General features: G+C 31.5%; 4 protein-coding genes and 1 long non-coding RNA gene across 14 annotated transcripts; 2 read left to right on the top strand and 3 right to left on the bottom strand.

The window, feature by feature from the left end:
- Positions 1–155: 155 nt before the first annotated feature.
- LOC137829804 (flowering locus K homology domain-like) lies at positions 156–8,321 on the bottom strand. The gene is made up of 7 exons (XM_068636726.1): positions 8,169–8,321; positions 7,139–7,653; positions 4,816–5,065; positions 4,376–4,524; positions 1,393–1,692; positions 1,096–1,290; positions 156–524 (listed from the first exon to the last, which is right to left on the bottom strand). The coding sequence occupies exons 2-7, from the start codon at positions 7,643–7,645 to the stop codon at positions 339–341; spliced, it is 1,587 nt and encodes a 528-aa protein (XP_068492827.1). The 5' UTR covers positions 7,646–7,653; positions 8,169–8,321; the 3' UTR covers positions 156–338.
- Positions 8,322–17,364: 9,043 nt separating this feature from the next.
- LOC137829802 (probable aquaporin NIP7-1) lies at positions 17,365–27,461 on the top strand. 10 transcript variants are annotated; one of them, XM_068636718.1, is made up of 9 exons: positions 17,479–17,700; positions 17,927–18,037; positions 18,759–18,908; positions 25,202–25,328; positions 25,827–26,051; positions 26,172–26,366; positions 26,447–26,508; positions 26,841–27,061; positions 27,180–27,461. In XM_068636718.1, the coding sequence occupies exons 3-9, from the start codon at positions 18,787–18,789 to the stop codon at positions 27,311–27,313; spliced, it is 1,086 nt and encodes a 361-aa protein (XP_068492819.1). In that variant the 5' UTR covers positions 17,479–17,700; positions 17,927–18,037; positions 18,759–18,786; the 3' UTR covers positions 27,314–27,461. The 10 variants fall into 10 exon arrangements, with proteins under 10 accessions (XP_068492823.1, XP_068492826.1, XP_068492819.1 ...); XM_068636717.1 differs by having other exon boundaries at positions 17,483–17,700; positions 17,965–18,248; XM_068636721.1 differs by having other exon boundaries at positions 17,483–17,700; positions 17,965–18,248; positions 25,131–25,328.
- A 7,201-nt stretch (positions 27,462–34,662) lies between these two features.
- LOC137829383 (calmodulin calcium-dependent NAD kinase) lies at positions 34,663–41,389 on the top strand (the record flags this gene model as incomplete). Its single annotated transcript, XM_068636187.1, has 8 exons — positions 34,663–34,858; positions 35,005–35,228; positions 35,571–35,632; positions 35,994–36,212; positions 36,351–36,477; positions 40,246–40,565; positions 40,671–40,815; positions 41,114–41,389. Coding segments are annotated over 8 exons (1,533 nt in total), but the record flags the coding sequence as incomplete, so codon positions are not given.
- A 2,427-nt stretch (positions 41,390–43,816) lies between these two features.
- Positions 43,817–57,354, bottom strand: LOC137829801 (uncharacterized). Its single transcript, XR_011084085.1, has 2 exons — positions 44,607–57,354; positions 43,817–44,451 (listed from the first exon to the last, which is right to left on the bottom strand). It is a non-coding gene; the product is annotated as an uncharacterized lncRNA (long non-coding RNA).
- A 1,712-nt stretch (positions 57,355–59,066) lies between these two features.
- LOC137829800 (histone H1-like) lies at positions 59,067–60,493 on the bottom strand. The gene is made up of 2 exons (XM_068636714.1): positions 60,202–60,493; positions 59,067–60,116 (listed from the first exon to the last, which is right to left on the bottom strand). Exons 1-2 carry the CDS (start codon positions 60,379–60,381, stop codon positions 59,430–59,432), a joined length of 867 nt encoding a protein of 288 aa, XP_068492815.1. The 5' UTR covers positions 60,382–60,493; the 3' UTR covers positions 59,067–59,429.
- Between the last annotated feature and the right edge of the window lie 11,596 nt (positions 60,494–72,089).

Here is a 72,089-nt window from a genome sequence, read left to right as displayed (position 1 = left end):
TATAATGATATCCACTAGAAATTGAAAACCAATTTAACTTTTTAAAATAAAAATTAAATAAAAATCTAGCTTTGTATCAAAATTTGCTATTTTATAAATACGGCATGATGATAAAAACATTGATATGAAAAGATTTAGATAAAGATCAAAACGGGGAAACAAAAAAGGCTACTTCATAAAGGATTAAAAAGCAAGTTAAGGCCATAAAAAGAACTAGCACATTATCATATCATCCTCTAAATCCTATCAGTCATTATACGAACTGTAATACAGCGAGAATATATGCCTGCAATGTTTACAAATCGTATGGCTCCTCATCTAAATTAAATGTAATGTTCTCAATAGCCATAATTGGTGCCATAAACGGGTCCATAATCTGCGGAAGGTACATGGCCTGCATGGCCAGCAGCGCCTGAGGGCGGAGATGCGTAGACAGGAGCATTGGTAGGATAGGAATTGTAACCTTGGTTCATTGATCCCCCCATATGATCCTGAGTTGCACTAGCAGCTTCAGCCATGAAATTCTGCATCGGACACATCAAGACAATTCAGAATAAATCAACCATAGTGATGACAACAACAAACACGCTCGTAACAACAATGTTTAAAATAATTGTCACTTCATTCTGCACCTTTCTTCTTGAGATGAACAATCTGTTCTATCCCATGCAACATTAACAGTATTTAAGCCTAGCTTCAACCGTTGTCATTCAAACCTCATGACAAAAATACTAGAAATAAAAAAATACGTGTACGTCAACTGCATTCCCTCTGCTTATGCGACGCTTACTTTTTTATATCATTCACTTCTAATTATATGTAAAAGAATGAATATTGAAAAGACATATTATTTGTATTTGAAACTAATATACCAACACGAATTAACTAGTTTGGAAGCTAGTAATGCATTCAAGAAAAGACATACTACACATAGATTCAACTATTGCCAATTCCAATTGACAAGAAAAAACCCAGCTAGTAACGCATTCAAGAAAAGGCATACTACACATAGATTCAACTATTGCCAATTCCAATTGACAAGAAAAACCCAGCTAGTCAATCAAACAATGACGAAAACCCTTTAAAACAAAATACCTGCACTAGCTGTTGGGCAGCCTGTATTTGTGAAGCAGTGCCACTTATCTCAACAGTCATCTCTCCTGGCACACCCCTGGTCTCCTGAATGGTAATACTTGCTCCACTGGCACGACGGATGTAGCTGATGTTTGTCCCTGATGCTCCAATAACAGCATCTGCATAGGACAGAGGAATTTGCATGTGCTGCGTGACCTACATAGTTCAAAAGAAATCACATTAAGCCACAAAAAATAAACAAAATCTTTTAAATCAATTGTTCCTCTCTGCAAAAGTCAAGCTAGGCAAAAAGGATACCTTAGTCACAACAGAATGTTGCGGTTGCCCACTGGATGAATGAATTCCGATGGAAGCATCTCTTCCATAGGCAGGTGCAGGACCCTGATGAAGGTGCTTGTCCATGGGAGGCAGGTCAGCCGGAGGGTAGTAATTATCATAGTTATGTGAAGGGGGCATATACTGAGGATTGGGTGGGAAAGCAGGTCCACCACCACTACCAGGTCCGGGAGCTGGAAAACCTTGAGGAGGGCCCCAAGGTTGGTGTGGTGGTGGGCCATGTGGCACATTCTGGTTTGCTCGAACATCTGGCCTTTGCATCTAAAGTTTCGAAGGAAGAAAAAAAATAATTATCCATAAAATGAATGGTAATAGAATTGATCCATAAACGTCAAAAAATAAATAAGCTCAAAGTTCACTTCAATCCAAGCATGTGAAAATAAAGTGATGACACTTGGAAAACATTGAAACCCCTTCTCAAACTACACAAGCAATGAATGATAAAAAAACAGGAAATACAACACATATACAATTTATAGGAAACCTAGCTAACCAATGATGTTAAAATCACGATTAAAATCGCAAACTCGCATGATTCAACAAGAGGGAGTCAAGCTGACGCGCCACAGGCACAGATTGGAGCAAGTATGTAGTGTTGCTCACTTAATCCTCCTCATCTTTTGATGGTGGGGTTTGAAGGCCCATTATTGCTTTTAAAAAAAACCTACCCAACCTAGAATAAGGCCCAATACTACTTGCTTACATTCTATTTGCTAGGGTTGCATCGCAAATCAGAAGCCATGAGCCACACAATACATGCAAAGCTTCACGAGTCACAATCATCGTTCATCACCTTCGTAGTCATCACCGCTTGCCGCCCTCGCTTCTTCTGTTATTGTTCTTGCTTCTTTTTTAATGCTTTGTTCCTTTTGTTGTTGAGCTTGCCGCTGCTCAACTTTTTATAGATTTTGAAGGGAAAAAATGGCATCAAATAGTTTAGGTGACGCTACTAAAAAAGGAAGTGGAATTGGACCAAAGATTGATCTTGTATGGAGTCATTATGTTTTAATTGATGGGGAAGCAAGAAATGTGAAATGTAAATATTGTGAGAAAGTATTAATAGGTGGGATTTATCAATTGAAGCATCGTTTGGCAGGGACTTCAAAGAGGATGTCGAATCATGTCTGGCAGTTCCTAAAGATGTTGAAAATTTAATGTTGGATGTGATTTTTGTGTTGTAGCAAAATTTGATTGAAGAAATCAATATCTAGATAAGGCTTATGGGAGAGTAGTATTTGTGTTTCAAAAAATCTAGAAAAAGACTAAGTCAAGAAGAGGGTGAGGAGTCATCAAGTATTTTCAATAAAAGAGGCACTCAAACTACTACCCATGCCCTTTTAAAGAAAAGTGAGAGGGAGGATGCATGTCAAGAAGTTTCTCTATTTTTCTAAAACAACGCTAGCAAAGAGTGAAGAGTTCAAGAGGATGCTTGGGTTCATGGCGCCAAATTTAAACCACCATCATACCATGAAATTAGGGTGAAATATTTGAAGCAAGATGTTGAAAAGACCAATGTGATTTTGGGAGAACATAAACTATTTTTGAAGTAAAATGGATGCACAATAATGACAAATGAATAGACTGGTAGGAGAACTGTACCTAATTATTTGGTAAATAGTCCAAAGTGGAGGTCTATTGATGCTTCTAACATATGCAAGACAGCTGAAAAAAAATTCAGGATGATGGATGTTGTTGTTGAGGAGGTTAGAGAAGAGAATCTCATCCAAATTGTAGTTGATAATGCAACAAACTACAAGGCAGGTATTGTTAATGCAAAAGAGACAAGTTATATTGGACAATTTGTGCAACCCATTGCATTGATTTAATGTTGAAACTAAAGGTGATGTGCATGCACAAAACCAATCATGGGATATATTTATGAAGAAATGGATATTGCTAAAGAGAAGACACAAATGGATTTAGTAAGAGGTAATAATAATAACTTTTTATTTTACTTAGCTCCAGCCCCCTTTGGGGAATCATTGATCAAATGCATAGGCCATTGCATGATGCCGGCTATTACTTTAATCCCAAGTTACACAATGATGTTGAGTTTAAACCTGATTATGGGGTGAAATGTGGAATGTATGATTGTTTGGATAGGTTGTTGGGAGATATTGATGATTAATGGTCAAGGCGAGAGTATGGATTCTTTTGGTAGTTCGAGCATGCACTCAACACTAAAACTCCATCAAAATTCGAAATTACAAAGATTTGCAATTATAGTATTGAGTTTGACTTGTAGCTCATGCGGTTGTGAGCATAATTGGAGTGTTTTTGAGAGGGTAAGAATTTAAATTTATGAAGTTGATTTATAACTATTTTTGAGAGGCTAGTATTATGTGTTAATCAGTTTTATAAAATTATATTTAGGTGCATAACAAGAAAAGAAATCTTTTACAACAAGAGACCATGAATGATGTGGTGTTTGTGAAGGCCTAATTCAAGATTGAAGACAAGGATGCTAGGAAAACAAAAGACTATAACATTGATGATCTTGCTTCTGATGATGATGATGATGAAGGGCAGTGGAGGATAAGAAAGCAAATTCAAGTTTAGATGCTTTAGATGAAGACATCTTAGTTGAAGTTGGAGAAGATGAAGATGCTAGTAGAGGTGGTGTTGCTGCACCTATGGATAATTTGGAGGTTCCTCCAATTGCCGAAAATGATGAAGGTCATAGAGATGACATTAATGAAGATGAAGATCATGTGGAGGAGGGCAATGATTATCCTACATTTAATATGACTAACCAATCACAAAACCATCAACTATAACCCAAGCTTGAAAACAACATTCTGTATATAGCTTAGAGTATTCAAATCAGACTTGATGACTTGTCATGACATTATTACACTCACGAGATAAATTCTCTATATACATTTTAATTTCGCCATTGGCACCTTTCAATTTTGAATAAATAACTGAAAGTAAATGAACTCACCTGTGTTTCAAATACACCAACTATGCTGCGGTCAACCAAGAATTTACGTAGATGAACTGCAACATGTTCAACAGCCTTGTGAACCCCTGAAGATTCTCCTTGTATTTCAACAACACTATCGTCTCGCAGAGCAAAAACTGGGAGGTGTTCTGTTGTATATAATATATCATTCAGGTACCGCAAAAGCTAACTTGTGCTTTTCAAATATATATTTACTAAATATTAGCTCATTACTTGACAACACAACCAACTTTTCAAATACATAATCAGAACATCAGAACAAAACTATAGTACACCACTGAGGGTAGATCTAGTGGTACTAATAACACATGTAGCATCAAAGACTCACTACAACTTGGGAAAATATTGAAAAGGGAAATGTGTTCATTGACAAACAAAAGCAACATTTCCTAATAAATTTACAGAGCTTGAAGGCGCACCTGAACCAAGAACACGTATATTGCAACCTGTGGAATCTTGAAAGGATTTTATAGTGGCTCCCTGCTTCCCGATCAAGCTCCCTGCTTGAGTATCTGCCACTAGAAGTCTTGTAACAACGGTGCGTGCTCCACCTGATGCACCATCAGCAGGTTGAGGCTCTACATTGACAACCTGTTTATGAACCCTTAACAAACCATCCACAGCGGGCGGTATGGTGCGATCTGGCTCTTCTTTTGCAGAAACCATTACCTTTTAAAAGCATAAAAAGAGAATTGAGAAAGAAACACAACATAAGTAGCTAAATTTCAAATTTTAAAGCAAGCTAATTTTATATACTTGACCCAAGGCTGATTCATCACCATGTTGCAAAAACCATATCACTATTGCATCACTAGCAAAAACAAAAACAAATCTTTTCTAGCTTTTAACCTTATTTTCATTCCAACAATCAATGTGTCTTTGGCAACAAATTAATAGCTCTCTTAAACTAAATTTTCTTTAACATTATTTTTATTCCTTAGGAAGAATGCATCATCCCTTAATCCAAAAATGAATATAAATACTTTATTTAATAATTGTAAATCTTGAGAGGAATTTGATAATTATATGAAGTAATTAAATGTACCAAGATATATTTCAGTTTTATTAATTAGATATATTCAGATTTACAATTTTTTCCATATAGTTTCAGATCTACACATTAGATATATTTCAAATTTCATAAGCTTATTTAATTCTTATTTTAGTAACTTAAGAGTGTTCCGAGGAAAGTGTTTCAGGGAGTGTGGCAAGACACCAACCGACCAAGTTCTGAAGTTACCAGGAAGTGAACGCTTCTTTCCACCAAAATCTGCACAGACTATTTGATTCTTAAGTCAAAAACAACGTTTCAGCAGTTGTAAATGCTCATTGTTGTTTCCTGCAACTTGAACTTTGGCTCTTCAATTTGAAGCCACTTTAATCATTCATATTAGCTGACAACCTGCACACACCCATTTGGTCATCGTGACAAAAGACATCTCTTTTTATATATTAATTTGTTGATTATTTATTACTTCTTGGGTTCAACTAGATTATTTTTATTTTATGCTTCTACTCCCTTAATAATTTTTTGTTTTATTTTGAATAATATTCATGTGTTATCATGAATGAAACATTATGTTTCATCTCAAATTTATTATGTAACTTTGTTTTATCAAATATATGTTTTCTACATCAAGGTACTAATCAGATACTAAAAAATATAGGACTAAGCATGATGTATGTTTGATTTATCAAATAGATGTTCCCTTTATTATGTTTTCATGACTTTGATTCATAATGATCGAGCAAAGAATCCATAGGTACCAACAGCAGCACTATAACACTGCAGCAGAGCATCACAGCAGCTGGTGGCCACAAGAAACTCATAGTACAGCATTTTTGCATCGAAAAATAGCAGCCAGATTGCATATGATAGCCGGATTCACCCTTTTTTGCACAATCAACCCCTTTTCCAGCCAAGCCCATTCATTTTCTTGCAAAGTTCATCTCCAATCTCTGTTTTGCAATTCAAAAAACACTTAACTGCTGCAACTTAACTACGACATATATTAACATTTTGCACAATCAACCCCTTTTCCTGCCAAGCCCATTCAATTTCTTGCCAAGTTCACCTCCAATCTCTGTTTTGCAATTCAAAAAACACTTAACAGCTGCAACTTAGCTAAGACATATATGACTACCACTGTTTATTTGTATAGTGTGTTATTCATAGTTCATCAAATTCCACTGTCTTTCTTGTCATGACCCTCTGTTTTTCTATAAATTCCATCATCTTCCTAATTTTCTTTTAATTTCGTGTAATTTCATTTCTCACAATGTTATAGCTCAAATTAATGGTCAATGTGCGTTAGACTATAACTTTTTGCTTAAGAATTAATAATATATTATTACTTTAGATAATACTTTACGTTTAAGCATTTCTATGTATTTTATACTATAAATTATGCATTAGTTATCTTGAATCTATAATTCAGCAAAGTAACCAATCCCCTACCCACTATAGGAACTTTGAGGTAGGTCATGTAAGGCCACAGCTTGGTATTCTTAACTATGCATATACATATTCAATAAGAGAATGGATCAATGAAGGAAAAGGAAGATCATAAGAGCCTAACTGTGAGTAGGGTGGTGCAGGACAAGCACAAAAATAAATTCATTCAAATAATTCTAATAAGCCTATAGATAGATAGGAAAAATGCATAATGTGCTTGAAACAGTTAATATCCAACATTATCAATCACTGCATGGACGACAAGAAACTGAAAAATATATACTCACAGCTCTTTCTGCAGTTCCAGGGGGACCATCAAGAATTTTTATACGAGCCTTACTCTCTTCAGTAATTTTCCTAATAAACTCGCCTTTACGACCAATAATACTGCCAACCTTTTGGACAGGAACCAACATCCTGAAAACATTCTCCCCAGGCCACCCTGGCCATTTTTTTACTTCACCTCCTTTCAACTCCTCCTGAGATCCCTGTTTTTCCTCAGAGTCAAAATTCTCAGTCGTGTCTCCTTCACCATGTTGTTCCTCAGCATGTTCTTGCAGAGGAAAATCAGGGTTTTCAGGCAAACCTTCTCCATCATTCTCATCAAAATTGTTTTCAGGAACATCAGCATCCTCGGCCAAATTGGCCTCGTCATGTTCATCGGGCTGCAGTTGCGGAAACCCTGAGTCATCAATCACATTTCCTCCATCGTGTTCCTCAGAATGATTTTGCGGAAACTCAGGGTTCTCAGGCACATAGCCAGCATCTTGTCCATCATAAACTTCTCCAGACATCCCAGCAACTAGGAAACCAAACACAGGAAACAACAACTCATCAGTATCCTTTTCAACAGAACACAAAAATCAAATTAATTAAATAACACAAATTAAAGAGGGGATAAAGAATTCAACAATTGTCCCATCTACATACACACTCATTAAGAAGAGGACTAGTTAACAATATGAATCACCGTTCGAAATCTACAAAACCCAAAAATCAAACTCCGCAACTTCCAATGCCCTAAAATAAAACCCTGCACCAGTTGAATAAAGAAATCCCAAACCGACACAAAAATATCAAATCCACGTTCAACCATTCAAGAAAAGAGTGCAGAAGAACTTAACCGAACAAGACGAAGAGCACAAGCTCAGATGCGAAAACAAAGAAAGAGAATGCAATTATTCAACTCTAACGAACAGTGAAAACGCTAGAACTCGCATTTGAATATTCTTTGCGAACGAAAAAACAAATTGAAAAGTGAAAACAAAGGATAATGCGGAAACCCTAACGCGAGCAGAAGAGAGTTAGAGAACTTACTGTGATTCTCGAAGCTTCGGAGAACGGAGAGAAAAGAAGAACGGTGGCGTTTTGGATGTGAGGAGAACGTTGCAGTGCAGAATTTAGGTTTTCGTAAAGGATGAGAGAGGGAGACACCTCCACATTTTATTTTATTTGCTTTCCACGCCTTTAACCTACTCCTCTTCACAACTTTGGCGGTTCTTTTATTTTTTATTTTTTATTATTATTGATTTTTGAATATTGAATTTTTAAAAAACAATACGACTAAATTAAAAGTGTGAATAAATAATATGCTTTAAACCCTTATTTATTTAAGTAATTGTTGATAAGAAAATAAAAATTAATACTCTAATGCATGCATGATTTATACATGTATTACTTTATCTTCTAAAATAAGTCCTTCACTTTAGAAAACACAATTCCACACTTTCAAAACCAATTTTTAATTTAGTGGTTGAAATAACTGAAAATTATCTAAAATTTATAAGAGTTTAACTATTTGAACTTTAAACCATTACTCACTCTTTTAAATGAAACGACACAAATTATTTAAGCAGTTATAAGTTTATTGAAAATCGAACTAAATACTCTTTTTAAGTATAAAAAAATTAGGAAATAATATAGAGGTCATTATATATATATATATAAGTAAAATCTTGTCTATGGATGGAAATAGAAAATGTGAGATCAAGTTTTGGTATATATACATATATTAGTTTTAATTAAAAATAATTGTGTATAACCCTTTTTAACTATCACACAACATGTTTGTAAGAAAATATTTTAAAATATTATATTGTAATAAGATTTTAAATAAAATATAAAATTATCTTTCAATAATTTATTTGTCTTTGAAAAAAAGGTTATTTTTCATATTTTTAAATAACAAAATTACACCCCTTCCTTTTCTTCCACACCCACTCTCAAAAATTTAAAAGTGCAAAGAATTATTGAAAATCTATTAAGTTTTAAAGTAATTGCATTTCAAATTTTAATTTTATAAGTTTTCAATAAATTGCTAATTATACATTTTATTTTTAAATTTATGAAGAGAGAGTGTTGGGTAGGAAATTTAGGAATAAAAGTAGCAATAGAATGAACTTGTTTTAATAATATTTCAAGATTGTTATCTTTTGTATCTCTGCATCTTTTAATTAATATTTTGATTCAAAGTTGAAATGACATCCAACTCTACTATTATTTAATTTTTAAATTTTTTTCTATAAATCTTAACTAATATTATTTAATTCTTAAAATTCTTCTTAACTAAAATACCAAAAAAAGATATAGTGTTATTTATTATTTTTTTCTTCTAAATTTTAATTAATATTATTTACTTGTTAAAATTATCTGATTTTAAGTACCACAACAAAATATTTTTTATTTTTTTATAAGATGCTAAGTTTTTTAATGAATCACTCCATTAATAAGTTCTATAACAAACTCTTATATTTTATTTTAATAAGAGATAATGGTACATAGTCTCTTACCTCCATTCGAGTAGATAAGACGAAGATGATTAATAATTAATAAACTTTATCTATAATTGACTTTAGACAAGTTATCTTCTATATTAATAGGAGATCATATTTTTTAGTAGAGGATATTATTGGATAAGTTTTTATGGATGTTGAAGTTAAGTAGTTTCTTTAAAAACTATTTGGTATTTTTTTTAATAGAGATTGAAGTTTTTATAATCTCTTAATTTTAATTAAAAAGTTAAAATTTTGTATTATAAATTATAAAATCTAAAATATAAATTTCAAGTTTTAAATCGCTCATTTGATAGTATACCTCACAATTTAAAACACATTGATTAGAAGATCAATAATATTATCATAAATTATATAATTCAAAACATCAACCAATCTAAAAATACTTTTGAACAATCACAAAAACACAAAACCAAGAAAAAAGATTAACAAACTTATGAAATGTAATGATGTGCAATGGATTTATGCAAAGAAAAAAAGGTACATTAAAATTTATATATCAAGTGGTACTTTGTCTTTTAACACACCTTAGAGGTGAAAAAAAAAAGAAACTATAATTTCTTTCAGATTTATATATTATTGGGTTTTAGTTACTAAACATTAATGTTTTAGGCATTTACTATTTACACCTCAATTTATTAAATAGACCAATTTCTAATTAATATACAAAATTTAACTACCTTTTTCTTTTGTTTCTTTTTATTTCAAATAATCCGTGTCTCGTTAAACCCATTCCATATTATTAGTTTCAAATCTCTCTTTTAATATGCAAGTGATGTGTAACATTTTTAGTTAATCATTTAATATTTTTTTCATCGAATATTACTTGTTTATCATGTCATCTAAATCTTTATTATATATTTTGTTATCTAATACAACATAAATACTAATCATTTTCATACTATACTATGAATTTTGTCAATTTTTTATTGAGCATAATATAATATAATATGGGTACAATAAAATAAATATCCATTGTATCTAAATTGATTCGGCATCTAATAGCTTTATGCTAAACTAATATTAGAGGAGGTAGTAAGAGAACTTTGAAAATTACTCTTCTACTTACGCTAATTATTATTTTTATTTATCTATCAATTATCATATGTTAATATATTTGGATTAAATGTATTATTTTTTTTGATTAATTATGAATGTTGTTTGGTGTTATTTTTTATTTGATGCTGGTAACTTCAATTTGTTTGTTAATGTTTGAATCACATAGATAAATCCATAATTCTTGATTTCAAATACTAAAGAAAACATAGGAATTGATCTTTACAATTAGTTTTGATTAAATTGGCCTCGATTAAATTTCTAAGAATATATTTTAATATATTGATTTGTTTTATTTGTAATAACTGATTTATGAAAGGAGTTCATGATCACAAATTTAAATTATAAGGAAAGATTGAAAAGTGATTCCTGTTATTAAAATCCCTCAATATATATGTCAAAATACTATAAATACATTTTAGTATGTCGATTGTTTAACACAAAAAGATTTATGAAATATTTGAGAAATTATTGTTGATAAATATTATTATATTTTATAAATAAGAACTTGTTAGAAGAAAACTTTATATGTTATAAGATAGACTAGATAAACTTATAGATAATTAATATTAATTTAATAATTAATATTAATTTATTTTTAATTACATATGTGGGTTTATGACTCACATTTACCGTTATCTTGACATAAATGGGAGGTTAATTGCCACAATCAACTGCAATAAATGGGAGGTTAATTGTCACAATCAATTGCAATCAATGAAAGGTTAATTATCACAATCAATTGCAATCAATGGGAGGTTAATTGTCACAATCAATTGCAATCAATGGAAGGTTAATTACCATTAATTGTATTTATTATTGTCTCCTATAACCACTATATATAGTGGCTTCCTTCCAGCCATGTAACACACACTTGCTTCCTCTCTCTTTTCATATACTCTCTATTTCTGTTCTTGGGTGTAAGTGTTTAACCCATATAGAGAGAATTTGTTTTAAGGCTATTTATCTATTAGTCTGAGAGGAATTTATTGTAGGTTTTTTACCTCTATTTAAAGGGGTTTTCCACCTAAAAATTCTGGTATCATTTTCACTTTACTTGTTACTTTAATTTCTCATAATCTTTGGTTGAAATTATCACGCTTCCGCACACGATATCCCTACAACATACTTATAAATTATTTATTTATTTTATTATTTATTGTCTTAGATATTATTTACAAACATACAATTGTTAAATTATAAATTTACAATTAATAAAAATTGACCAAAAACTTTTCATGGATATGATACTCTTATCAACTCATCAAAAACTCCATTAGAAAATTAATGCGGTTGTCAAGTAAAATGAATATTTATCTTAATGTGTTATCATATTCTACAAATGGTTTGTCCTTCTTGTTGAAGAATGAGAGAAAATATTTTAATGATGTAATTAAGAATTTTATAAGAAAAATCTAAGTTCTAATGGTTTCATATGCTTCTTGAAGGCTTTTAAGAACGAAAATTACACATTTGAGTTATATTTCTCATCTAATTACATTCTTTGCAACATAAGTTCAAAATATGGAGTAGCTTTTATACCCTCTAATTCCTCCAAACTAATTTTCAAGTCACTATAATTTTGTGAAAGTAACATTTTTCCTAGTTTGATAAAATGAGCCTCATGTGATCTTGATTTTGAGGAAAATATTACATGCTAATATATTCAAGAAATGTCAAGAATTGTAAAACACCTTGCACAACTCAAACTTCATGAGATAACAAGATGTCGATTTTTCACTTATAACCTAACTCACAAGATAAAATTCAATAATGATAGAAATTGAAAATAACATTGCGATCGTTCAACCCCATGAAATAATAAAGTATGGAGAAACATTACTTATGACCCATCTCACAAGATAAGAAATCCTAATAGATAACACTCTCTACTTCTCGAATTTGAAATCACACTAAAGTACCAAAAATGATAAGTTAAAAAGCACCACAAAAAATAAACTAAAGAGCACCACCAAGAATAATTTTTTTTATATAAATTCACATTATGAACCAAGTTAAGTTAGATGAATACATAAGCTCTCCTTATATAGAGAGTATAGTAGGAAGTGATTGGCCAAACAATTTCCTTCCTAAATATTGTATCTAAACAAAACATAAAGATAAAACTAAGATAAATTAACTTATTCCTACTAAGTTTAAAACAAAAAACTGAATATATGTTAATTTTGTTTTAGAATACACAGTTTTATGAATTAACAAGATATCATCTTAATAAATGAGTTTATACTTAACTCAACTTCACATAATTAACTTCTAATATGAGTTTTGTAGACTTTTTCAGTGAATAGTATGATTGTTTTACAAAAATCCCCTAAGTAGTCCACTTTGCATTTTATTTGTCAAACTAAAACCCTTTACTATTCGCAGGTGAAAATTTGGTTTATGGGAAACTGAATTCTCACCTTTTTTTGGTTTCCAACACGAAAATTTGTTTAGAATTTAGTTTTCGGGAGGTCAAATTCTAGGGGTAATTTTGAATTTTTATTTTTGGTGGTGAAGAAGAGATGTGGGTTTTTTGGTTCGTGATCGAAATTTGGTCTTTAGGGAGCCAAATTTTTACTTGTCTTTTGAGTTTTTAGGGAAAGAATAGTCATGGAATTCACTTATGAAGGACAACTTGTAGGAACTCTTTTTTTTTTTCAACGTTGAAGCGGAGCTGAGCCTATGAGTGTATTGCTCATAATCTCGATATCTATTTTTTCGACTGACATGTAAAATTTCACTTAGAATAAATTTTGATGGACGAATTTAAAAATATTTTCCCCAATTTTAATGTGTAAAACTTTATTGAAATTAAAATCCCCATGATGGGATCCATATAGGAGATTTTCATTTATTTTTATGCAATGTTGGGGTGAGTGAGGAAAAAATAAATTAAACTAAATTTTAAAATAGGTAAAAATTAATTAAAAATAGAGAATAAATTTTAAATGATTTGGGAAAGGGGAAATTATTAAATTATGTAACATTGAATATAATTTGATTGTGTGGAGAATTAAAATATTTTTAAATTTTGAAAATAAAAAAAAATGTTAAACTTTTGTGGATATTTATTGTTATTGGTAAATTATTATTTTTATATGATTTTAAAAAGTGAAGTTGAAAATGTAAAATAAAAATATAGGTAGTTTAATTTATTAATTTTTTATATGAAAAATTAAAAAAAATTGCAGTAAAAACTTTATCAATTCTCCACCTACATTATATTTTTTCCCTCTCTTATACAAATTAAATCCAACACCTATATTTTTTTTTAATATTTCTAACTGCATTTTTAACTTCTGATTATATTTACTTCTATTTTTAAATTTAAAAATATTTAAATTCTCTACTCAACAAAACTATATTTAATCTTACATAATTAAATAATTATTTTTCTCACATTTAAAATTTATTCTCTCCATTTTTAATTAAATTTTTAAAACATATTTAAACTACAAAATTATGAGCACCACACTCATACACTCACCTCAGCTCAGCTCCAACATCGAAAATACAAAAATTTAAGTTTCTAAAGTTGCTCCCCATAACCTAATTTTGGGATTTTTTTTTTCGGAAACGCAAAAACAACCCCAGAATTCGGTCTCCAAAAACCAAATTCTGAACAAATTTTCGTGCTGGAAAAAAAAAATAGATAAACATTCGGCTCCCCCAAAAACCAAATTCTTACATTGAATAATAAATGATTTAGTTTGGGAAATAAGATGCAAAATGGTCCAGAAGAATTTATTTTAAAATTTGTACTATTCACATAAAAAACTCAAAATATGTACCTTACATATATTATAATTGTACCTTATTTGCAACACTTTGTAACATTGAAGTTAGATAAGATAATAAATGCCCAAAATGAATAATATTGTATATCTTCCCCAATTTATATTATTTTAATTAGATTATGTATGAGTTTTCATCAAATGTTCAATACTAGCTTATGTGATTAAGAAACAATCACCTAATTAATTAGTTCTTTAACAATGTTATCACTTATATAAGATCAAAATGTTTGCATTTGAGTTGTAGTACTGTATATTTGCCTCCACTTCGAAAGTGCAAAAAAATTAATATAATAAAAGGCCATTTCACAACTTCCAGTTCCTAACTATATAGGAACAAGTTTTGACAAGAAAGAAAAGCACATGAAGTGAACACACACGAGGTTGGTTATTCCTACTGTCAGAAAAGAATGAGCTAATGATTCTGATATGACTCTGCCATTGAAGAAACTGAATTTGCAAATGTAATGATGGCGCTAAACATTGTTGACCAGGTGGAAAATTTACGACAACATTGATAACCCTATAATATAATCACCGAAGCTTAAACAACTGTATAATCATGTGTTTACTTTTTACGGTAAAAGGTTTAAGATAAAGCAGCACAAAACTAAAGGAAAAAGCAAAGGAAAATAGAAGATTTAACATCTTGAAGTGATTGATGATACAGATTTCTATAGGTAGAAGGTCAATGTGATAACGTAAGCCGCCACACAGTAGGATAGTCTAAAACAAAGAGGAAAAATATATCCCTATAGGGTTTTTCAACCAGTTAAATTTCTCTTGGAGGAGTGTCTCAATTATTGTCCCCTCTGGCAGAATTTTAAAATCTGAGACCTTTTTCTGGTTGAAGAAACTTGAAAATGTGGAATGAAGAGACATTTTGACTCGCAGGTCATTTAAGGAATGATTTCTTTATAATTTTGCATATAAGTAATGATTTCATCCACCTTTTTCTGTTGGGCTTGTTTGGTGTTAGATTTATCTATTAGCTCTCGGAAGTTATATCAAGCAAACTTTATTCTGCCAGCATTTTCGGACATTTGCAGGCCCCCCAAAAGCTCATTTTGACTTAAAATACAGACAAAATTCAAGTGTTAATTAATATCTTCAGTAATTAATTACATGAACATCATAACAATATACACATTCTCTGTTTTTCTATATCCCTTGCATCATAATATCCACTAATGTATCTATACTTTATTTTTTTGAGTATGTGATCACAAGTTCGATTCTGAGATCTATAAACATGAAAGGATATTGAATTTAAGTGTTGTCTTAATTTAAAAAGTTCCCCAGTTAAAACTTTATCTATGTGTGTTTTTTTTCCTTCACATTATGGAGATTTCTGGGCCAGACATTGTTTTGATCGTATTAGAAAAACGTCCTTAGCATATTCAGTGACCTTTGTTTTGATAATGAACTTGATGGGGGAAAAATCCATCGGGGAGGCTCGTGTCCACAGGAATAAGGTGTACTAACTTCTCTTAGCTGGATCACACTTGTTTCCAACTTAGCCAAATTCTCTCTTATCTACAATTTCTCATTTGTATCTGTGATGTGTCCAAGGCTTCTCTACCTAAAAGTCTAAGTAAAAGTATTTTAAACATGCAAGTTTGGATTTATCTCAGTTTCATTTTAAATTTAAATCGCGTAAGGAGACATAAAAATGGAGATTGCTGAGTTTGAAGCTTGAACACTGGCTTCTATATACGAAAGGAACAGTCATGTGTGTAGTGTTTAACATTTGAAGAAAATATCCTGAATGAAAATTTGTAAATATGTCAGATTTGGACTGATCTCAGGTGACTGTTGACAGTAAAAATTTGAGGCCATTGTTTGAAAAACTAGTACAATATGTTTATGTCTACTTTATTGGAACTAGGAACTCCCTTTTTGTTTGCTTATGCATATTAACATTAATAATGATAGTATATAATATTATATAAACACACTAAATGTCGCATTTATGAATGATTATCTATTGCCACATATTGGTAGACTATTACATTCTAAGAAGGCACAATACTTGAGGGTCTGATGCAATGTCACAAAGTAGTTGAACAAAAGGCAACATTAATACAAATCTTTGCGACTTTTATGTTCCTCTTTTCTTTGGTACTAAATCTACTCTCTCTCTCTCATGTCTTTGTACATATATGCTTATATTATACCTTTAAACAACTTTTCTTGTTAAACTTGCTAGTCAAGTTTGGCATATTGCTGCAGTATGACGGATCCCCATCGAAGTGCATCACTATCTTCTCTTTACCCTAGTGGCAAGCAAAAGGGAAATCCTTTACTTGAGAGCGGAGTATAAACTCAAGGTCAAAACCTTCAAAAGAATCAAAACTGATCAGAATATCAAAACTTTGATTATAACACCAATAAGGGTATAATGTGCCTCCAATTTCAGTACTACTTTTGTTAGACTCAGGTAGCTAGCTAAGTAGGTGAAAAGGGAGTCGTTTACTTTAACTATGGTTTGATGGTCAAGTTTTTAGCCTAACATCAGACACAATTTTAATTAGGCTTCATTTGATAATGCAAATTCCAAAGTAGATTGATTAATCCCATGCAAGGACAGATGACATAAATCATAATCAAACAACGTTCTGACAAAATGTTAGCTTGTCAAACAAAAAAACCATATTTTATATGAATGAAGGATTCATGATGGAAACAGCTCTTATTATTAAACGAAAATCCTACGTGTGAAAAGCAAGTTAGGGGTAGTGTAGAAAGTGGACTCCAAATCATGTGAACAAAGAAAGAATCTCCTCAACGGCCAAATGAGAGAAGAAGAAACAAGAATCTGTTCTGAAACTTACGTATATAATAAGGACCCCATGAAAAAAATAATGCATGGCCATATCAAAAACTTTAGTCATCTTTCTCTTATCATATTCTCTTTTTTCTTCCCTACCTCTCACCCTTCCCCTGTCTGCCATATATACATAAAAAGTTGAGGGGAATGTCGTCTGGTTCGAGATCATTCATAAGAAGTCTCACACAAAACTCTTCTGAATGATTTCGGACCAGGCTTCATTCCCCTCAGCATCAGCATCCAAGCAGACACTATTTTCTTGCTTAGTACATACATAAACAAACTTCTTTTCCTTTTATCAATCTTCTCGTGATGTCGTGCTCTTGAGCAAGTTCTAAGGCAATTGAAGACCAAAGAATGATTGCATAAAACGGGTATGTAGTAGGACTAATTGGTTATTGTCTATGCTTTCAGGTGGTTATAACTCATAATTTCAAGTCCCTACACTTCATCTATAGCTTATTTTGTTCATATGAGTAGATGTGTTGGTTTGTTGATAAACTCCAGTTTGTTTGTTTGTTGTCTTTGGGTCCTAAGCAGCATAATAAGTTTTTTCTTGTTTGTGTTCTGTTGGGGAACAATCTCTTCATTATTCTCCAGAATCATATTATTTGTTCAGGACAAACTATTTTTACCAGGTGTTTAAGTTACCCTTCGCGATTCCAGAAAACTAAAACTACAGAATCAGAAAAGAAGTATGTGAGAAGAAAGGCAAGTGAATTTGATTTATTTAAAGCTCCTCAACTGATGTAATGAGAAGACTATCACTAGATTCCTCATAACTTTTTGTTGTTATTTCACAATAATCACATGGAAAAGCACACGCCACAAGACACAAGACAGGCTTTGTTGAGATCACAATCATGAATTGTTTCCAGCATAAAGCTTAATCTCACCAAGTTTCAATCTAATTCATCTTTAGGTAATACTGATATATTAAATATATTATTTGCCGAATGATTGGATGGAACACTGTTACTCATCCAATCATTTGCGTCTGAATCTCATTGAGAGTCTCCTTTTACAGTTGCACTCTAGTATGAGTACAGAGAAATGGTAGTCCAAGCTAAGAAATAACTAGCTGCAACTTAACTTTTTTTTTGGGGTAAACATTGTAAATATCCTCCACTAGAAACAATTTTATTCGAGTTGAGTAGGACAAATGTGAAGGATGAAGTTTTTTCTTTTTGAGTATTTTTACGTAGTTGAATATTTAGAAGGACACTGCGATTATTGGTTAAACTGAAATAATCCTACTGATTAAACTGAAACAATAATGTAACAATTGATCCATGTGTTCAGTAGTAAAGTATTTATAGTTTACAACCCATAAAAATGGCTGTCACAGAATATGTAACAGTTTTTATATAGCTAGTACTGTTGGTCTAGTAGTTCAGCCTGTGTGATTCAATCTTGACATCATCCTTTGCAGGGAAACTGCAGTTACAGGTTACAGGAACATGAAGATGGTAGAGTATGGATCGGGAAGTATCTCTTGTCCGTTCAATTGCACAAAAGGAGAAAAGAACAGTATAATTATTCTGGAGTGTTTCACCTGTGATGGAAAGAAAACCTCAAGCAGGTATATATACCTTTATGACTTTATAAATTTGTAAAGCTGGTTGAAAACTAGGTAAGAACAAACTCTAGATGAATATGACTCTAAAAATAATGAGCAGCCAAAGAATGTGGCACCCTTCATACAAAGAACAGATAAAAAAAGGTGGTTAAATAAAAATATTTGAAACTTTGCACTATATCTCAAAATTTAAGTAGTGTGTGTACCTATGTGTAATATGGTTAAAAACATGACCAAATATTATGTTTGCAAAAAATGCATTAATAATTATAACAGAATTAAATGACTTTAAAAAAATTCTTTTATCTGGTGCATTGAAAGAAGCAGACTGCAGACTTGAATCAAACATGTGAAAATTGACATTTTAACTAAAAATCATCAAACTGATCCTTAGAACTACATTCTGAGCAGAATAGTTCTTAAAATATTGTGCAATATTAGCATCATCAGAACATATTTCTTGACCCCACACGCTTGGTGTAATCAAATGCTTGTTACTTTCATCTGAGTCATCATTTTGATTTTGGTACAGATGAAATAAAAAGAACAGTTAGAGACAGCCTTAAAAAAGAGTTGGTAGGGTCATCCCAATTCCCAAAGCAGACTGCAGTGTTGGTTCATTCCATGATTGATTAATTACGGGGCAGAGGCTCCATAGAATCAGATTCCAGATCACTTACCTAAGCCACCAAGCAAGTTCCACCTAAAAGAGACTGCAGAAAGCACAGATAACAAACTACATGTTTCTTTGGCAGCTGCAAAGCTGGCATGCACATGCCACTGAACCACCAATTACACCACCAACACCATAACCTAAACCTGCCTTTTTTGGCTATTTCCCAACAACCAAACATTAACTTCCATTCTATTATCATAACTCAATAGAGCAGCTAACAGCAGACAAACCTCTCTTTCATGCTACAACTGCAAGATATATTATTACATGATCCAAGTTCATGTAATCCGACCAATCATTATGTGACACATTCTTTCTACAAACTACAAAATAAAATTACATGTCACATAAAGATTAGTCATCAGATTAAACAATTCTGGTCTATAAAATAATTTCTCTACAATTGCACTGTGGTCCAAGTGTAGCTCTCTGTAGTCCCTTGTTGTAGTCATGTAGGCTTTTATAAATTTTCTTATTCACATTTCTGCAAAGCTATTGCACCTCACTCAAAAGTCAAAACCTCATTGTTGCATTCCTCCCTAATATCTTTATCCATCATGTAATGACTCATGACAGAAAACCATCATGTGAAGTGTTAGTGTATAACAATTTTCTTTCAAAAGTTCAAACAAAAGTGCTCATCTCCACTACATTTTCAGAGTATACTTCAAAATTCACACTTTTAACAAATTCTCTAAACCACTCTCTGTTATTAGATAAAATTTATTGAAAAAAATACAAATTTAGTTTGTCCCACTTATTTATTTTCGACTTTGCTATTTTTTTTAGTTTTTAATAAAATGTTAAATAATATTGAATCATTTCTTAAAAGAGATATGTTTAAGAAAGTGTTAGTACTCCTCTTCTTACAAAATCTATAATATTGCACCAGATCTTTTTCAGGGGAGATTTTTTTTAAAAAAAATGTTAGATCTTCGACAAATTTTTATTTAATGATTCCTTAACCATGTTCTATTGACAATTTTTAGCAAGACCTGAAAACGAAATTAACAGCCAAACAATTCAAGTTTTCTTCTTTATTGTTGCAACGACCTAATTATTTTCTTTTCACTTTCCATCAGTTAATTTATCTATATGTATCTTAAAGTATCTAGTTCAATTAGTTGAGTAATTTTTTAAGTTGCCACTAATATTCTGAGGAAATTTTTGGTACATAAAAAACAGAGGAGACAATGGACCATGGTAGGGGAGACATGAACACAATAATTAGTCAACTATAAAAGGTTAGCAAAACATGCATCCTAAGACGTAGCAAGTGTTTTGCTGTAGGGATTCTGTGCACATTGATGTAGGAACATTAATGGACAATATGTTTTGTGATCAATTTATTTTTGATAAATAAAGCTTTTAGTTGGAGTAAATGAAAATAACAACTTTGAATCTAAAACTTTTTTTTTAAGTTCTTAACACCATATAATACATTACCTTATAAGACTAGTAAAATTGAATGTCATTTTAAGAATCCAATATAACTTATAGCTATTATATTATAGGTATTATTTTATTCCTCTATAGATAAGACTAATTCTTAATATATAAATAAAAATAAATCTTAATTTTTAAATTAGTTTTATAAAAATAAATCAAACTTAAATTTATTCTTTAATATGATATCAAAATTATTAAGAATATATTCTAATCAAGATTTAATATATGATATCATACACTATAAAAATTTTCGATAAAAAGATTTTAATTATCATATTAATTTTTAAATTCACACATTTGTGTTCTAATTAATAATACATTAGAAATAATAGGTTTTATTTTGAATCAGTCTTATAAATATGGATGTGATATTAAGAAATCTACAAGTATAAATTAATTCTATATATGCAAGTAAACACACCAGAAAATTGATAAATGATTTGATTTTTTTTAAATCTCTATCATCTTTGTCTTTGTGAAACTTTTGACATAATTGTTGATATGAAGTTGATGTTATTAGGAATTAAAAATAAAAATGATATTCTTAGAAATTAAAGACAAAATAATTATAAAAACTCAAAGTAAAGAGTGACACATATTTAAAAGAAATAATAACAGAAACTAAAAGTATAAAGTGAAATATTTACATGGAAAAATATTTAAATTAAACTAATTTAAAATAAAGACATAAATATTAATATATCTTTCCGTTACTATTTTTCTGTCTTTCTTTCCCTCCATTTTCAAAGCTTTATCTCTTTTAATTGGCTCAAAGTGTGACAATAGATAGTCCTAATTCTAAATTATCAAATTCGGCTACTTGAAATGCTATGAACAACAATTAAAATCAATCTCTTATTTTTTTTTTAATTCACTTTTTCTTATTAAAATGTTGGACAAAACTTAAAAAGAGTTTATGTTGTTTTTCAATCATATTATAATTTTATTTTGGTTATCAACATAATAACTTATTTCGACAAATATCAAAACTACCATTAAGGTGAAATTTCTTTTCTTTTTTTTTAAAAAACAAGACAAAACATTATCCATTATATTGCATTAAGTTTAGTCTAATATTGGAGTACCGTGTGTTACTTTTAAACCTGATGCTTTTTTCCCCTATGTTAAATGGGGTTGATTCAAACAAAATAATGGAGATTTGTGTTGGTGAACTTATTAACAAGAGGAACATCTCCTCACCCAAAATAACATGTTAAAATAGCAAGATTTTTTTGACTTAAATGCTTTGTGTTCAAATATGTTAAAATAGCAAGTTTTTTTATTTATTTATTTCTTATCCACACTCTTTGCGTTGAAAAGTGTTTTGAAATTATTTATAGTAACATTTGAGGTGTCTTTCATATCTTATTTAATGCTAATTAGAAATATTTTGTAACATGATTATATCTCATTCACTTGGATTTACTTTGTTTTTTCTTAAAGTTAAATTTTTTACAATGTTTAAGATGTTATGGATTGGTTCTAGTGAAACACTATATTTCACATGTTTTTCGTGATGTTTTACAACATAAAAGTATATTATCTCAACATTCTTATCCCTACATATGCATAAATCGACACTTAGATTTCTCTTAAATTTTGAGTTAAAGTTTTATAAAACAATTATTTCTTTTCTAGTCAATCATCTTCTTTCTCATGGTCTTGGGTTAGTAACTAAAATTTTAGTAATTACTTAAATATCAGTTTAGAAATTATTTATTAACAATACAAAATTATTTTAGATACTAATAATTTTTCTAGTATCTAAAATAATATTTAATTTATTTAATATAATGACAAATTATTTTTGGTTTATAAAATTAGTGTCTATCAAATTATTTTCTTGGAATGTTTATTATATTGAATCAGGTGAGTAACCTCAACTACTATTAACAATCTCTAGCAAGTGAGTCAATTCATGCAAATTCCTCGTCATCTTCATTTGGTTGTTTTCATCACATCATTCATTACCTTAAAGACACCTATAATTACACCTATAATTGAGGCCTATTGTTTCATGTTGGGCAATCTCTTAATGTGGTTAGTTATAATGATGAAAAATGAGCTAGTTGTCCTGATATATAGAAATCACTCACTAGTTGGTTCATGTTCTCTTGGTCCATTCTTCTTGCAAGAGTAAAAAGTAGTATTGTGTCTCTAAATTCTCAATTGAATCTAAGTATATAAAGTTATGTAAATGACTTGCTCTAATATAATTTGGCTTTGTGGTCTTTTGGCTTAGTTTAACTTCTGTGAAACCATTTTCACACCACTCTATGCTAACAGTGCAAGTTTCATTCAGATTGTTAAAAACTTGATTTCGATTAGCTCACTAAGCACATTGAGGTGAAATATCATTCTATGAGGGAAGCATTGCATGATTATGTTATATCTTTCACATATTACATCACAACTTCTTCTACTTGCAAATATCTTCACCAAGGCTAAGGCTAATCCTTGACCAAACAGATCAATTTGAGGGACATGTCAATAAGAATTTTGTGTTTAATATTTTTTATTAAATATTGATTATAATTTGTTTTTGTTTAAAATTAGAATTTTTTTGTATTTATTATATTATCTATATATAGAAATTAAAATAATAGTGTCATCATTATTATTATTCATTATCATTATTATTATTAATGTCCATAAATATATTACTATAACTTTATAGTTTTTCACATTTTCTTAGTTTTATATTCTTGAAATTCATATTTTCTTTGATTTTTCATCTTTCCGCATCTAGAAACAAAGAGACCCTTACGATGAAAAGTATATTAATGTTTTTTTCTAACATGTTACTTCTGTTTTTAATCCCTATATATTTTTCTTTGTTTTTATTTCTTGCAAACATATTATTTTCATTTTTTGTCCATGATAACTCGACATTTATTATAGTGATTCTTGATGACATCAACATGACAGCTAGATGAACTTATAGAAAAATAATTTTAGAATAAATAATAAAATACTTTTTAGAACTTATAGAAAAAAAAGTAAGTAAAAATAAATCATTACGATTACAATACTAAAATCATATGTAATTTTTAGAGATAATATGTAAAATAAATGAGTAGTTTTGAGTAATTTTTTTCATGTTAGTATGATTTAAAAAAAAATACATATTAATATTAATGGAAAGCAATATCGATTTATATAATCGTTATAAGAATACTATATGGTAGTGTTATAATTGGTAATTCAAATTACCATCTAAAATTTAATTATTTTACTACTTATTATTTACAAAGTCGTTTTTTTCCATGAACATGATTTACCAGTATCTTAAGACTTTATCTCAACTAATATGAATCAACCAAAAGTAAGTAAAATTCAATTAGAAATTATTTCTTTCAATGGTTGATATTGAATTTATTAATATTTTTTTTGACCATATAGAAAATTGTAATACATAAAAAATGGCATATACTCTGCCTAGTTTTGCAATTTCTTATGGCTACAACTTTCTTTTGACTTGCTTCAAACATGAACATGTAAATTTTTTTAGTATGATATGATCTACTTACAAAGAAAAAGACACAATTTTTACATCAAATTTAATAAGTGAGTTCGACAGCCAAACATGATAGTTCTTTGTTCGATGAAAAAGTTTCTTTTTCAAACATAATCATATCATGTATTCATGAAGAATGCGAATTCAAGAAAAAGGGATTGAAGAAACTGAGGTAGAATGATAAGAAACAAAACTTGGTAATATTAGACAGGAAGTGGTTGAGTGCTAGCTTTCAGTTTGGATTCTACATACTAAAGAATAAGCAAAAAGTAATAGTTTTAAATTCTACGTTGGAGCAGTTAATAAGCACAAACTGTTCTTCCTACGTCAATGCAAGCAACACATGAATCGTATGTTGATGCCCTTCTCAGAAAATCTTTTAGAAAGCTAAATATGTGTGAGCAACAAAAGGGTTCCAACCGTAGTTAAACTTACCCCACATTACTGCATCATGACAGTTCCATGGAATGCTAGAACTCAACTTTTTCTTGGCAACATGTTCTTTGCACTTACTCTACATATATATGAGGTCTCATCAAAGACTGTTACTGAAGTATTTTTGTTCCTCCAAGCTGTGTTCTAGACAAGTTTGATCATGACAGACATATTTGAAAACCATCCATCACCTGATTCTTCAAATTATGCATCAAGCAGTGGCTTCTCTGTGGACGATAAGGACATTGGATATAGAGCTGCAACATCAACACATACATATCTTTTGGACAACAAATCTGTCCTCCACTTTTTTTCCATCAAAATTGACCTGAATTATGCTCGCATGGTAAGAGTATTAAGAACCTATCTGATTATATTTAGGCATTGTTTAAGTAAATTTCTTCCTAAATCCTTACAGAAAAAACAAGAGAGTACAATGAATTAAGCTTATGAGAGAAAGTTAATTTATTTGTCTTCTGGTATATTTACAAAGAAGTTCATTGAAGCATAATTTTAGAACACAACCGTCCCTTGATTATTTTGTCAAGAGTTTTCTGATTGGATTTTAGAAAACATCTAAACAAAGCAAGCAATTCATAATTTACTGAACATCGCAAGGAGTGAATAGCATTGTATGGAATGTGAGGTAGCACTTTTGACTATTACTAATGAGAGAAGGGTAAGTGTTAATACTATCAACATGTTAGGTGAAAATCCTGTTGAAGCTGTAAAAGAATCTAAACATGATGATCAAAACAGAAACCAAATAGTGTGCCTATTATTTTGCCTAGAAACAAAGTATAAAGTTTTGTAAAATGAAAAGTACAATTTTTTTGCTGTGTAGGCAATGGCAGAGATGGTGGGTACTTTTATTTTGATGTTCTGTGTATGTGGAATCAGTGCAAGCACACAATTCCAAAAGGGTGCTGTGGGGCTTCCGGAATATGCAGCTACAGCAGGGTTAACAGTGGTGGTGATAATTTTCTCTATAGGGCCAATATCTTGTGCGCACGTTAACCCAGCTGTCACAATAGCCTTTGCAACAATGGGTCAATTTCCATGGTTCAAGGTGATAATAATAATAGAACAAGAGCTAGCATAGCATAGCAAGGCATAGATAGCCCTTGTTAAAATTTCTGGTGGTATAATTGATTAGTTTATGACTACGTACCATTATTTTGTTGAACAGGTTCCAGTTTACATAATAGCACAGATAGTAGGTTCTATGTCGGCAACATACATAGGTTGCCTTGTATACGGCATAAAATCAGATGCTATCATGACCATGCCACTCCAAGGGTGCACCTCTGCCTTCTGGGTGGAGCTTATTGCAACTTTCATCATCATGTTCCTTGTTGCAGCTTTGACATCTGAATCTCAATCAGTAAGGACTAAGCAACAAGGTTACATACCTAAGTTTCTTAAATATGCAACTACCTAATTAAAACTTGGAACACTGTGCAGGTGGGCCATTTATCTGGCTTTGTTGCTGGTATAGCAATTGGCCTTGCTGTGCTGATCACAGGGTACCTACTTTACATACTTTTTTTCTTTCAAAAGTGCTTGGTTAAATTAGTTTTGTTTGTTTTAACTTACTTTTAGATATTGCAAAATTAAGATGGTAATGTGATCAACAAGGACATGATATAAACTTATGTGATCCTTGTAGTTAGCTTCGATTCAAAGGATAACCTGGTTGTTAAACTTATTTAAGATAATTAACCTGGTTTCAAACAATGATTTGTGGTTGTTATGTAATGACATTTTTGCTCTTGTTGAGAAAACAATTATTTCTCTGTTACAAAACATGTTGTTAGTCTTATTTTGCAATATCAAAGTCATTGGTTATTTGTTGCAGGCCAGTCTCAGGTGGATCAATGAATCCTGCAAGATCATTAGGTCCAGCAATTCTCTCATGGAAGTTTAAGAACATATGGATATATATGGTGGCTCCCAGTGGTGGAGCAGTGGCAGGAGCGGCAATGTTTCGTTTCTTACGCCTTCGAGACCAACATTCTACTACTTTGTCCTCCCCAAACATCAGTGCTGCTGCTGGTCGTCCCATACCCTTTTGCTCAAGTTAGTGCACCAACATGAATCACTGCTTTTAGACCAAACTGCAGAATCAGTAGTAATCATTGCATATCAGATAGCTTTAGCAGCTGAATTCTTAGTTGTTCCTTTTTTTTTTCTCTAGGGAGAAGTGGGCCCATGATTTTGCTGGTAGAGAAAAATCGGAGTTTGTTCTCTGAAAGAGTAGAAATGTTCAGACAAAGATATGTCTTAGGAACAAAAATATCAGATGGTGTCTGTCGTAAATTGCCACTGTAGTTATGGGAAAGTTTGTGTGTGGTTACAAAATATTTGGTCCACACTGAGAATTGGTTTGAGGATAATGTATCTGTTTGGATTTTTTTTCTTGGCACATGGTTCGAATTCTCTTGAAATGTAACAGAGAAGAATAGTACTTTTTTTCGGATTTTTTTTTTCTAGTTCATTTTGCTAAAATTTAATCTCAACTATAACACTGTGGTGGCGAGAAGTTTTCTCACAGAAATAATTCAATTTTTTTTTTTCTTTAGAGACCTTGAACAGACATAATATAATTATTTTGTAATATAATTTATTCATAACTAAATTAGTATTACAAATATTCAAATCCTAAAGCACTTCATTACACAAATTAATATTAGTCGACTCATTTGTATTTGGTAGTATCTTGTTCATATAAAGAAATCTGGAAAAAATATCTTTTCTAGAATATAATTTCCTAATTTTTTTCCATAAATTTACGAAAAGATACTTTAGTGTTATAGATATTAGGATGTAAGAAGTCATATTAATTGTTCAAATTTAATTGTGATTTTTGGTTATTGGAATGTAAAATAATTATTTTAAATATTAATATATTTATCGATCTTACCTCATAGTTGACATAATCACCTTATAGATAGTTTATCTTTTAAAAAGTCACTAAACAATATAAAACACATAAATGCAATTTTTAGAATTAACAAAAAAATTATTAAATACTGAAAACAAAATTTACAATTTTTTATAAAGTTATTTAAACAATCTTACTCAAGTGTTCATAGATTACTTGATGACCATTTATTACTTACCAATTTCAATATTGAACAAAATCAAAACAGAAATAAAATTTATGAAAAGCTAAAAAAAATTAAAATCTAAACATTTATTAAAGACTAAAAATTATTTATTTTTATATTTATTAATAAACTAAAAATTATTTAATCATATATTTATAAGTTTCGTTGTGTTTATAAGTTGTCCAAATGAACTTTCTATTAGCACAAGCCATTATGTTGTATCTTACACAAAATTGTGTGTTAATTGTGGGAGATAAAAGCTTTTGTTTGATAACTATCTAATGTTGTCATTTTCTCGTAGTACTAGAGAGTTTTGACAAAAGATAAGTTCAAACATTATTTTTTTATGAACATGTTTGACATGAATTTTATTCAAATGTGCAAGCATGTCAACCAGGTGATGGTAATGTTTCATTAACAAAAATGTTTTATCTAAAACTCCAATGTCAAATGCTCCATTGTAAATTGAGAACCACTTTGGTATATAAGAGTTTTGTTACAGTAATATCCTTCGCCAAAAGTAGATTGACAATGAGTTTTGCATACCTAACCTAGTTATTGGACATTTGAAAATCAAAACAAAAGGATCATTCTATTAACATTTCCTAGTCTTTTGAGTATTATGTTAGTGTCACTCTATTTCTTATTTGAGATCCATCCACATAGAATATCCACAATTTCTTTTTAATAGCAATTCCTTGTCATAATTTGTTGATAAATTCAATTACGCCGTGTGCCTTTATTGACCCTCTTGGTTCATATTTGATGTTACATTCTAAAAATTCAACGGACCAAGTGATGATCTGACATACAAGGTCAATTTTGTTAGAACTTTGAAAATTGGGCAATGTTTCATTAATAAGGGGTCTTTGACCTAAAACTTCCATGTCAAATGCCCAACTATCAATTGGGAACCACTTCAACATATAAGAGTTTTGTTACGTTGATCATCCTTCATCAAAATTAAGTCAACAATGAATTCTTCATACTCAACTTGATTATTGGACATTTGGAATTAAAATATAAGGATTGTTCGACTAACAAATTCCCTAGTCCTTCGAGTATTATGTTGGTGTCACTCTCTTTCTCATTTGTTGATCCATCCACATGGAGCATTCACAATTTCATTTCAAATAGCCATTTTTTTTCCATAACTTGTTGATAAACTCAATTAGGCATTGTGTCTTTATTGCTCCTTTTGATTCATATTTTTATGCTAAATTTCAAAATTCAACGGATCAAGTTATGATCTAACCTATAAGGTTAATTTTTGTAGAACTCTAGAAGTTGGGTAATGTTTCATTAATAAGGCATCTCTAACCTAAAACTCCATGTCAAATTTCTAACTATCAATTAAAAACCACTCCGACATAGTTTGAAGTCATGTGATATAGTGGATTTTGCGAATAAATTCTCATCCAACATGTTCCTCTTACAAATTTGTTGGTGTTATTTCTTCTCCAAACTTTCTTTTCCTATAAGACATTAATTTCACTTCTTTGTGTACTGAAAGTGTGACATATGGCACTAGGATTTATATCTGACATGATACATTCATCCATGAAAAAATGTTCTAATTGTTAAGTAATACTTCGGTAAGAGGTATTTGTCACTATCAAACAACAAGGTGTCGAGTTGGTGTTTTGGCCTATTGCTCCTAATTGTAGATGGGTAGCTTTTTCTCGGTATACCACATTTATATTATTGTCTATACTAAATATAAGTTTATCATTATGAAAATTTTAGTGTCACTCGTCCCTTGTGGACACTATAAAGCTTCTAATGATGATGTTGTAATTCTTAAAGTAGTTGAAGAACATTTCCTTGCTATTTATTTTTATCAACATACACAATTATTATGTTATCTCCTATCGAAGGGAACTTCATGGCAATGAGCGGAATGAAGACTATTGCCCCATGGACATTTAGTGCAAGTTTTATCAAGTAATATTATGTAGAATGTGTTTACATTGACGATGAGATATCGAATTTTGATCATACAATATTTTGTGCTTCCCACACTAAATTTCATGTACAAATCAATTTATTCATGGGTGTCATACGATTATACATTCCTTTTTGACTACTTATCCTAGTTTCTTATCATCATACGATTGTATATCACTTTTCAACAATTCTAAGCACTTGAAAATCTCCAAAAGATTATGTCTACCAAATTTCCTTATTTAATTATTGTTTTGTGATTGCGGAGTTTGTGATATGACCATAGGATTGTCCTACTAAGGATCTATTGCCTTGAAGTTAACATTAATGAATGTTATTGGGGCTTCCTCTTTGGTTTGAACAATGGTATTAACAAATTGTGTGACAATTAGCTATAAGGGTGTCAAAATAATTTACAGAGAAAATGGACAACCTCGTGAACCAACTCAGTGTTGTTTCTTTAAGGAAGGTTGTAAACACTAGAGAAGATGGTGTCATAAATGGTGTACAAGATGACTTGTTGTCAAATGGTGCCCATCTTTCTCTACATCATAATGTTCTCTTGTCAAAGGGTGCATATATTTTTAGTGTTCCATTTCTTGAGACTTGTTGGAGATCTCACATTAAATAGACAAAAGATCAATTTATAGTATATAACTGGAAGTAATCCTTATCTTACAAGTTGATGTTGTGAGGATGAGTTTAAACTCACCTCCTAGTAAGATATTAGAGTTTATACTAACGATGTTTGTTGAATCTATCATGTCACCTGCTGTTAGACCATCCATAAATATCTAGTTATATGTATTGAAAACCTCATATCAGTAGAGATAAAACCAATTTATAGTATATAGATAGAGAAAATCATCCCCTTACAAGTTATTTTGTCATAATTTTTTTGTAAAAACCCATGTTGTCTTGAACAATCTTACTTGATCCTGTGATAGATGTCAAACGATCTTATAAAGAACCATATGACACCAGTACAATTTTAAGTGTACTCCTTATTAAAAAGAAGTCCGTTTTACTAACTATTAAGTTTCCTTATTTTACATTAAGATTATAATCTTATAAAAATTTGACCCACAAGAGAAAGTGTCGAGGAAAATACTTTCATACTCAAATTAAATTAATTAGATGTAAAATAACAAATACATAATTGTTAAACAATACATACATGAGATCTTCATATAGTTTTTAGCTATATGCAGTTTGGTTTTATATTCAAGGCAACCTTATCTATGTATGTTTAGCATAAAGAAATTCTAGGTGGTCACGTGATCATTTGATGTAGAAGTACAAATCTTTTCATCATTAAAGAATAAGATTGCTTAAATTACAAGAGTTTGAGTTTGCTCCATTGACATGGATGTCCATTTTCTTTTAAGAAAGTCGTTTTTTTTTTCTTTTTTTTTAAAACACTTCGAAACTTATTCTAAAATATACAAATTGAAATGTGATGGTAAGGAAATATTTAGAACATATATTAAAAATAAAATAAATTCATTAACAATTAGATTAAGTTCCAAAAAAAACCTAATCTCGGGTAATTGACAAATTGATTTGATTTTTTTTGGGCAATATGTATTTATTTTCCATTATCTCAAAAAAAAACCTTTATTGGAAAGCATCTCTTATTTTACCATGGCAATTACTTTATCTACCCAATAAATTTAAACCTGCACCATATTAAGTAAAATGACCAAAAAAATTTCTTTAGTTTTTTTAAATAGAGTGACGGTGTAAATTTGAGTTTTCAGAATACATCTACAAATTTGAATTTCTAGAACACTTTTCTAGATTAAACTTCTAGAATAACTTTCCAGACTTTTCAAAATATATTTTCATATTTTTTATTTAAAATTCTTTTTTCAATATATATTTTTGGATGTTGTTTTCCATATTCTTGATGTCCTCCAATCGCAAATTGACAAACGAGTGTCTTACTTGTTTGGATCAAGTAATTTGAAAGAGAGGACACAGACGGAGAACGAGTGGAGATAATTTAAAAATTAGAATAAAAAAAGATTATACATTGTTAGAGACCCAACATCGACTAGAGATGAAGATATTTCATTATATATAAGGGAGTGCAAACCTCATCTCAAGAGTCGGTTTTATGGGGTTTAGTTAGACTTAAAGACCACTTTCTAATATAGAATCAGAGTCTATACTAGTGAGTGTTTGTGTTAGACCTATCCTTTATTAGATGATCAACGGGTGTGGTCATGTAGACTAAGAACAATTTACTGCAATATCCTTATTTTTTAAACTGCATGTGATACCGAGCCTTTGAGACACTACATACAAAGAAAACATTGATTTTGTAAGACATAAACATTGATTTTGTAAGACATTATACTCAAGGGAGAATTGATTTTAGCTTTTTTGTTGGTCATGAAAAATGGTTCTCATGGTGATTGTATAGAAGCCATAATCAATTTAATTTTATGTTTATCGGTGCATTTAAAATTGATTCTCATGTTACAAAGAAGTCTAATCGATTCTCTTCTTTTATGGATGTTGGAATCGTGGAATCGATCATAATTGATATTTGAAGACATAATTGATTTTATGCTTCTACATGGTGAAAATCAATAATTTTGTAATTGGTTGTATAGGATGAAAATCAATTTTATATGTTAAAGACAAAAACATGATCATCACATATTCCAAAGTCAGTTAATACATAATATAAAAATAATATTTTAATTATAATATTTAAAATTTATATTTATTTAAAATTTTGAATATTTTAAAAATTTTATATATTTCATATTTTTATTTAAATAGGACACTAAATATTTAGATTTAATATTTATTTAAAATTTTGAATATTTTAAAAATATTATATATTATATTTTTATTTAAATAAGACATTAAATATTTAAGCTTTGTATTTATTTAAAATTTTGAATATTCTAAAAATTATATATTTTTATTTTTATTAACATTAAATATTTAGAAATTGTATCTATTTAAAATTTTGAATATTTTATAAATTTTATATATTTCTTGATTTAAGTAAGACGTTAAATATTTAAGATTTATATTTATTTAAAATTTTAAAAAAATTATTTATTTCATATTTGTATTTAAATAGAAGATTATATATTTATAATTTTTATCTATTTAAAATTTTAAATATTTTATGAATTTTATATATTTATTTTTTTTATATAAATAGAATATTAAATATTTAAAATTTTTATTTATTTGGAATTTTAAATATAATTTTTTAAATTTTTATATATTTCATAACTTTATTTAAATAATACATTAAATATTTAAAATTTTATATTTATTTAAAATTTAAAATTATTTATTTTTATGTAACAATATTTAATTTTTACATGTATATAATTCTAATTGTGTTACGTAACTCATATTTTTCAAAAAATAATTTACAAAAATTTAATTAATTAAAATCTACAAAAATAAATATTATAATTTACTATTTAAATATTTTTTAATAACAATGATAAATTTGTAAATTTATATTTTATATCTTTAAAATAATTTCAAAATTTCTTCTCTATCAACATATTATTCACAAACTTCAGTAAATTATCCTCACAAAATCATTCTAACATCCCTAAATCCAAACAATCTCAACATCTTCTCAAATCCTCACATATTCACATATCCCTTCTCCACGAATACACTCCTCAATCCAAATACAACCATAGATTTTTTAATTTTATTCCAAAATTTTATTTTCAGAACTTAGAAAGCTTTGTTCCATATTTCTTTTTGGGAACGTATTTTTCAATTCTAGAATTTTGGAAATTTATTGGGTGAAAACTCAAGATCATTGGTTGCATGAATTGTGTAGTATCTTTCTCTTGGACATTATTTAAAACCCTTATAACTGAATCAATAATTTTTTTTAATTAAGATACCATTATAAATCTCTTTCTATCTACGCTATAAATACTTATTTCCCCTCTTTAGGATCTAATTCTCTAAAATGAGTAATTTACTTTTTAAAGAAAAAATAATAATCTGCAATCTTTAATAAAAAAAAGTTTATTTTCCATGAATATATTAAAGTATCAACATTTAGTTTTCTAGAATAAGGGTGGAGCAATATTTAACAAGAAAATCAACATATAAATATTCTACTATATTAATTATACAAAATCGTGTAATGTTGGTTGTTGATGTTCTTAAGTTGAGAAGTTTTTTACTTTATAATTCCTGTAATTGAATCTTCATTTTGCCATGTCTATATAACTAAATTAATTTATCTTTTCTTAATTTAGGAGACTGAAATTACATCACTTAGTAAAAAAGAATTGCAATAATGACGATGCCATTGCCATGCAAAGCCACGTGTGAAGACAATAACTCCTTCAACGCAATACCAATAAAATCAAATTCTTCGGAAATCAAAATAGCAGCGATCCAGACACACTAATTCACAATCTCTTACAACTCCGGTGGTGCATGCATGCTCTCTTTCTTGTACTTCTCACCGACATGCACAGAGGTACGTAAAAAACTCCCACAACACAACTACCATGCATGCATGTATGCACGCATGCATGAATGAATGAATGAGATTATCGTATTTGGTTCTTTTATTGATATTAACAAACGTGCAAAGTGAATTGAAACTCGTACCTCAATCTTGTTAATTCAGAGTATAATGGAAAGCCCACCTTCACAGAGATCGTGGTGGCTTCCTCCATTGGGTTGATATTTGCTGCAGCAATGCATTATCGAGTTAAGAAAATGAGAGATCGAAAGATCATTCCACGACTCAGAATATCAAAGGCAAACCACACCCCAAAGCTTGAAAAATTCCCTCATTACGTAGGTAATAATAATGTATGTCCAATATTTTTCATCAGTTACACATGCAGATAAAATTATGGATCCATAAACATTTATATATATTATATAGTCACATACCATGATGTTAATCATACTTGTACGTGAGATTCTGCTATTGAATTGGTGCAGCTAGGCAAATGGGGTTCAAAGATAGGAGATGCTGTCCTCATCTTTGTAAATTGGCTGCTGAATACATAAGGAAATCTGAGGGATGTGAAGATGATCTCTACGCCTTCTTTGAGAATGAACCAGATGCTGATTCGCTTTTTGTGAAGCTTGTGGAGGAGTTTGAGAGATGCATTCTCAGCTACTTTGCATTCCATTGGAGATTTGGTGATGCTTTGATAAGTCAGGTATCTACATTTTATGTGAACCTATAAACAAGCGTCAGAATCATTTATATCGGTTTATAAAATCTTTTTTAAGTTGCTCAATTTTTGTCTTGTCCCTACACGTTATAAAGATGACGATTTCATGTTTATGTTGTAAAAATTGGTGGAAGGAGTCTTCACCCCAACCCACTCGTGCCAGCCTGTGTAATGTGGCAATTAGTGTAAAATCAGTGTTTCTAAAACGCAGTAACTAAGACTAATTTTAATAAATAAAAATTGAGGATCCAGAAACATATTTACACATGAAATTGAAGATATATTATTAGGTAAAAAAACTGTTTTTGTTGCTGTTTGGAATTGCAGGTGTTTAGCTCTGAAATTGAACCAAGAGCAAAGCTCAGGCGCATAGTTATGGCGGCAACTAGGTATATATTACTACTATTATCTGAGAATACTTATTGAACCATCTTTGAAATCGATGTGATGATCATGTTGTGATGCAGGATATGAATATCTATATTATTAAAGGGATAAAAGATTTTACCATTTCAGTTGCCCCTAGAAATCAATATCAAAACATAATAAGGAAAGAAATTATGATGGAGCTTTCTTTCTTCTCCCATTCCTTTTTGAAGTAGCAACAAATGAAAAAAGAATAGTGTTTATGAATAAACCATCTTCTGTAACTAGTGAGTGGTGTCAGTTTTCAAGGTGCATCCCTGTTGGTTTGAGACAGAATGAACATGTCACATTTCCTTTTTAACCTAAATAGTATCCTGTGCACAGGGAACAAAGGATCGACAGAGTGACCAAGAATCTGAAGGTGGCTAGAGTTTTCAACACATTAGTGGAAGAAATGAAAGCAATGGGACTGACAAATGATGACTCCCAATGCACAGAGGTGATGGCCCCAGTGGCTCACAGTGATAGGAGCCCAGTGCTTCTTTTCATGGGTGGTGGCATGGGAGCTGGCAAGAGCACTGTGCTCAAGGACATTCTCAAAGAGTAAGAGAAGTCATTTTCTCGGCACAAAAAACGAATAATTAAGCTTTTCAATAATATAATCTGTCTTACGATGTAAAATACTCAAACCATCAAAACAAAGTACAAGAACCTAATTCTGTTTTCATGAAATTCAAACAGACCTTTCTGGGCAGGAGCAGCAGGCAATGCTGTCATCATTGAGGCCGATGCCTTCAAAGAATCAGATGTCATCTATAAGGCCCTCAGTGCAAGAGGGCATCAGGACATGATTCGAACAGCTGAACTGGTGACATGATTGGGACTCTTCTCTGTTTATTTCCCTGTATTCTGTTCTCTGCATATATATAGACACACATATCACTGTAGGATTACAGGAATCGTGTGTATCTGAGCATACACACTAATCCATTTATAATATATGAACATGATGATTAAGGTAACAAAATAAAATAAAATCCCCACATATCTTATAAATTTATCTTATATCCCTATTTACATTCTGCCTAATCATATCATATCTTCGCATTCAGTCGTACCATAAAAGGAGTGTCGCAAAAGACAAACGAGGTGAGAGCCAACAAAAGCAGTAAATCCTAGGGATTGATCCATGTAAACCTCTACATGTAACTCACAATGTAGGACTATAATTTTAATATCTAATTAGCAACCATGGCGAAAAATAGATGAACAATAGTAATCTTGGCCACAGGAGAAAATAGTGCCCCATAATCAAGACCAAAGATCTGAGTATAGCCTTTAGCAACCAAACGACCTACCTTTGAATCGATCAATATTCCCATCCAGTCCAACCTTCACCGTATACATCCAATACAACCAAAAGTGCCCCATAATCAAGACCAAAAATATCTAAGTATAGCCTTTAGCCACCAAACCAGCGTTGAACCGATCAATCCACTCCAACCTTCTTTATAAATACCCATTGAAAATCAAAAGTAGCCTTCTCTGGAAGTAATTGGACTAGCTCCCATGTGCCACTAGCATGTAAAGAAGCCATCTCATCTAACACACCAACAGGGATCAGCCATAGTTTCACTTGTAGACTTAGGAACAGACACAAAATCAAAAGAAGATATTACAGAAAAATAGAAAGGAGATAAGAGGTGATATAAATTAGTACAAGCATATTCAACATTAGGATTACAAGTGTGAATACCTTTTCGCTGGGCAATTGGAAGCTCTTCGGCAGATGTGGTTAGAGGGTCGTTTGGAGCAACATATGGTGTTAGGAAATCAGTAGTTGCAAGCATTGGTGGATGTTGCGACCATTGCTGATAGACAATCGGTGAAGGTGTATTAGTGATGATAGTCGAAGCTAGAATAACAGGTTGGGCAACCAGAGGAGTATTATTTATAATGATCGAGTTAGAACATCTGGTTGAGCAACCAAAGGAGCATTATTGACAACAGTATCCGTGAATAATGAAATAGATTCAAAGAAAGTAACATCAACAAAAAGTTTATCTTTACCTAGAATAAGTTTATGAAAATGAAAGGTAAAACCAGAGACATGGAGAGTTAGAGTAAGTGATTCCCGTTGTGGGGACAAAATAGAGTATAGTGTCTGATTATTGAAGATGGTGATATGAACGATCGTGTGTAGAAGCGTCTAGGTCCTCTCGTAAGAGATTTCGAAGAACGATTAGGCTTTGGACAAAGGGAACCTTTAGGTGGCTTCCGATTATACCAAGAACAAGAACAATGATAGAGAATTGAGAAAAGGAAACAAACTGCATATATTATTCATATATCAAATAATAGTTCAATACTCTATTTATAGAGTACTAAATATCATAAAATCCCAATAAAATCCTAATAAAATCTTAATAAAATCTTAACTAATTAAATAAATGATGAAATCCTAATAAAATCCTAATAAAATAAATAAATGATAAAATCCTAACTAATTAAATCTTAACAACCCAATAATAATATTAATCAAATCCCAAAACTTTAGCATATAACAGATGGTCGGTATGTGATTGATCAAGTAACATGTACTAAGAAGTGCAACACCCCAAAAGTGAAAGCAACATAATAAGGAGACGAACGGTGTGAGTTGTTTCAACCAGTTGGCGGTTTCTGTGTTCAACAACACCATTGTTTGTGATGGAGAACAAGTTTGATGAAGAAAGCCCTGGATTTCAGAATCAATTGGAATTAGGAAAAGATATATTCTTGTGCATTATCTCTAAATTGAGTATTAATTTCATGTGAAAAGCTTAAAAAAAATAGAAAAAACATTAAAATAATTTTTCATTAGGAAGGTCCAAGAGCGTTGACAAAAGTCATCAATAAATGTGACAATACCTTTTGAACCTACTTGACTAAACCCCAAATATTGAACTAAACTAGAACACAAGATGATGCAGCACATTCATTAACTCGAGGACTATATGAATGACATCATATTTTCCTAATTGACATGACTCACATTGAAGGAAGATTAGGAACTAAAAAACACAACTTTTCCAAACTGTGATGACCAAGCCATTGATGGTCAAGGTCTGACACAGGCAGTCAATGGTCAAAGATGGTATAATCCCCTAGACTCATATCCTACTCTAATCATCTTTCTAGTAATTCAATTTTGAACTAGAAGAAAATTATTGACAAACAAGCCAGAGAAACTGATGGAGTGAGTGAGTTTGCTAATGGAAATTAAATAGAATGAGCAACCAGGAACAAATGTGATAGAATTTAAAGTAAAATTAGGGAGTGAGTGAGTTTAACCAATGCCACAAACTTTAATTTGAGAGCCATTTGCAAAAGCAACAAAAGGCAAAGACTCTAATGAAGATAATTGAAATCAGATCGGAAGCATCAGAGTCAAGTATCCAAAGTCCAAGAGAGGAGGGCTAAGAGACAAAGGCTACGCGATTACCAGATTGAGCCACAACAGTAACAAGAGATAAGCGATGCAAATTGTCGAGCTGCTTGAAATTGAAGAAACCAGTGATAGTCATCGGTAGAGGTAACGAAATTTTTAAAAGGGGTAGGTTTGCTGATTGATTGGTCCTAAGATTTAGTGTGACACTCAACTTTAATAAGCCATAGATTTTACAATAATGGCAACGACAACTCTTGTTTGCACGACCACCGCTATTACCACCCTACTAGATGAGTGCGAGACAAAGGTGGAGGACTGGCCAAAAACATGTGTGGTACAGAGTCGCAATAACTATTCACTAACTATATCATACGTAGGAATATTGGGTGTCGAAAGAATCAAGCTCGGGTGTCAAATCAGCATGAGCAAGAACCATTAAGTATTGGTTACACTACCACTGAAAGGTCCTTGTATTAGGAGGGAGAGGCATCAAATGATCAAGCTTACCAAGATACGTCTACTTATCCATATTCTCAAGTTTTATGGCCATCAAAGTGAACACACTGTAGAACATCATTAGAGTTTACTTTCTTGGCTTTGTTTTAAATAGCACAACATGTGTTAAATGACGGTTGAAGGTTGGGCACAATAGAGAACCAAACTACAATGCCCATCAAGGCATCAATTTGTTGGCAACGGGCAGAGCCCTTCGCTGGAATGTGTGCTACCATTGTGGTCAGATGGTTATCACGGTCGTGGCCTTTAAATATTGTTTGATAGCAGCAGCCCACATCTTGTAGTTGGCTGACCGATAAGTTTTTCATACGAGATAACAGGTATAGTGGTGAAAGTCACAATGGAGGTAGTATCGACAGAGAAGCATCATCAACAAGAGAAGCCATAAGAGACATTTCCAAACAGCATGAGTGGCCAAATAACAAGCAATGCCAACCATGGACAACATGAGTTTATTCCATAATTTAAACTGTATGGTTATTGAAATGAGTTATAAAAGATTTTATTTTGGTAAAATTTACTATGAAACTTGTTTAAAAATAAGCTAAAATGAACTTACAGAAAAATTAATCACTTTCAAAGGTCCAAATAATTTCTGAATAAGCTCTTCATGCCATTCCCTTTATGAGAGTCATTTAACTGTTGTTAGGTGCTTTTGTCATAGCATGATAAAGTCATTTTTGCAAGCAGGTACACCAATCATCTACCGACGCAGCCTCATCCCTCCTGGTGACAGCACTAAATGAGGGGCGTGATGTAATAATGGACGGTACACTTTCCTGGTTACCATTTGTTGTGCAAACAATAACAATGGCTAGAAATGTCCACCGCCGCCGCTACCGCATGGGACCTGGCTACAAGATGAATGGCGATGGAACTGTAACTGAAAACTACTGGCAGCGAATTGAGGAAGAGCAAGAACGAGTTGAAGGCAAAAGGAGAAAACCATACAGGATAGAGCTGGTTGGAGTAATATGTGATGCCTACCTTGCTGTCATTAGAGGCATAAGGTAGATTCATCACTAATCTTTGTATTAATGTGACAAATGACCAGACATAATTCTCCCAGTGGAAATGTATTCTGCTAACATTGAACAAATTTGAATGCCAACCAGGAGAGCTATCATGTGTAGAAGAGCAGTGAGAGTGAAGTCACAATTGACATCGCACAAGAGATTTGCTGATGCATTTCTGACTTATTGTCAGCTAGTTGACAATGCTAGGCTATATAGTACAAATTCTTTGGAAGGTCCACCTAAGGTACACATATTTCAAATTTCTTATTCTTGCTCTGGTGATAAAGACCTGCAATTTAAGAAGGGGTAAATTTGAACGTGTTAAAGGACAGATGCGAGTGATAATAATAAATTTGTATCCCACCATTTTCTCTTTTAAATGTACCATAATGAATGAAATTTGTTGCAAGTTGCAAGATATACTGTGAATGCTGTCTCTAGATATTTCCATTACTAATCATTTACTATTGTCATTGCTATGACGGGGCTTATTTGGTCCCTACATTCAGTATCACTACTGACCAGATAAATATGTTGTAAAGTTGATAGGATGGAAAGATAGAGACAAGACATTGCTTGTTGATCCAGATGAAATAGATTGTTTGAAGAGGGTTGCTACCTTGAACGACTCTGCCAACAACATCTATGAACTTTACAAGCACCCCAACCCAACTTGTGAAGCTGGATCCATATGGAAAGACATTGTACTATCTCCTTCAAGGTTGAACGTCCAAAAAGAGCTGAAGTATTCAATCCAAAAGATTGAGAGATTAAGAACATAGGTCTTTATGAAGCATTAATGAAACTTTTCCACCTTTACCTTTTAAGATAAGGTTCATAACATAGAAACCATATCTACATTACAAAAGTAAAGCATAAGATAAGCTCAATCTGCTTACATAGCTTATTGAAATTTATGACCGAGGAAAATTTTGTTTGTTGTGCCGACATATGAACTGAGTGTACAAAAAGAACAGCAAATAGTAAAATCTTGAAATAGATTTTTTAAAATTTTTTTAGGTCAGTCATCGAATTGAACGACTACCACCTACCAAAGACAGCTACTTGGTTTCAAAATTGATTAGGCGAGTTATCAAGTTTGACGACTACCATTTACCTAATTTTACACAAAAATAAATGGTTTTTATTTGTGAACTGCGAACTTAAATATGTTTTTTTCTATACAATCAGATTCTGAACTTTCCTTGACGTACCGTATAATTGACCACTTTCCGAAAGATGAAAGATAAATGAAGACAAAATATAATAACTACTAACACCAATGACCAGTGACAAATGTCAACAATATTAAAAACTAGAGTTAAATCCTGATGAGTATATTATCCAAAACTCGTCCCAATTTTACTAACAATTTCCATATTGAATTTATACATTATAAATATTTTTATTTTTTATTTTGTAACTTATTTCTAGACACGTTTACTCATTTATTCTGTCTTTTCCAAAATATAATTGATACTCTAATTTAAAATTTACGCAATTATAATTTCTTTCTTGATATATTGAAAAAAATATATATCCTTTTGACATTGATTTTTTTTATATAATCATATTTATTTTGTTGTGATTTTTATTTATTTTTTGTAAAAAAAATATTAATAAATATTTGAAAGAGAAAGGGGCAAGTACATGGAAATAGGAAAAAGACAAAAATTTCATACTCATTGGGTAGAGAATGAATATGAATTTTTATTTAGACAATAGCGATCAGAAAGTAAAACCTAAACCTATTCCACTCTGTCCTATTACCCCACCCCGCCATATTTTCATCCCTGCCCTCGAGGTTGTAATTTTTGTTGTGTTTGGATTAAGGAAGAAATTTGTAAAGAAGAAAAATAATAGATTTGTGATGATTAGAGAAGATGTGTCAGATAGTTTGGATTGAGGAAGGATAAAGTGAATTTATGAAAATGGTTTATTGAAATTTGAGAGTTGGGAAAGAATTTAAAATAATTTTAAATGTATAAAATATAAGTTTACAAATTTATCATTGTTTTTAAAATATATTTGAAGAATGAATTATAATATACTCTTTTTGTGTAGATTTTAATTAATTAAATTTTTCTAATATATAATATTCATAATTGCATTTTTAATAGAAAAATATTATAGAAATATTTTTGTGAATTGAAATAAATTTATTAAAGATATTAAAATCTATGATAATAATATTTATTATTATATATATTTGTTATTTTATATAATTATATATATTTTGTTGATATTATAATTTTATTTTATTATTTTTATTATTTATAATTATATGTTGTTATTAATAGAACAATTTAATAATTTTGAAATTATTGAATAAATTTATGTAATATTTAATTTTGTATATTGTAATAAAATGCATGCAAAAGGATATTCGAATAATAGTTTGATTTAAAGAATTATTGGAGGAGAAAATTAAATCTCAGTTAAAATTTAAAGAAAGTTTGGAAGTAAAGACAAGATTAAAATAAAGCTGAGGAACATATAAAACATCAATAGGTAAAATTTGTGATTAAAAATCACAATTCCAAAATATTTTGCAAACACGTGATGGCCATTAGGTAGACTAATAGGATAGGTTTAATGTTTTTGTATGAAGTAAACTCAAATAAAGAAGAACACACATGATCAATTGCTCTTGAATCTAGAATCCAATAATTTTTACCATGTTGTGAACTATTTAAGGTTAAGAATATTACTAGTTGGAGACCTCTCTGCCATTTTATGATTGGTGTCCGCAGTGAATGAGCCCACGTAATTTACTTGAACATTGGTTGCAATATTATTGTTGGTGCTTTGTCTAAACAAATCTAACAAAACTTAATATTGTTATGTTGTAAGGTGATATTCCCCTTTTTCCTGTTCTTTTTGGCAAGGCTTAGAAAACACATCATGAGACATAACAACATTATTAACTTGATTGGTTTTACCACCATAAAACTTGTATCCTGGAGGATACCCATGTTTCTTTTAGCAAGTTTCTATGGTGTGACCATTCCTTCCACAGTAGATACATAATTTCTTATTCCTATTATCTTTGAAAGACTTATTTTCTTGATTAGGAAAAAAACTTCCGAAAACAAACGTATGGCCCTTTTTACCACAAAAGGTGCATATCACAAAAATAGAGATGTGATTAGAATTAGCACTATTAATATTGGAGACAGAAAAGTTACTAGCCAGATAACGTTCTTGTTACTTCACAAGAAAAAAAAACCGTTATAGATGGTATAGGCTCCATAAGAAGTACTTAGATTGCATGGCTTGATCTTCACATTTTTTTTGGTTGATAACAAAAGTAAAAGCAACAAAACAAGAACATTTTGTTTGACAGATGCATATAGGATTAGGTCTAAAATTTTCTAGTTCATACCAAATTATTCTCAGCTTAGTGAAATAGTCAGTAACAGACAATTCACCTTGATTTAAAGAAGCAACTCTCAGTTGTAAATCGGAAATTCTAGATAAATCTCCCTGAGAGTATCTACTCTTCAAATCATTCCATATATCTAAAGCTATATCCATCCATACGATGCTTTGTCTAATGGGAGTAGAGACAGAATGGACTAACTAGGAAATGACCATATTGTTGCATTTGTACCAAGCTGAGTAAGTGGGATGGTTCTTGGGTGAACATGGGCACGATCCAAGGACAAACTCCACTTTATTTTTCGCAATCAACGCCTTTACCATTGACTTACTCCAAGAGTGATAATTTGTGGAGTCCAACACTGGCGAGACCAAAGGGGCGGCAGGGTTCTCACTGGGATGGCGATAAAGGAAGTTGCTCATTTGGTTCAAGTGTTCCACTGATTGATTCATTGCATTCAACTGAGACGATTGCGTCGTGGTTTCTTCGATTCCAACACTTTCAGTCATATATGAAAAAGAAACAAAATTTCAAGATTTGGAACAAGAAATCGAGAAGAACGAAAACCATAGAAGATAAAATTCATAGTGCATAGTAGAGCTCTTCAAAGAAGATTTGAAGAGCTCTGATACCATAACAAACAAAAAAAATACCATGTGTTAATTGAGGGAAGAACACCGTAAATAGTGAATGGGGGGCCTGTGGTGAGAAAGACAAAGAGATGAAAGTAAGATAAACCCTAAAAGCGTTGAAAGAATGAGACTAGAGGAAAAAGGAAAACGTGAAAGTGTATTCTAAAAAATTGAATTAAAATCTGAATTACAAAAGTCACAATGTAAAAATAAAGCTAAGCCTAATATACACGGTGGCAAAGATAAAAGAAGGCCCAAGGCCCAAACAACCCAAACAAAAAATAACTAACCCAAAATAAATAAAAAACATTCTAACTAACACAAACCTCATCTTATAAATCGATTTTATAAGATTGAGTTAGACTTAAAATTTACTTTTTAATATGACATTAGATTCATTTAAAATCTATTCTAGCAAGAGTTTGTTAGGCCTATCATGTCACCCGCTATCGGATCACCCATAATATATAGTCTCACATTGACTAGAAATAAGGACATTTTATAGTATAAAAATGGATGCAAATTTCACCTTATAAATCAATTTTATAAGATTGAGTTAGGCCTAAAACTCACTTTCTAATAATATGTAATGTTGTTTGGTTGCTACATAGGCTATAGGTTTTTTACATACAGGTTGTTACATTGTTACATCTAGGGTACAATTGGTAACTTTCTTCAAACTTAAACTCTTTGAGGAGTTATTTTAGCCATATGAGATCATAAGTGGTTGATGTCATTGTATTCTGCTTTTGGATTTGATCTTACCATAATATTTTGTTTCTTACTTCCTATGACATTGAATTACCTCCAATAAGAATATATTACTCGGGTGGAGCATCCATGCTTGGTGACCACTTTGGGTTAGATAAAGCTTCCGATAGAAAATTAGAAATAAAATAAGTATAAAAGATAACGAGGTCAAACAAGTATAATATACTATAAGTCAATGATAATTAAGGTTTATATAATGGAGTAAAGGATTACAGGTGAAATGTATACCTTTTCAAACAATAACAAACCAATGATATTTAAAGGAGACAGATCCAGTAAGGGAGATGGTGTCAAGAAAGGATCAAGCATGACCTCCACGGTATCATTATTCATAATGTACTAGAATATTAATTAGTGGTGATGAAGAAATGGCGAGAAAATAACTACATATGTCGTCATTAGAATGAATAGTTGTATAATATAGAACAAACTCAAAGAGATATCAGGCACAAAATACCTTTTCAAGATAGAAGAAAAACATTGTTACCTTTTTTAGTGTTAATATCCCGCAAATATACATTTGAATTACCTCAACAGGTTTGAGGTTTATGTACAAAACATATGGTACCAAATACACATGAAAAAAGAATGCATAGAAAGAAATGAGAAAAAAGGGACACAATGAAGTACCCGATCATTGAGGATAGATGATGATATTCAATTAGAGATAACATAATGTAAATCCCTTAAAAATGGTGAGTAAGATGATTCTGTAAAAGTGTTCGAAAGATGTTCGTTTTCGCATTTGACTACTCCATTTTGTTGAGTATTGGGACACCAAGTTTGATGAAAGATAGCATGGGATACCATGAACTATCGATATTGATTAGACAAATATTCACAAGCATTGTCACTATAAAAATCATGTATAGATATACTAAATTATGTTTTGATTTCATTAAAAAAACATTTGAAATATAAAAAACACTTCTAATTAACTAAGTCCAAGTACATATAAAATAATCATCAATATAACATAAGAAACAAAACATTTAAAACCGATAGGAGTAACACTACGAGAAAGACCCCAAAGGAGAAAAAGCTCATTTATTAAAACTATCATGAAAAGACTAAAGAATATGCAATTCAATGGACAAAACAAATGCTTTAAACTTTACACCATCTTATGCAATTTTTTAGCACAACTCACTTAACTATATCCCCATTTCAGAGACTCAAATGAAAAAGTTAGACTTGTCCATGTTCTCAGTACAAACAATACAGTTAGAAAAGATGGGAGAATTTGTTCCAAAGGTTTATGTGACGTTGGAAGACGTTCTTTTAGACAGTAATAGGATAATTATATTTAAAAACTAAAGACAGGGAAAGTAGATCAATGTAGCACCATCCAAACCCAGTGTTCACCGAAGAAAAAGGTGGTTGCAAGAAAGTCATCGGAAAACTGACTCGGGGCGATACCAGAAAAGTGAAAGCGAAGCTAAAAGAAGTTCAAAAAAAAAATCCTCCAAAGACAATTGGTCCATTGTGCCTTAAGAAAGATGTGATATTATGTTAAAATCTAGACAAGAGAGAAACATTAAGTTGAAACCATATGTTTTTGAGACAGCACGCCAAGGGTATAATATATATTTGCAAATATATATTGTACTCAAAGTATGGGTTGGAGCCTGGAAGCGTCCACACTAGTCAAACTCCAATCTTGGTGGTGGAAAGATCTCTATAAAGTGTGCAAGGAGGGAAGAGGAAAATGATGGTTTCAAGAAGAACTAAGCTGGAAACTAGGGTGTGGAGACAAAGTAAAGTTCTGGGAGGAGGTGTGGGTTGGGAGCTCTGATCTCAAATCCTTGTTTCCTAGACTGTTCTCCCCAGGGGCAAACAGTGGGTGAAGTTGGCGTGTGGATTAATTCGGATTGGAGATGGAGGCTGACATGGAGGCGTGCCAAATTTGAGTGGGAATCATCACTGGAAGCAAACCTCTTTACACTACTATCAGGGGCACTAATGAGAAGGAATGACGTGGATGTGCAGGTGTGGGGGAAGGAAGAACCAGGCCTTTTTTCTGTGAATTCTGCTTATGAGTGCCTTGCCAAGCAGTCTCATAGAACCCAATCCGATGTGTTTAATCTCCTTTGGAAGACTAAGACATTCCCAAATGTGATCGTGACAGCTTGGAGAGTGTTGCTGGATAGAATCCCAACAAGGGTGAGTTTGGGTAGGAGAGGGGTGATGGTGGAATCTACGCTATGTGCAATGTGTCATCTTAAGGAGGAGTCTTGTCAACATATCTTCTTGGAGTGTAAATACGCACAAAGGGTATGGTCCTTGAGCTTCAAATGGATAGGTATCTTTTCTGTTCAACAGAATGATTTAAATCTGCACTTTATAAGTTTTTATCTGAGCAATGCTAGCAAGAAGCAAAACCTGGTATGGAAAGGTGTTTGGGCATCTGTTATTAGGTGTATCTGGGACCAAAGGAACCTGATTGTATTCAAAAAGGGGCTAGTAGATGCAGAAGTGTTTCAGAAGGCTCAACTCAAATCCTGGCTTTGGATGAAACACAAGGTGCATTCCTTTACTTATTCTTTCGTAGACTGGATTCTTAATCCAATGATTTGCATTAGAAGTTATAATTAGGACTCCCAGATGCCAAGAGTTTTAAGACTACGGCCTATACTGGATTTATAGTTGGTTGGAGGTGTTGGTGCAAGATGGAAAGGACATATGTGTATGCAAGGGAGTCAAAAGGAATGTTAAGGACATGATGGAGGATTCTGTTTTGATGTGTCTTATAATAGACCAATAGAGGCAGGGTGTATGCTGGTTCAGGGTTCTTTATGCAGGAAACAAAAACTATGTTTTTTATGTGGTGTTTTGGTTGTTGTGGAAATCCCTAAGTGTGTTTGCTGATCAACTAGTGGTCTCACATGTGGATCGTAGAGGTTGTGGTGGGAATTCAGACATGTTGGGGGATGTAAGTCGAAGTTGTAAACTCCAACCAATCTAAGTGCGAGATGGACCCTGGCAAGTAAGAAGTTGGTTTCTAATAAAAGTGAGCTTAAAAGGAGAAACAGGGGGAAGCCAAAGTCAAAAAAGGAGCGAATGGAAGATGCTGCATTGAAGTGATTAATTTTGTGACAAGTGCTACAATTGTGCCACTGCAAGCTGGGTAGAAGGAATGTCAATGAGGTGGTGGAGATAACCAATATTTTGGTGTATTTTGATGGTTTTGTAGTTGCAGTTTGCAGTGCTTATAGCATTCCAATACGAGCACGGTGCTAGCTGGAATAGGATGTATAGCTTATGCAACAAACATTATTTATCTATTGCTTCTGGGGTGTTTGTTCATCTCTTTATTCTTGGAGATTCTTAATGTGGTTTGGTTTATGTAAAAGGGTTGGGATACCCCTTTTGTATCCCTCTTAATTTAATTTTATTTTTTACTGATAAAAAAAAATATTGACAAAAAGGAATTAATACTATAAATAGAAAAATTTGTTATGCTTTAATAAAAAATATGATACTAGAATATAAAAACATTCTTAATAATACATACATACTCTAAATATTTTTAATTATATTTATTTTATAATTATAACAAAAAAAATAGAAATGGAAATTATAATTGAGTTAAAAAGTAACTTCTCATACTCCTAGGGTAATATAACCTTATCACCCGTCACCCTTAAAATAAAAATGAAGTAAAACAAACAAATCTCAAGTCAACATGTTTCCATAATAAAGTTGCATGAGTATGTTAAGAATCACATTATGTACCGAAAATCACCAACTAAAAAAAACCTAGTTTCCATTCCGAGAAAAAACTTTTAAATCTTGAAATAAACAAACTAATAGGATTCAATTACCTAAGTTCATTGTAATCTACAGACATGCATTAAGCAAACTAAGTTCTTTACACATCCTAAAAATCAGAAGTGAAACGGTCTAAGGCACAAGATGCTGCCGAGTTTGAATTGCAAATAAACTATTATATTGTTAGAAGCTGAATAACTACAAAGAAACAAATAACAGCTACTCGGAGGAAGTCAAAGAATTGCTCAAAAGAGCACAAGCACTCACTAATATCATGAGTACAAATTTAGTTAGCATCAAATCCAAGATAATTTGAACATTTGAAATATCCAATCAACAAAGATCTAACAGCCAGACTCTAATTCTAGAAGAAGTACACTTACAAATATGCTCACAACTCTTTCAGAAGATATTTTATTAAAAAGTGGACTTTAACCTAATTCAACTTTATAAAATCAGCTCATAAGATGATATTTGTACCCACTAATATATTATGAAAAATCCTTATCTTTAGTTAATGTTGGGTTTCCAACACACCTTCCTCGCGTTATATTATAAAAAAAAGAATATAGATAACAAAATAGTAAAAAAAAAAACAAAAGATAAGAGAAGGAATATTTCTTCTTCTTTTTCACTAAAATCAAAACAGATGATCTGAATATATACAAATAGTATACTCATTCTAAGTATAACTAAAGAAAGAGAATGACAAAGAACCAATAAAGGTTAAAGACATGTATAAAGACAAACAACTAAAAATTAGAAAAGACAAAATAGAGACTAGACATCTATACAAAGAGAAACAACTAAAAATAAAAAAGACAAAATAACAAAATTAATATTAGCTTCATTTTAGAAGCCTTGCATCTATATCCTTTGATACCTCGCAAGTTGGAGAGTAAATATTGTTGAGACCCAACTTGAAACAAATACTCTTAAAAGATTGAGGACTTAAAACTTTGGTATAAATATCAACTAATTGATCTATGGTGGAAATGGGAAGCAAATGGATGAGACTCTTCTTCAATTTTTTCCTAACAATGTGACAATTTATGTCTATGTGTTTCATACACTCGTGAAACACTGAGTCTGTTGCAATATATCTTGTTGAGTCATTGTCATAATATAAAAGAGATGATTGCTCAAAACAAACTTTGAAAAAGATAAGTTAGCCATTAAATTTCACATGTAACAATAGTCATTGTCTTGTATGCTTCACAGGAACTCCTTGATATTGTTTCTTCCTTCTTTGATTTCCAGAATATGAGTGAATTCCCAAGTTTCCACGTTATTGGTGAATCTCATAACATTCAAAATTTTGATGGTCTTGACCAGATTTTTATAGGCAATGGTGCAGGTTTAAGAATTTGTGGTGTTGGTGTCTCTTCGTGTGTCTCACCTTATGATTCACATGTCATTATATAAGTGGGTGTAAACCTGACCTTACAAACTGGTTTATAAGGTTGAGTTAAGTTTAAAGTACACTTCTTAAGATAGTATTAAAATCATTTAAAGTCTATGGGTCTATCATGCTATCCACTATCGGACCACCCACGGATATATAGTTTCATACACAAGTTTGAGGGTCTCGACGTGTGGAGATGCGTTAGAGATATCACATAGAGTAGAAATAAAGATAGTTCATAATATATAAGTAGGTGCAAATCTCACATTTTCAAGCCGATTTTATAAAGTTGAGTTAGACTTAAAGCCCAATTCTTAACAATCACCAAAAATCTATTAAGTGTTACTCAATTTTCCAAAGATAGTTTATGTTTTCTTTGACTTTTATCCTTACAAGTGTCGTTTTAAATCTCAGGGAACGAATAAAGTTCTTCTATAAGGTGTTGATAATGTTGATGAACTTTATTCATTCAATAATCTCCAGTTTCAGCCTCAATTGCAGTCATCTCAGTTGTCGTCATCTTTCAAATGTTTCACTTTTAATCTAAATAATTTGTTTTTGTATACAACAATATTCTCATGTGGCACAATAGACTTGGTCATCCAATAGTTATATTATGCAAATTGTACTAAAACATTGTAAAATTTCTTTGTCTAATAAAGTTAATTTTTATTTTTGTTCATCATTTAGCGTTGGTAAATCACTTAAGTTGTTAAGTCATGCCTCAAAATTTGTTTATTCTCCATTAGAACTTGTGTTTACTTATCTTTGGGGACCTGCTCATTTAACTCTTATGCGAAGTACAAATATTATGTTTCCTTTGTTGATGCTTGTTGTATACTTGGATATTTCCAATAAAGTCTAAGGGTGACATGTAGTCCATTTTTCAGAATTCTAAACAGCTAGTTGAGTTACAGCTTGGTTTCAAAATTAAAAACATCCAGTTGGATTGGGGTGGAGAATATAGACCTTTTATGAGTTTCTTAACTTGTGGTATAAATCATAAACTTGTTTGTCTTCATACACATTATCAAAATGGTGGTGTTGAGAGGAAACACAGACATATTATTGATTTGGGTCTTACCTTGTTGGACAAAGCTTCTCTTCAGTTACAGTTTTGGGATTTTTGCCTTTACTACAATTGTATTTCATATTAATAGACTTCCTATAACTTCTTGAATTTTATTATTCCTTATTCTGTTCTTTTTAATAAAGATCCAGACTTTGATTTTCTCAAAAAAAATTGGATGTGCTTGTTTTCCTTTTTAAAACTTAATCATTCTCATAAACTTGATTTTATATTTCAGGAGGGTATTTTTCTGGGATATTCTCAAATACACAAAGGTTACAAGTGTTTATCATCCAGTGGAAGAGTTTACATTTCAAAGGATGTTCGATTCAATGAACATGAATTTCCTTATTCTCGTCTTTTTCCTAATACTCTCAATAATATTAAAGATCTCAATGAGTATTTTAATTTAAAGCCCATTCTCACACCACCTCTAGCGTCTAACAAAGGATGTTTGATTCAATGAACATGAATTTCCTTATTCTCGTCTTTTTCCTAATACTCCTAATACTCTCAATACTATTAAAGATCTCAATGAGTATTTTAATTTAAATCCCATTCTTACACCACCTCTAGCGTCTAACACTACTTCATTTGCTTATGTGTCTGTTAATTCCACGGAACAGTCCTCTAAGTCGCTGTCTAATATTGCACCTTTCGTAACTACTGAACTTGTTAAGTCTAGGAACAATCCTCTTCATATGAGTTTATGTCTAATACTCACCTGTCATAACAACTGAACTTGTACATAATACAGCACCTCCTACTAATACTCATCCTATGCAAACTAGGTCCAAATTTGGTATCATTCAACACAAAATTCACGTTAATTCCATGGAACAATCCTCTTTGTCCGAGTCTATGTCTAATATTGCACCTTTCGTAACTACTGAACTGTTAATTCCACGGAATAGTCCTCTTCGTCTATGTCTAATATTGCACCTTTCTTAACTACTAAACTTGTACATAATACAGTTAATACTCACTTTATGCAAACTAGGTCCAAATCTGATATTGCACAACACATAATTCAACCTTCACTGCTTATTTCTCATTCGGAACCAAGAAGTGTTAAGCAAGCTCTTAAAGATGCTAATTGGTTAGTTCCAACGCAACAGGAGTATGATGCTCTCATGTAGCAAAATACATGGGATTTAGTCACATTATTCTCTAATAGACAAGCTGTTGGATGTAAATGGGTTTTTCAAGTCAAGGAAAATGCAAATGGCTCCATTAATAAATATAAAGCATGACGGGTGGCAAAAGGATTTTATCAAGTCCATGGTTTTGATTTTCATGATACTTTTTCTCCAATTCATTACAATCAGCATTATTCTTACCCTTGCTTTCTCTTATGGATGGAAATTGTTTCAGCTTCATGTTAATAATGTTTTTTTTAAATGGCTTATATGTCTCAACCACCTGGTTGAAGCAAATGATAAGTCTCTTGTTTGTAAGCTGAATAAAGCTATCTATGGGCTAAAACAAACACCATGAAAATGGTTTGATTGATTGGAAACTACTCTTCATCAACTTGGATTTTCGAGCCATGCTTGTGACTCCTCTCTTTTTGTATACAGAGAAGAGTTGCAAGTTTTCTATTTTTAGGTCTATGTAGATGACATTATAATAACCGGTATCCCACATATTCTTATTCAAGAGATTATAGCAAAGTTTCATGCAATTTTTTCCTTGAAACAACTTGGTCAGCTTGATTATTTTCTTGGTCTTGAAACTAAGTATTTACCTAACAAATCTATCCTCATGATGCAAACTGTACTAGACAGAGAACTCAGGACTTAGTGCTCAGAGGTCGAATCTCGGTGCGTGGAGTAGGTAGGTCAGCTCGACTGTTGGACCAGTAAAATGGGCCATGAGATTGGTCCCAGTTTGGTCAGCAAACCCATTTTGGTATAATTGAAGTAACCTTTTATACGTAAATATAAGACTATTAATAAAGGGTATTTGTGGACATAGGGGTACGTTTAGTGCGTGTGGAGTCTAGGTTAAGTAAATGTTTACTTTTAACCTAAGCCTGTGTGTTCTAGGGCATGTAGTGGTTAGATTGCATGTATAGGGAAAGATAATGTTGCACCATGAGTAGGGTGTCCATGTAAGCAGAATGTTCCCCTGACATTGGCGCATGAGTTGGTGCCCTGTTGGCAGGTGGTTATTTTGTTATTATTTTATACACTCCTTGGAGACGATATTTCGTTCTGCTGTAGCACCTTGAGAGAAGGCGCCCCTAAACAAAATGTGTTTCTCCAGTTAGGTATGCTTTCAGTTGAGATTAGATTCTCGTGAGAGAAAATTATTACAAGAGGAGGTAAGCTATAAAAGGGACTTGAGAGCCCAGGTAAAGGTACGTTGTTTCTGAGATTAAAATTGAATACTCCTTTAATTTAAGTAAGTCTTTACTGACTTGATCGTCGGAGTGCAATCAACAGGTAGGGTCTCTTCTGTTTCAAGAGGTAGGGCAAGAACACAAACCATATATATTTGAGACTTACTTCATAAAACATATATGGTTGAAGCTCGTTCAATTTCTTTATAGAAAAGAGTTACGGGTTTTTTATTTTTTTTGGTCTATGTAGATGATATTATAATAATTGGTAACTCGGCCTATTCTTATTCAAGAGATTACAGTAAAACTTCATGCAACTTTTTCTTTGAAACAACTTGGCCAACTTGATTATTTTCTTGGTCTTGAAATTAAGTATTTACCTAATAAATCTATTCTCATGATGCAAACCAAATATATTTGAGACTTGCTTCCTAAAACACGTCTGGTTGAAGCTCATTCAATTTCTTCTCCTCCTACAGTTTGTAATTGCAAACTTACCAAGCTTGGAGTTTATCTATTTTTTTATCTAACTTTGTATCACTCAATGGTGGTGGTGAAACACATAATATGATATCTTAAAGGAACTTTGTCTCGTGGATTACATTTTCAACCTGCATCTCCTGATCATTTGTTATCATTAAAAGTTTTTTTTGTGATGTTGACTAGGCATCAAATGTTGATGATAAGCGTTCTTCACGAGCAACCATTTATTTTCCTAATTTAATATCTTGGTGGTCTCACAAAGAACAAGTTATTGCTCACTCTAGTACCGAGGTAGAATATAGGAGTTTGGCTCACAGAACTGCAGATTTCTTACATTACTCCAATACTTTTATGTGGCAATCAAAGTGTTGTAGCCATTGCTCACAATCCATTTTTCCACAATCGTACTAAACACATGGAGATTGATGTTTTTGTACAAGAGGAGTTTGGCTCAAACCTCTACTAAACTTTCATGGATTTCTACTCGCTCACAAAATTGCAGATTTCCTATACTACTCCAATACTTTTATGTGGCAATCAAAGTGTTGTAGCATTGCTCACAATCCAATTTTTTCATAATCGTACTAAACACATGAAGATTGATGTTTTTTGTGCTAGAAAAGGTTTTGATAAGTGGGCAGATGCTATAACAAAGTCATTATCTTTAACTCAATTTACGCTTCTTCGAAGCAAACTCAACGTGAAGAATTTTTCTTCCGAAAAATCTTCTCCTTGAGTTTGGCGAGAGATGTTAGTAAGAATTGTTAGTGTACAATTGTCAAGTTATTTGCTTGTATGTTAATGTACAGGTGTCTAGCTGAGAATTGTTAGTGTACAATTATTCATTGTAATATTCATATTTGCTAACCGTGCCAGGCGATAGCACACAATTGCTAATCGGTGAAAACACTATGAATACTTGTAATATTCATTTATATGTGTGGAACTATTAATAAATTTTCTCTCATTAAGTTTAATTGTAACATAAATAGTTAATTAAGTATAATTGTAACAAAAATAGTTAATAAGTAATTGCACTATCTACATTTAGTCACTAGTTGGGTGGGTATTATAAGGAGAGGGAAAATTAGGAGGAGAGGAGGGAAATAAGTCATTGCAGAAGAGATGCAAGTTTATCCCAACTTGTGATTCAATTACACATATTCAACAAGAAAAAAAAATTCGTTCTTCTTCATTGTCTATTCCAGTTCTTTTTATCAAATTGGTGTGATAGCTCTTTCGAGGGCAATGCGGCATGGTAACTTCAAGAATTGAATCAAGAGTGGTGGCGTTAGGACAAATGGGAGCCAAATCTAAGATGGGATTTAAGGCAAGAATGGAAGAAAGGCCAGCGCACAAGGATCTGGCCTGGACATCACATTCTGAGCACCAGAACGTGCGACTTAACAAGCTAGGAGGGATGATAGAAAGATTAAAATCCACTAAAAGTGGCCCAAGAAACCAGAACCCAACAACCACTAACGAACAAAATGAGTCTGAAGGTGACTTCTAGGAACAACCACTAAGAAACAGAATGAGTCTAAAGGTGACTCCTAGGAACAAACAACCACTAAGGAACAAAATGAGTCTTAAGGTGACTTCTAGGACAGAGAACTATCAAGATAAATAGAGATACCAATTTTGTGGAAGATAGGTATGGTTGGGTGAGCAAGTGGGAGCAATGTTTCAAAACAAGGGGAATTGTACAAAGAAGGGGAGAAGATCATGCTGTAATGGTAGCTTTGGATGTGGATGTGGATGCCTCGGGTGGTATTGGTCGTGGGAATCTTGTAACCAAAACTAATATTGGGAAGGGTTCATAAAAGCAGTTATTCAACAATTACAACAAACAATAAGGAGATATCCTCACGAATTATTAGTGGCTTTTAAGAGACCAATTCTGTGAAAGTGTTTATCATTCAATTTGAAAGACACCAGGGGTGATGAAGGAAGAAATAAGTGCAGAGTTGAAGCCAAATGAGTCCAGAATGTTGTCAGATATGAGCTTAAGAACAGAAGAGAGAACTCGACAGTGGCAAAGACAGGAGGGTATCAGGGAGGAAGGGAGCTAGTTCCTATCGCAGCTTCACACATAATAAACCCAAAAGGAACTGGAAGTCCTGCATTGCATAGGGATCTGAATTGAGGAGTATAGCCTCTAAGTCTTCACAGACAGCAGACCAAAACTTAGGCTTTTCATAGCAGAGGTAGATCAAACTTCAAGAGATTGACAAGCAGAAATGAAAGAAAGAGGAGAGTTTCATGTGATGAGAAGCTTGGCCCATCATGTATGCATGAATAAGTAGTACAATGTGATGGTGGTACAAGAGTATGACGAGGATGATATGAAGAAGAGGACACTGACAGAATGGCACCGACCATCAAGATGTTAAGTGGAAGCATCTACCATATGGTGAGACTGGCAGTGAATTAGAAGAAGGCATTCCATTTCCACCTTAAGGACAAGGTGGATTCTTTAGGGAGGGGGGTTGATAGGTAGCTAAGACCTCCTATTATCTACAGTAAGAGAAATAAGAAGGACTCGAGATGAGGCTATTGTATAATTGTAACAGAAATAGTTAACAACTACTAACGTTCAGTTAGTTATTAGCAAGGTGGGTATTATAAGAAAAGGGCTGAGAATTAGGTGCGCAGGAGGAAAATTAATCATTGTCATGGAGAGTGCAGGTCTCTCAAAAACCTGTGATCCAGTTACATGCATTCAATGAAGAATTCTTCTTGGGTCGGTTCTTATCATTAAAAAACGAAAACACAGACTCCAGTTACAAAACAATTCAGTACTACCTGGCAAATATATGTGGGATTAAATTGGCACCGAAAAACTTCACCAGATTCAAAACAGTGTTCACTTGCCAAAAAATTTAAGTGTAAGAAATTGTGAAGCTTGAAGAAATTTAAGCAGTAGTAGACTTACATTTACACATCAATTGATGAGTCGAGGCAAAGATAGAGACGAAGCATCTTTCAGCACAGTCGTTGGGAGATAGACATCCAGACCATGAATTGCTTCAAGCTGGACCATTGTTTGTTTAATAAAAAGAGTTCATTCAGAGGTTCATGCTGCTGCAAGATGAAGCAAATCAGGTCAGAATTGAAGAAGCAAAAATCACCAAACACGATGACAAAGGAGGAATAATCAAGCAAGCACAGCAACAAAGCAAAATTTAGGTCGAACAGAAAAATCGCAATTTAGCAAGATTTCAAATCAAAGAGGAGAGGGGGGGTCAGGAATTGTCCAAATCAGATGTCCCCCGAAAAAAATTTCCACACATGCACATCTTCATAATATTTAGTAAGCCGCCACAAAATCAAGGATAAAGCATTTACTGAACTCATTGATAGTCTTGCATACCTATATCTACAATCAAAATCATTTAGATTAGACAATGACAGGGTATTACAATAACTCTAGAAAAGTCAGGCAATCGAAGAAGAGCTCCTGATAAGTACCCAAGTACTTAGGAAAGCCACCCCCAAAAGCTAGCAACTAAGGAGAGAATCAAACACTTAAATACTCCACCACCAAGCATATGATCCCTTCCCCAGAATCTTCCTCTCCGTCCAAACTCAAATTCATTCCATTGACACTAACACCACAACCAAAACTCTCGATACAATTATCAGGAAACAACAAACCGATATCTATTGATTGCCAACTTTTTAAGCCTAAGAAATCTTGATTTGAAGCAGTATTTGCAACACCAAGTAACATGGTTAAAAGGGAATAATTGTGCAAGTGATATGCAACGGTTAGGAGTAAGGTCATACAGAGAGGGAGGGAGAGAGAAGAACTGGTACACAAAAGCCAATATCCCAGTGAAATCATGAGTAATCCCCCCAAAAATAATTTCATCCTGCTATAACCAAACAAAAGTTTATTCACTGTATGTATTGCCTTGTCTTCGAAATCAATCACAAAGGAACAAAAAAATCTGAACAAACCTCAAAGTCACAACAGTTGCCAATTTTGCTGGCTTTGAAAGCATCAATGTTGGGAAATTTCATCATCTCACATTGTTACAAACTCTTCAAGCAACTCCTCTGTTTACTGAAACACAGAAAGAAGTACATGACCAACTGAAATTTCACCGCATGATACCTAATAGAAGTACAAGCATAAACAATTTACAAATTCCTTTCCATCACATCTCCATATGCTTGAGACTAAGTTTGCTCTTCCTTTTCGCATAAAAGACAGTTTGAACGAATATATATTGACATTATTTCCTCACCAATTCTGTCATTCAACTGGGTAGCTACCATTTCCCACAAGCATTCCAAAGCAAAAAGACGAGAACATTACAACCACAAGAAAGTCAATGTCGCCAAATTTCATCGTCACATATTGTTTCACGCCAAAGCAATAGGTTTATAACATAACCATAAAAACAAAGATTTATTCTGAAGTTCCACTAAACAAACTCACAATTAAAGAAACTCATATCATTCATTAGGCATCCAGGATGCACAGAAATTTATGAAAATTCAAGGAACAAGTAACCAAGTAAACTCAAAGAAGAAATTGAGATGCAATCAAATGCATTCAATCAATCAGAAATCTAATCACAAGGAATGTGTATCTAGCTTATATATGAACTCATGTGAGAGAGATTTCAATGACATTGAAGATGCAGTGTTTCATATTCATACAAAGAAACATGTAACTACAAATCCATTGCAATGTGAAAGGGCGCTTATACTACATTGATCCATCAAAGATACTGTAATGGAGAGAAACTTCACTCTAAGGTACATTTATGATTAACTCATTTAGCTAGAGAGCAGAGCTAGAAGCTTTATATCTAATCCTAGGTCGAACCAGAAAAGGATTCAAACTAAAAAATTTAAAAAAAAAACAACAAAGGTTTCATAAAATCGATTTCATATGTTATAGGAACATCTGTAACCCCAACTACACCACCAAAAGGACAATAAACTTCACAACACTAACCCTAAACAACCCTATCCACCACCACCGCTTCACTTCCTACCCCCTCTTTTGGCAGGAGTCTTTTTCGCCGGAGACTTTACACTCTTTGGCTTCACACTCTTCACTGGAGTTTTCTTCGCAGCTGCCGCCACTTTCTTCGGCGCGGGCTTTGCGGCAGGGGCTTTCTTCCCTGGTGAAGTCCTGGTAGAAGTCCTGGCAGCCTTCACAGGCTTAGCCTTGGGCTTTGCCACAGGCTTAGCAGCTTTGGGCTTGGCTGCAGCTGGCTTGGGCTTGGCTGCTGGCTTAGTGGCCTTTGGCTTGGCAGCTGCAGCCTTAGGCTTGGGAGCAGCCTTGGGCTTTGCAGCGGGCTTGGGTTTGGCTGGAGCCTTGGCCTTAGGCTTGGCAGCAGGTTTTGCCTTAACGGGTGCCTTTGACTTAGCAGTCTTGACATCCTTGGCCTTGGCAGCGGGCTTGGGCTTAGGCTTAGGCTTGGGCTTAGCAGGTGCTGGCTTCTTCTTCTTGGCAGGGGAAGAAACAGTGGGCCTGGTAGGTGGAAGCTTGAAGGATCCTTTGACTTTGACCAGCTTTCCAGCAGCAACAAGCTTCTTCAAGTGGTAGAGAAGAAGCTTCCTGAAGTTTGAGGGAAGCTGCTTGTGCTTCTCCTCGACAAACTTTGCAATAGCATATTGGCTGGAACCAGTTTTCTCCTTCAGCGAGGTAATTGCGTCTTTGATCATCTGTTGAACAAGCAAAATTGAGATCAGATCCAATTAAACAACAAATTGCAAGAGGAGAAGGGAAGAATAATAATTCAGATCAAACCTCTTCATAGGAAGGATGAGTTGGAGGGTTACGGGGCCTGGTAACCTTCTTAGGTTTAGGTTCCTTGGACTTCTTTGCCTTAGCTTCAGATTTCGGCTCCTCCTTCTCCTCCGGAGGAGACTCGGTGGCAGCAGGCTCGGGTGCGGGTTCCACAACAAGAGTAGGTTCTTCTGTCGCCATTGAAAAGGCTAGGGTTAGGGCTGAACTAGGAAGAAGAAAGATTGGGATCTGTGTGAGAACGTTGAAATTGGAAATGTAATGGTAATTGAAATTTCTGTGTGATAGAAGAGAGAAATTTGATGGTTTAAATAGTCAAGTGTGCCAGAGACTATATCCAATTACTTATTTCTGATTGGTCCACAGGACCCTCACACGGATTGAGGCACTGTCTTAGTTTGAATGTCAACCCTTGGATGGGGGTATAATCAACGGCTGTTCAACGTGGAGGCTAGTTAGAATGTTTTGGGTGCTATAGGTTGCTTTTGGTGTGTGTTTCTAAGCTCGATTCATATGAGGATTTCTCCGGCTGTGGTTCATGAAAATGGATGAAATTTTTTTAATCTTCTAGATTATTTTATGAGCTTTCTGATGATGGGTGTAGCGTGTTGAATAGATCAAAGGTTTGGGAGATATTTTGTTTTGAAGGTGCAATGGTCATGAGTGGCCTTTCTTGTGATGTTATCAAGGTTTTTCCCTAATTGAGGGAAATGCTTTGGCTGGAGATGAGATCAATTCACTCCATGTGAAAATAGGTTAACACAGGTTTCCATTGCATCAAGAATCATGAAAATCCGATTAGATTTCATCATAGAATGATTCCTTAGAAGGTGATTGAAGTTGAACAAATGTAATCAAAGAACATGTATATGTGTAGTAATCTATTGGCTAAAGAACATTATTGTTTCTCATGTTGGTTGGTCATTCTTTTGCTCAAATCCAATATTGTAAAATGTAATTTCATTTAATTGTGGTATGATTTTAAATGAAAAATAGTTTTTTTTCTAATAAAGTTTTTATTTTCCTACTACTAATGCTTTAAAGGCAAGTAAACATGTTGTGCAAGAATATGCATATGTATGGTAGATGTCAAGTATATTGTTACTCAATACTATTTCATTTGTTTAATTCAATTTATATTTGAACTATACTAATTTACGTTTTATATTATATTGTATGTATAATATTATATTATATGCATAGAGTTACATTATTGATTTATAGCCAAGGTTTTGTAAGAAAGGTTTATGTATATCTTAATTGAGTTTGATGTAAAGGTTATCAACATGCTTTCACTATAAGTGAATGATATAAACTATTTGAAATTGAATTTATACTTGTATTATTGTTATTTGAAAATATTTTATTTATAATGAGAGAAAATGTTATATTAATTTAAAACATCATATATATATATAATATAATATGCAAACACATGTATATTTTCAATATTTATTAGATTATTTGTACTATTTAATCATCAAATTTTGATACGAGTATTACTCTTTGAAACATAAGATTTATATTTTCTACAAAAATTCTTAAATTAGTTTTTTTTTTAAGGATAAGCATGATAATATTAACATGCTACCCAAGCAACTCAACTACTTTTTTATGAAATAAAAAATTGTTTTAATTGCTTAAGACTGTGAATTGTTTAAAGGGTTTAGCACCTTCAAATATCATACAAATTAAGGTTTGATGATTAAATATAAATATAACTTCCTATAAAAACAAATAACAACAAATTAAGTATGGATTTGATGATTAAATAGAATATAACTTCTCCTTAAAACAAGTAGCAACAAATTAAGTATTATTAAATAGAAGTATAACTTATGTTTAATATTTGTTTTATAGATGGATGAGAATAAGTATTTGTCATTGTATAAGTTATAATTGTTTCTTCATTCATAAATAATAGAAACATTTGGTCAAAAAAGATAAAGATAAAGTTTTACTTTAGTGGAAAATTTGCTTCAAAGTGAAATAACTATTACATATACTTAGATTCCATAAACATGTATTAACCAACTTAAATATGTACAAAAGGATTGAAAACTCTTGTTGATTGAAAAATATTTCTTAAGGTCTCAACATGGATTCACTTACACTCATCATGTTTTCCTTCTCTCACATAATTATAAGAGACTTATCACCAAATTTGGGTTAAATGGAGTTCAACTTAAACTTGTGAATTATTATAATTTATTCTAAGCTTTTATTCAATTATATTGTTATTTTTTAACACTGATGTATCACATGCATAAATTTTAATTAGAAATTGTTTCTCACCATTTCAATGATAGATTCAAATGAATTGCATTTAGAATAAATTATTTATTAAAATTAATGTATTAATGCATTGATGATATTCTTTATATTTAACTTATTTACAATTTAAACATTTTATATTTTTATGGATTGGGATGGAACACCATTAATTAATTTCACATTCATCTCAAAATCCTATAATAGACGGTTTGGTTCAATGTTTTTCTATTTGTTTGTTATAATAAGCCAATAACACTAAAGAAAGAATAAAAATGTTATAAAATGTATTAGTTGGCATGCACAAACATATTAAATATATAGAGAGATGTATAGATATGAATAAAATTATAATTATAGTGTTATATTGTATATCTATGTAATAAATTATGTTGATTTTCCTTAAAAAATCATTTTACGTTTCTATTATTCTATATAGACAATGACTAATTGAAATAAATCTAAAAATAATATCTCTTTTATGTTATTCCTACATTAAATAAAAGTCTATACAATGACCTCATGTCAATTAGTAACCTTTCTCCTAACAATAGTCTTGAATTATGGATGACGAAAAGAAAAAAAATATACCTATGGATTATAACCATTTTAAGAAGAAGAAAAAAATCAATGGAAAAAATACTATATATAATTATTGTAACAAATATGATCAAATTTATAAAAAAAAGTTGTTTAATAATATTAGATAATCAATATTATGACCAAGTTTAGAAGACTATAAGTCTAACATGTCATCATCTCTAATCGATTTGTGCCTACACACCCCCTCATGCCGAGAGTGATAGCTCGTACGTGGAACAATATATTATAGGTGGTCCGATAGCGGGTGGCTTGATAAGCCCACACTTGTTAGGATAGACTCGAAATGACTCTGGGATCATATTAAGAAGTGAACTTTAAGCTTAACTCAACCCCATAAAACTGGCTTATGAGGTAAGGTTTGCACTCACTTATATACAATTAAATGTCTTCATCTCTAGTTCACGTGAGATCTCCAACATGTATTTTTATTAAAGTTCTAAGTTGAAACATGGTTAAAAGATTATATGTTAACATTCATGGAGATGAAAAGTTGGACACAATAGACTCTTAAACAAAATTAGTAAAAAATTGATTTGAAAATAAACTTATAAGTAAGTAACCACTATGAGAGAAGGGTTTTGTTATTTGATATTCACTACATCAATGATAAGGTCATGCAAGATCACCTATAAATATATTTTTTTATAGTTATTTTTGTCATCTATGTATATAAAATATATATGTATAGTAAAAGTTCTTTCCAAGTCTAGAATGTATAACATACTATGACTTAGTAATCTTGATTTTTAATAGAATAATAACAAAATTTGAAAAACAACAAGTAAAATATTTTATTTTCATTAAAAAGCTTATTTTAATTACAAATCATATGAAAATGTACTTTGTAGATATTTGTTATTGCATTCATTTATAAAAAAAATGTTTTTTTATTTTGTTTGAAGATAATTTGAAATTTGTATATATGTTTGTATAAGGTGTGTGATTGATGAGAATTCTATGCAAAAAGAAGTTTATATTAGATTGGAACTTTTGAATCATATAATTCACATTTTTTTTACTACATAATGTCACTTCATAAATGTGTTTTTCCTTTTATTTGTCAAATATATTTTGTAAACAATGACAAATTTGTTCAGAACATTAGAAATAAGACATAAAAAGGATTATCAAATTTAAAAATACTACAATATTAAATAAAATAGTTAGAAATACTTATTTCTAAACAATACAGATTATTGCACTTAATTAAAACTAATCATGTAAATAAATTATGTCACTTATATTTTAAAGATCATTAAGTTAAGAGTGATTAATATTAATGTTTTAATTATTAATAATGTTCTTAATCACTATCATTTGTAAATTATACCAACATTGTAGTCAAAGTTTAAGTATGATTCACTAGTGAAAAAAGACTTTTTATGACAGTTCTGATGACGACATAGAATCAGGAGTTATAAAAACTCTATACTTTTTATGTGGGTTAAAAAACTGACATGGTAAATTAACTTATTATGATTGTTGTCTATGAACCATCATAAAATGTACAAAATACATGTCATAATATGTTAAGACAAAACATTCTATGACGGTTATTTCTACAACCGTCATAGAAAATACGACTCACTATGATGTCTCTATATTTTTATTAAAGAAATTATATTTTTAGTACTGCAATTATTTATATTCTTGGATGGTGAGGAAAATGGGATCAAATACATAATATTTAAAAAATAAATTGATATTTGAACTATTGTTTCAAAATGTTTTAACATAAGAAGTTAGTTGATAACTTCTTATTATTCAAAGTTTTATAAAGATACTTAGGTGTGAAGAAAGTTGGTGGAAAAGAAAAAATTTCAATGATACATTATCATACTTATTAATTATTTGTGTACAGTTTAATTATTATTTTTCTTTTTATATTATACTTTTGTATGTAATATTTGATCTAAGTAAGTTTGCATCTAAAAAGATAAAAGATAAAGACAAGTGTTCATAGTTTTGTTTTCAGATTTATGATTTTGAGATTAAAAAAAAAAAAATTATAATATTTTTAATTTTATTATCTATTTTAACTTCGTAATTATGACTAATTAATGTAATGTATATTTTTTTAATAAATTATGGTAGTAAATTATGACTTGGAAACTCATAAATTAGTTTTTGTTGAAGTTTATAAAATATACCTTATATTATTAAATGATTATTGTCATGTTGTATATGAGTTTTTTTAATATAACTTTAATTTTTCTATATATGTCATGTTTTATGATTCTCTTTTTAATGTTTTATGTTTCTATTTTTAATGTTTTATGAAATCTCTTTATATATGATTTTTTTTTTTTATAATTACAATTATGTTTTGTCAATTTTTGTTTAATATAATTTTTTTTATAATTATAGTTATGTTTTATAAAATGATATTTAATTGATATTTTTTTAATAAAACTCATGTTAAGAAACACATGTCATCACATGAAAGAGTATAAAAAATAAAAACATGGAAGAACTAGATCAAAATCATGTGGAAAAAAATAAAAAATAAAAAATATCCTAAAAATAACCTAAACAATTACATTAGGAGTTTAAACCAAAAAATAGAAAATAAAAATAAAAATAAGAAGATAAACAAAAGAATAATCGTTAATACGTAGCTCCCATAAAACAAACAGAGAGATACAAATCAATCCATAGAATCTATATAAAACGATACATAGTGAGTTTATACCTATTATCAAAAAAGTCTAAGTAATGATTAGAGGACAAACTAGAATAACGAACATACTCAAGTTGATTAAGCAAATTTTCAGAGGCAAGCTTATGAGCACAATGTTTACCCTCTCTAAAAATATGAAAAAAAATTGAACTCAATCATTTTACAGAAAAACAAACATTTATTCCATCTACTACATATAGTATGAGGAACAATATGTAAGTGCAAAGAAGAGAAAGTGAGCCATATTAGGGTAGAGTCACTCTCTAACCATAGATGACAATATCCAACCTATTAAGCTTGTTCAATAACAATGATATATCCCATGAATTGAACAAAAATGGACGATTGAACACCAAGGAATGAAGGAATAAAACCCACCAACAAACGCTCACACCCGAAGAACCCTTGGCAATACCTTCTATATTGACCTTAATCTAGCCAACCTAAGGAAAACTCCAAACAACCTAGATTGGCCGCAAGATTTTCGTTGGCCTTGTAGTCTAACATAGTTCTTTATTGTTTCAATAGCCATATGAATAGTAATTTCTTATTGAAACCTTAGGTCATTTCTCATCCTCCAAATAACCCAGACCGAGATAAGAATTATTCAAATCATTCTAAAAAGCTCTCCTAGTATAATAAGAATTAGCTTCATAGAAACCAACAAAATTAAAATAATTTCCTTGCATATTACCCAAAAGAACAATAAATTGTGAATGCATAGAGAAATTACATAACATATTAGGGTTAGCAAGGCACCAAAGCCTAGGAGATTTATGATTAATTTAAGATGTCACAATAAGAGACAAATTAAATTCTTGGAAAAAGAAGGCAAAATGAGTAGAGAAAGCAACCATTGGCTTAACGACAAAGAGAATGTGAGGGCACATATATTTGAGAAGCCTCCCCAACATAACCTCAAATTTTTTTTATTAGCAATGCATCTAATATTCGAGAACAAACCCATCACTTTCATTACTTTTTTCTTTTTTTGACCTGCTTTTGAGGCCTTCTTATTACCTTTCGCTCCAACTTTAGGAGGACTTCAGCCTTTCTAGTGGTTTGTACTTGTTCACCATTTGCCTCACTCAAAGATTTTTCCTCATCCACCCTATCAACCCAAAATTTTGAAACTAATTTAGCTTCCTTTATGAAGTTACAAGTTGAGGTAGAAGTGATAACAACCTCATGTTCATCACTTGAAAGAGTTTGAAAAAACCAAATCTTGAAAAACAAAGTTAGAAATAACTCTTTTAGCAGCAACAAACTGGGTAAGCTTAGCCTTATTCGGTGAATTTTGTTAAGAAGAACCCTTAAATGACCCAAAATTTATAGTAGGTACAATCGAAAATTTATAGACACTCTTAAGGAAGGCATATCCACAAAAAATATCTTCATGAGAGTCAGTACAACAATTTTGCCACCTATAGCAACAATAGAAATAAAAACAATAGAAACAACATATTTTTTTATCTAACTTACCAATTATAGCAGCAACAACAACAAAATCTGCAGCAGAAGCAACAATTTTTTTTGTCTTTTAACTAGCAACAATATACAAATCCGCATCATAACCAATTGTATTATGTCCAACAAAAATATTATTATACTCTTGTACAATAACACCACCAATATCAACAATAATAAATGGTTACAACAAGAACATCATTATTAACTTATTTTCCAAGCTCTACCACTTGCTTCGCAACCGCAAATGTAAAAATAATAACCTTTTTAAATACAACGTCAAAATTTCAAACATTCTCAGCATATAGTAAATTTGACTTGTTCGCCATCTTTGGATTTTGAGAAATCACAAGAACACCCTCCTTCTTGTTGTTAGAGATGCTAGATTCCTTGGATTGAGCAACAACAAACTTATAATAAACAACAACAGGTCTAAGAAAAACAATAGAGAATTTACCTGTATTATTATTGGTATCCAATTGTCTCATACATTTAGATAAATCATGGCCAATCATTTTGCATGAGGAGAAAAATGGGGTTAGCTTGTCATATTTAATATCTGCAATGAAAGCAAAATCAGGTCTTTCCACCAAAATTTGATTAGGTAAAGATAATATCATACCAATATCAACTAGAACCCTAGTAAAAAAATTCTCTATATTTATTCATTATCCAATCATCAAGATTCAGCAGAGTACCAATCCTTGTTGCTATAGAAAAAATATCTTTTGGCTGTCAATATTCTAGAGGGAAACCATGAATTCTAACCCAACATTGGGTTTTGATAAGCTTCATGGAAGTAGGAACAAAATCTTTAGTCTAAGCAAAAACTCTCAAAATCCCCAAGATTTCAAGACCCCACAACAAGCACTCTTCTCAAAACTTCAAGAGACGCAAAAGCAAACTCATAAAACCTATTTTCAAAGGGAATAGCCTTCTAAGAGGCCAATGAATGCCAAACAAAATCAAGTTTTTTGCATAAGTCCATATGAGAAAGAGATTTGTCACCTTTAGATAAAATAATTGTTCCATGAAGTTGATTTTTTAAATCTTCCAGGTCAACAAAATAATCATCTTCATCAATTTGAACTGAAATTAACTCACATTTGACAAAAATGGTAATTGTGATAGAGGAATATTACGGGAATTATTCAATGCATGCACAAAAGTTTGTACCACATAGGAAGACTAGTTGTGTGAAGAGTAGCATTGATCTTTGAAGCACCCCAAGAAATTTGAAAACAAAAATTTTCCGTGCCCATCGTACCATAGCCCAACAACAACGTACTTCAAAAAGAACCTTAACCTTACACAGCAGTCCACAAGCAGCCATCCTACTCGAGCAGCATAGGAAGCACCACCCAGCAACGTTGATGAACCAAAAGTCCCCACACAAGAACACGAGAATGAAACCCTAACTGCTTAGTGCAAAACAACTCAGTCGAACGAAAAAATCTACGTAGAAAAACAAAAAAGATAGCAACCATTGTGATCATAACTGCTTGGAAAAAAGCCAAACAATCAAAATAGCCATTCACACTGACACACTGAATCAACACCCAATAAGTCGTCTCACCCACATACGACAACATAAAACCACACAAACACAACCAAATCCACTTAGAGTGAAACCAATAAGGATTATGCACTGACCAAAAATAGGGCACACACAAAAAGAAACATGTAAGCCTTCCAATCAACAAACGAGGAGAACAAGAGCCTCCAAACATCTATCGGCGCAAGCCACACGGTTTCTCCATTGAATAAGATGAAAGCAAAGAAATCATCGCACCAAAGAACCACATATTGCACTACAAGCCGGCTGGAGCAAGGAGAAGCAACACTCTCACCAACGAACCAAGAGCTACATGATTAACACTCGAAAGAAAAACCACAAATCACCTATGTAACTCTAGTCGTCGCACCCACCCTCCAAAATCCTAGGAAATCATCAACTCTTCTATTTGACATTTTAATTTAATTTATTTTTATGATAATAAAAATAAAAAATTGATCTTATATAATCAGGAAAATATTGAAATACAAAGTTAATATTTTATCATCAAGAATATTTATATTATATATGTATTATTAGGAATTTATTTTATTTATCCATGTATCATGTGTTCTTACTAGAGGTATCAAATTTCTTTTATTTATTGTAATACCTATGTTATCTTAAAAATCTATAGTTTCATCTCAATATTTCTCTTTTCATATATTTTAACATGGTAGTAAAGTTTATCTCAATATTTCTCTTTTCATATATATTTTAACATGGTAGTAAAGTTTTTTTCTAGTTTGGTAAGTCTTTATCCTATGTTCACTTTAATTGTTCCCTCATTCCTTATTTTTTACTTGGTAGAACCCACTATGTCCGGAGGATTTGTTTTAACCAACTCAAGTTTTCTATCGCTATTTTGATGTCTTATGCTAATTTTTTTTCCTTTACTTTTTCTTAATAAAAATTGCCCTCCAGTACCATATCAACATTATAAGTAGATTTTCCTATCTTTTTTAACCATATTGTTAATATTAAAGAGACGAGTGTGGTTAACTATTTCACTTCCACTTCTCAATCTCATGTTCTTCTTATATTCAAGATTGATAATCTTACATAACATTTGAAGACTTTATAAAAAAAAGTGTGCGACAAGCCAATTAACTAACTAGTAACATTGCTTTAGTGACACACACAAATAATTCATATGTTTCTCTCTCATTCAGTCTATCTTGATCCTTAAGATATTAACTATGGTGCAACTGATTAGATGTATGGTAGTCATCCTCTCTTCTCTTCCTTCATTACTCTTCCTTCATTAAAATTTGTCGATTTGCCTTTTATAATTTCTACCAATGATTCACAAACACAAGCTTGCAACATTGATATTATTCAACCCTTTCTATCTTTTATTATTGATTCTACATTTTACATCCCTAATTACTCTTTTAATTTTAATATTTTGAGAATGTTTTTTTTTATAAGTATGTATTGATACCTCATGTTCCTATCTTCTTCTTTTTCTTAATTGGGTGATAACATTCATAGTGACATTATTAAAAAAAACATTTAAACAATCATCAATAAAGAATATAGTATTAAAATCATTATTGATGTTGTTCTTGCTAGGGAGATGGGACCTAGAGAACTATTGACGAACTTTGTCTTCCTTCTTTCTATCGGATGGTTAGTTAATGCATCTGCTTCCTCTTCTGAACTTCTTGCTACTCCTTTGGTCTCAGCTACTCGATGACTCGGTCTTCTAGAGAATACCGAATATGGGGTACCTTGATTGTGTAATTGGATCGAAGGTATCAGTCGATCCACACAGGCGTGTGTCATTCGGTTGACCCGACTGTGGGAGCCGAGCCATGGTATTGATCGTTCGGCCTATACCAATACAATTAATTGTTCCTGCTAGGGAGATGGGACCTAGAGAACTATTGACGAGTTTCGTCTTCCTCCTTCCTCATTTTTTCTCTTCATCTCGGCCATCTCTCTCTGCAAAGACAACAACAACACCATCTGGTCGGCTTCACTCATCCTTTCCATGCTTCGGGTTGATACCATCTACTATTGCTCTTGTTTCTCTTGAACCCCATAGTGGGCACTAATTGTTCTTATTAGGAAGGAGGAAGACGAAACTCATCAATAGTTCTCTAGATCACATCTCCCTAACAGATATAAATGTATAGACAAATTAAGTACTAATATATTTTCAAAAGTGGATATATGAATAGGTATTCCAATATTCCAATAGGTAACATTCATTTATTTTAATTAGTAAATTGGAAAAATAAAAATTTAACTTTGATTAACATTGAAACAACTTTTAATGTAAAATAAATCAAATAACTAATAGCTTTTTATTAATATAATTTATTTGAATTAGTTTTATTATATTCTAAGAGAACTAGGGATATTTTAGTAATTTGAATTTTTTTAAAAATTATTAAATATTGTGAGTTTAAAATTGTGATAGATAAATAGATAGCTAAATAGAGATAAGTTTAAATAGGTTTCAGGTTCTTAATATATATATATATATATATATATATGATTTTTTTAGAGTATCTCATCTTTTTTTTTTCCTAATTGATTCTTGAAAAAAAATTTCACTTAATTTTTATCAATATTATTATGTTAACATTTTTAACAGATTGCTATCGTATTCTTATATTGGTCTCACAGCTTATTTTTATCATAATCAACCAATATATGTTTTTCATGATGACATACTATATTAGTATAAGTAACAAAAAAATTTATATATATATATATATATACATATATATAATTTCTTACCATTTCCAAATGACGTAACACATGTTTCAATTTAATGAATATGTGGGTACTAGAATTGGTTTAGGTAAAAAAGGATTTAAACCAAAATGTTTAGTTTATCACAAATCCAATTTTAAAAATCGAGACCTAAAAACAAAAACTAACAATACATTACAAACCTAAAACTTATCCAAACCATATAAATAAGTTACATTCAAAACGTTCTTTTGTTTAACTTCTTATTTTTATTTATTTATTTTTATAGTTTAAACTGTCAATATAGTTGTTTAATTTATTTTTAGGAGTTTTTGTTTTGTTTTTTTTATAGGTTTGTTCTCATCCTCATGTTTTTGTTTTCTTTCTATTTTAGTTTTAGGTTATTTCTCATGTGATAAAGCATTCTACCAAACATCAATTTTATTAAAAGAGGAAAACATTATATTTTTAAAGGAATGTTAAGTACTCAGGTAGGGATTGTACAGTGAGACTCTTGCAAGATAAATGTTGTTATTGTGAATTTATGTTATTTGTATTTATGTGTTTTACTATAATTATCACAATGTAATGTTTGTGAGAATAGATGTT

Source organism: Phaseolus vulgaris, chromosome 7 (genome assembly GCF_000499845.2).
Source record: "Phaseolus vulgaris cultivar G19833 chromosome 7, P. vulgaris v2.0, whole genome shotgun sequence".
In the NCBI taxonomy this organism is placed as follows: domain Eukaryota; kingdom Viridiplantae; phylum Streptophyta; class Magnoliopsida; order Fabales; family Fabaceae; genus Phaseolus; species Phaseolus vulgaris.
Note: the sequence above shows the minus strand (reverse complement) of the source record. Positions and strands in the feature narration are given on the sequence as shown.

Bases quoted from the DNA above. Each gene is read 5' to 3' on its own strand.
- LOC137829804 (XM_068636726.1), bottom strand. From the start codon at position 7,645: ATGTCTGGAGAAGTTTATGATGGACAAGATGCTGGCTATGTGCCTGAG. The intron at 5,066-7,138 runs GTGAGTATATAT...TGCTTTTAAAAG, and splicing joins CTGGAACTGCAGAAAGAGCT to GTAATGGTTTCTGCAAAAGA. The intron at 4,525-4,815 runs GTGCGCCTTCAA...TATATACAACAG, and splicing joins TATACGTGTTCTTGGTTCAG to AACACCTCCCAGTTTTTGCT.
- LOC137829802 (XM_068636716.1), top strand. From the start codon at position 18,787: ATGAAGATGGTAGAGTATGGATCGGGAAGTATCTCTTGTCCGTTCAAT. The intron at 26,052-26,171 runs GTGATAATAATA...TTTGTTGAACAG, and splicing joins GTCAATTTCCATGGTTCAAG to GTTCCAGTTTACATAATAGC. The intron at 26,367-26,446 runs GTAAGGACTAAG...AACACTGTGCAG, and splicing joins TGACATCTGAATCTCAATCA to GTGGGCCATTTATCTGGCTT.
- LOC137829800 (XM_068636714.1), bottom strand. From the start codon at position 60,381: ATGGCGACAGAAGAACCTACTCTTGTTGTGGAACCCGCACCCGAGCCT. The intron at 60,117-60,201 runs GTTTGATCTGAA...CTTGTTCAACAG, and splicing joins CTCATCCTTCCTATGAAGAG to ATGATCAAAGACGCAATTAC.